The 72,089-nt window shown below is 42.9% G+C and overlaps 2 long non-coding RNA genes and 1 pseudogene across 2 annotated transcripts; 1 reads left to right on the top strand and 2 right to left on the bottom strand.

Annotated features, from left to right (window-relative positions):
- Positions 1-21,463: 21,463 nt before the first annotated feature.
- On the bottom strand, positions 21,464-26,687 carry LOC142108700 (uncharacterized). Its single transcript, XR_012680200.1, has 3 exons — positions 26,643-26,687; positions 22,885-22,941; positions 21,464-21,532 (listed from the first exon to the last, which is right to left on the bottom strand). It is a non-coding gene; the product is annotated as an uncharacterized LOC142108700 (long non-coding RNA).
- Positions 26,688-35,661: 8,974 nt separating this feature from the next.
- Positions 35,662-39,214, bottom strand: LOC142108694 (uncharacterized). The gene is made up of 2 exons (XR_012680196.1): positions 38,959-39,214; positions 35,662-36,789 (listed from the first exon to the last, which is right to left on the bottom strand). It is a non-coding gene; the product is annotated as an uncharacterized LOC142108694 (long non-coding RNA).
- Positions 39,215-49,082: 9,868 nt separating this feature from the next.
- On the top strand, positions 49,083-51,228 carry LOC142108685 (uncharacterized; annotated as a pseudogene).
- Positions 51,229-72,089: the final 20,861 nt, after the last annotated feature.

Raw genomic sequence — 72,089 nt, 5'->3', positions numbered from 1 at the left:
CCAAAAGCGCTGGGGAGTGCCAAATAATAAGAAAAAATAATAAACCTCTCTCCTCCTCTATGCACTAGCGATTTTGGTTAGAGCAATTGCAAGAACAATATTGTATTCTCTGTCCCTGCTCTAATTAGCCTATGACTACACCCTGCTCTCTCCCTCTGTCAAATGGCGATGGATTGCTGTGGAGGCGTGTATTTATAAAGTTGAAGTATCGCGAGAACCGAGCCCCGAGATCCGACGACGTCACAATGACGTTCGGCCTCGATTTGGATTCGGAACGGGCGGGAGAGTACCGAGCTGCTCAGCTCGGTACTCGGATACCCAAAGTTCGGGTGGGTTCGGTTCTCGGAGAACCGGACCCGCCCATCTCTAATTAATAAATTTCAACTTTGAATTTAAGTGATGAAATTTACATGATACTGGTATAAAAATGACTGCTGATTCATACCACAGGCTCTTTGCAAGATGGATGTTAAAGAACCATTGGTGGGAATAACTGGTACCTGGACCACTACCTGGTGAGGATCATGTTAGGGAAACATGAGAACCTTGAAGAGGAGGCTCATATAGGGCCTGATTCAAGTCCGAACGCAACTTGCACCTAACTTGCTCTTAAGAAAAGATCACAGAACCCATATTCAAATCCAAGCGGACATCAAGATGTGTTTCAGTTTGAATCTGGGTGTAAGTGCAATCTGCCTAAACGTTACATGTTGTACATTAACAGAGCACAGCGCAGTATACACACAAGCGTATGTGCAATATAAGGTATTTAAATAAAGCCTAGAAAAAAAATGATGAACAACTCTAAACAGTATAATCATATTTATATATTTTTTACATTAAATACATAAATCAAGATCTCCTTAATGCATATTGTACATACAATGGGCCTGATTCGTTAAGGAAAAGAAAATAAGTAAAAAAAGGAGTAACATTGCATCTTGGCAAAACCATGTTGTCTTGGAGTGGGAGGCAAATTTAAAATGTCATGGTAGATTTATAGTTGGGGTTGGGCATGTCCTAGATCAACTTTAAATTTCAGTGTAAAATTAAAGCTATCAAGTATTTGTTTGTTACATGAAAAACAGCCAGTATTTATCTTATGTGCTAAATAATAACCCTATTTTCACCCCTTGCATTGTAACATGGTTTTCTCCAGGAGAAAAACCTTGCCACCATTGTTCCCTTATGTGTTGTAGGCAGTCGTAAGTGTCATTTGCTTTGGACATGAATTACATGCAATTGCGTTAATTGGAGTAAAGTCCGTTTTGGAGCAAGCGCAGGTCTATTTCACGCAAGATACGTCTGAACATGAATCTGGCCCATAATATTACATGTACATCTTTATTCATAGAAGAGACTAAAATCTTTGGCGTTGTTAGGGGAGGATGGTAAAGGGTGCCCATGAGGGTGTGGCCACGCACCCATTGTGATGTGACCACACCTCCATTTATGGACGCACTGCTGCAAACTGTGTTTTGTTCTGATTCGGGGATTGCAAAAGTTGGGAGGCATGGAATAAAGACTGAATATTACTTATAATATAACTAAAATGTAACAATATTACAACATAAGCGCATTGTCACATGTGTTGAAGCTTAACCTGTGCCTCAATTTAGAATTGAACAACGATCTTCCATATATAATATAGTAGACAAGACATTTTACCTCAGCGATGGAATGTCCAGCGATGTTTTCCTTATTCCTCGGGGAGGTGTCATTGGGATCTCCAATGAGAGTCTCCATTACAGCTTCTGGCACTGGGGAGACAAGAATATTCATTATCAGCTAATATATTCTCAATGATGGGTGACTTTGTTTTACTATAAATTATCATTAATTTACCCCATGGTATTAGCAATATAAAATCTGTTAAACATGTTCCTTAAGTGTCTGATCTTCATCAATGTGTTTGTTCATTATCCCTGTTTTGTGCCTTTCACCCTTAGTTCCTCCCCAGTTGTCTCTTATGTGCGTTCCTTTGTGTGCAATAGCTCCCTCTTGTGTGTAGATCCTGTCTGCACCGTCTGACACTCAGGAGGGATAAGGGACTTTCAATTTGAACATCGCTTCTGTGAAATTTTCCGATTAGAATGTGGCCTATGCCGATAGAGAGTCCATAACTGACGCAAACATGATATAGGGAGGAACCAAAATATATTTTACCAGAAAAAGCCCATATCCAGTTGGAGGAAATCTGCTATTTTATATATGTAAAGCAGCTCCCATATAATATTTAGTGATAACCTTAAAAATTGTCACCGGATTATAGCATCAGTCATAGAAAACGGGGCCATAATCTGTTAATAAACACACAAATGGAGCCATAATTTGATGACAATCATAGAAAACAAACTACCCTGCAAACTCTCCTGTCAGGGCCCGGAGCAGTTCTTCTCTTACCCCTTACTGGCAGTTTGCTCTCCTACAGCCAGAGACCAGGGCAGGACCGGAAGGTGAGCGCTATCTGTCTGTAACAGAACATGCTGACAGCGGCTTCAGGACTCAACAAGTTACATCGGACTTACATGAAAGATGGGAGATGGGGGGTGCTGGGTGTACCACTGGGTGCCCTAAATGTCCGTATTAAATTCTTGTTTGATATTACCACTGGGTTCCCCACCCTAATGAACACATTTATATTTTTCTTACATCTGGAAGAACTGCGGATGACAGGCTTGTCTTCACTCATTGTTGTGTCTCTTGTCAGACTTAGCGATCAATCTGTTGTTAGGAAAATTATTCAAAACATGGTTACTTTCAGAGCTCTTCATTATTTAATAAAAAAAGTTACTAAAAGCAGGTCTCAAAAAATGTGTCCCAAAGGTACTGGGTTTAATTCATTAAGGAAAGAAAAGCAAAATAAATGAGTAACTTTGCACCTTGGAAAAACCATGTTGCATTGGAGAGGGAGGTAAATTTAGGGGTAGGGCATGTCCTAGCTCAGCTTTAAAATTCGGTGTAAAAATAAAGCTATCAAGTATTTGTTTGCTACATGAAAAAACAGCCAGTATTTAACTTATATGCAAAATAATAAACTCATTTGCACCCCTTGCATTTTAACCTGGTTTTGTCTAGGATCAAATATAGTCCTTTATTGCTTTGTTCTCCTTAATGAATCAGGCCCACTGTGTTTAAATGTATTCTACACTTTACCTCCAACCTTGTCTTGTCTCCCCTCGCTCATCCTTCTCCCCTCACCCCATTACTCCCTCATCCTTTCTAATCTCTGTTACTTTCCACTCACCCCCTTTCTCTCCATCCATCTTTGGTTCTCTATCACGGGGGGCTCAAGATGGACTAAAATCTTTATGTTAGTTCTGGATTAGTTTAGTTCACATTGGGGCTAATGCACATGGGCACCATTACAGTCCTGTAGATTCACTCTTTTATTATATACAGGTTACTCTGCTGTTCCCCCTGTGACCCCACAAGTGGGCTTACCTGAATAAAGGGCTGGAGACTATCACTAGGGCCCATAGAACGTCAGTCCTGGTGTAGAATAAGCACAAGGCACTAACTGGGGCATTTTTTATTAACTATGGGGCATTTTGGCTTATACATTATTTGCTGCACTTTTATTGCTATAATTAGATTGTAAGCTCTCTCAGGAGAAGGGTTCTCCCTACCCTTGGTTTTTATATTAGCATTTATTTTATCTATATTGTATGTAGCTGTTTTATGTATGACATGTTTTCCTCACTAATCTGTAAAGCACATTTGGCCTTAAAAATAAATAATAATAATAATAATAATTATAAAAATAATACACATTTTCTGTAAAACCATTTTAGAAAATGTTCCCTTTTGTGTTCACCTTCAAATTTTTAGAGATATTTGGGTTTAAAATCTGGTCCAAGTTTTCATACTTATACTGTACTGTAAATATTGTTACCAGGTTAAAGCCATTAACACAGGGCTTAGAGATGGGTAAACCAGGAATACACAGACTGTAAATTATTCTCACCCCCTGAATATATCCCATTTATAATATAATCCCCGTCCCAGTCTTGTTACATTACCTGTGGAGATGACAGACGCTCTGTTTGAAATTCAAGTGTAAACAGCTGTTTCCAACCAATCAGATTGAAGAGAATTCTGTGACATCACCAACCCAGGTAGCTCAGTGCCCAGTAATCCCTGATCAGCCATTGGTTGAGAGCCGTGTATCTGTAAATGGCCATATGTATGACAGCCCTATGTCTTAGTTATGTACATATGTGTTACATGGATGAACTGTGTGAATCATGGGGAATTACTTGTGAATCTGCCAATCTGTTAGGTCAGACACAATCTCGTTAGTCACTACTCATAAGCAAACCACAAAGTATTCTCCCCCAGTTATCTTGAATTCTGTACCTCTTAACGTTTCTGATGGCAGGTAGGAGGTATCCTAATGACCAGTCTATGGGTAACCTGCATTAGGACCTTACACCAGACTAAAATAATCACCTTGGCAAGTGCTTACCCAGTGTGCCAAAATCAAACGTTCTCATGTGTAACGTTCTAATGTAAACTGCAGCATTAAATATAGTTCTTGTAAAAATATTATAGTGACTGTTTCCCACTAAGCTTGTTAATTACTGTCATAGGAAATTAAATCAATGGCAGAAGTAGCTACATGAAGATATGCTTCATGTAAAGTATTTGACATTACTCAAATATCTATTTTCCACATTACTTTTTAATTGGATTTTTACATGTATTTGGGTTTAAAATCAGGTCCACATTCTTTTTATACTTATACTGTACTGTAAATATTGTTACCAGGTTAAAGCCATTAACACAGGGCTTAGAGATGGGTAAACCAGAAATATACAGACTGTAAATTATTCTCACCCCCTGAATATATCCCATTTATAATATAATCCCCGTCCCAGTCTTGTTACATTACCTGTGGAGATGACAGACGCTCTGTTTGAAATTCAAGTGTAAACAGCTGTTTCCAACCAATCAGATTGAAGAGAATTCTGTGACATCACCAACCCAGGTAGCTCAGTGCCCAGTAATCCCTGATCAGCCATTGGTTGAGAGCTGTGTAACTGTAAATGGCCATATGTATGACACCCCTATGTCTTAGTTATGTACATATGTGTTACATGGATGAACTGTGTGAATTATAGGGAAGTGAAGCCATGACCTGAATGGTTATGTTATAAAAAACTATCTATATATTGGCATAAGACTACTTAGTGGGGTATTTCTCATTGTTGTGTGTGAAACAAGAAGAATTTTTACTTTTCCCCCACATTTTGTTTCACTAGAGATGAGCAGTACGGAGATAGAATTAGATAGACAGGAATTTTAGGGTACAGAGTCGAATTGAGACATGACTCGGTGTCTTGCTCCAAATTCCGATCTGAAAATGAGGCAAAATGTCATTTCATGTAAAATGTCAGATCTCGTGAGTATTGGATCGATATCTTCAATGTATAGTCGTCCTTCCTGTTCTCAGCTGCCATTTAGAAGTGGAAGCAGATGGGTATATTATTAAACTATTTAAGAGTTAACAAAAACTATTCTTTCTTGCTTTTAAAATCAAAGATGTTTAAATCCGATGACAGTAGTGCCAGGGGCAGTATCAACGACATCTGAAATATTTAGTGGGGAAAAATAGGGAACTGTTTGATTGTGAGCAGCACCCCCCCCTCCCCCCACAAACAAAATGCATATACTGTATATATATATATTATATATATATATTTATATATGTTGCTTTTACAATCTAAATGTTTGTCTGTGAAGGTAATTGTGTGTGAGGGGCAGCATCACATCTGTCCTAGTGAGCGGCTATATGGCAGGGTGCGGTGAATGACCTGACACTGTGTATTGGTGGGCTGTCACAGTTATATAGTCTTTTGTTTGACCAGTACCGCTTGTCACATATCTGTAGCTAAGTGGACAGTCGGTACAATGACATTTTCTAGGGACTGAAGGACTTTTTGTTTAACCTCACAGTACAGCAATTGCTGTTAAGAAGAAATAAGATTGTGATGGAATTTGGTAACGTGGACACATGATCTCAACTAATCGGTTATAACCTGATGCATTGATGGGGAAATTGGACTCACATCCAGTGATAACATAGCTGTCATGGCTTTAGTGATCCGCTGTGCAGCAGGATGCTGGCTGTCATACTTGGTTCCTCTTTTGCGTCTCAGACAATTGTTGATTATAATACAATAAAAAGATTGGTATATCTGCGCAGGCCAACTGAAAGCAGCCTCTGTTCACACACACACACACACACACACACACAATCCACATACAATGTGCAAAAATAAAAAACTGTAAAAATAACCAATGGTGACAGAGCTGGCGCTAACAGTTTTAAAGAGTCAACTGTGAAATAATATATATATATATATATATATATATATATATATATATATATATTCTTTCCATCTTGATGTATGTCTTCCACAAATTCCAGAAATTTGCAGTGATCAAAGTAACTTTCAGATTTCTGGCATTCACCACGATTATGGTCACATAAAAAAAGTGAAAAGAAAAAAATCGTATCATAGCGTAACATATAATATGTGGTTACACCGAAAACCACTAAATATCCCAAGGATCCAGTGGGGGTTGATAATTACGACAAAAACACCACATGATGGGTGTTCTCAATCCCCTATCGGATATACACTTACAAGATTTCAATCTTGAATCAATATAAGCCAATATTTGTATTATACATTGCTTTTATGCTTCTTTGGTGCAATAAAACTTTGGCTACGTGAGATAATGCACTATCAGTTCTCACTTGTCTTTTAAACACCTATCATAAGGAGATCCAGTAAGAGGACAAGATCCCAGGAGGATATCCATGTATACATATTGGCTTATATTGATCCAAGATTGAAATCTTGTAAGTCTACTACTACTGTCTTATATCACTGAGGTAGTATCAGTACAAAGTAACATGATAGTATAATGTGGGCAGCGTGTCTTGAATTTGGTTCCAAGTCACCCTAACAAAATAATAACATTAGTTTAGCCATTTATTTTTTATTTTGAGAAAATGTACATACGAGGACAAACTTTTAAGAGCTAATTTCTCTTGTGGTTACTCGTTAACAATTCATATGAATGTATAGAAGGGATTGAAACAGGAAGTTGCTATTCATCATCTGGGATTAAGCCCTGCAGTAACCAGTTTGCTACTCTATTGTTCTCTCTAGGACTGTGTCAGACTACTATGCACTAGACCAGCTGGGGGGAAACCCATGTGGGGATGACTTCTCTCCACTCCCATATACAACCCCTGATTTGGGAGCCACTGGCATTCTGTACGGACTTGGGATAACCTTACAGGACGGGATTTGACCAGTGGGAATTCTGAACTGTTTAAAAAGAGCCTGCAAGGAGACCAAGGGTTGTTTATTGGATATCCTGAGCTTGGTATTGAAGATCTGTCTCCTACCAGCTCCAACGTGTGTCCTGATTACAATTTTACATCTAGGCACATCTCTGGCTGAACATCGTGCAACAGTATAACTCTGCCCCAATGGGAGCTACTTGTGAGTCTGCACCTCTTGGGGTAAATGTATCAAGCTGAGAGTTTTCCGGCGGGTTTGAAAAGTGGAGATGTTGCCTATTGCAACCAATCAGATTCTAGCTTTCATTTTGTAAAATGCACTAAATAAATGATAGCTAGAATCTGATTGGTTTTTCAAACCCGCCGGAAAACTCTCAGCTTGATACATTTACCCCCTGGTGTGCCTACAGGAGTAGGGTGACAGGGGTCCAGGCTGCTAACATCTCGGTAGTGAGCATAAGGCCGAGAGGGCAGGACCAGCAAGCCTAGAAGTGTAGAAATCGGAGGAATCTGGAAGACCTGAGTACTGAGCTATTGTGACAAAAGCATCAGGACCAGAGACTTTTTTACAACTTAGCCCGGCCAAAGAAATACTGTTTAAACATATGTAACGGTTCCTCATATCTTTATCTGGGGATGTGTTGGGGAGGTTTTTAGATGTTGGCGATTTAATATAGTTATTGTGTTACAGTTGTGTTTGCACCTTCTGTAATAAAGGTACTATTATAGCTACCAAAGAACACCAAGGTACCAGGGCTACTCTGTGGGCCTTGACTCTAATGCCCTGGTGTCCTGACACTGATCATCAAAATCTGAGGAGCATGACTGTCCCAATACTATCCCCATTCATTATAGGTTTTCATAAGACGCTGGTCTCGTCACATGAAAAGAAAAATGTCCAGATAGTGGATAACTGACTTGATTCCCAATTCCCCCCTTAGCACCCACTCTTTTAAGGAGGTGAAAGCTTCAGGAAGATGCCTCTTACAGAATGGCCGCATCAAGTGAGGTGTATGATGCAGAACATGTCTCCTTACTGATCCCATTAGTCACCGAATCTTTCTTTGGAATTGACAAATGATGAATCAGGCTGAATATTCTGGGCTTTGTTTTAGGGACCATTTACAGTGCATAATGCATGGCTGACATCAAATATCCGTACAGTTTCAACTCTTTGGACTCCCTATAAGGAACTCTAAAAACATTCTAAAACCCATTCTCCAATAATAATGCTGCCTCCCTGTCTGGATGTCTCCTAAGTCAGGGATGCTTTGTATCTATATTTAACTTATGTCTTTTTCAAGCAGGTTTCCCATGCCTGAACTGTCTTCCGATCTTAAAAACACTAAGCAAGCGGCTGCCCTCCACCACAGCTGAACATTCATGTCTGAGTCTGCATGGGGCCACATACATTGGCCATCAATAAATTAACAGCATGTTCCCTTTCTTGCTCCTACCAACACCACAGCAGGCACAGGAGAAGACCACTGCCAACCCATTGCAGGAAATCCCAACCTCATTTATAGCCACATGGGACATCCAGACAGCAAGAACTTGTAAAACATGCCCATATTCAGGGCATAAAATAACGTTTCTCCCCTTCATTACTTCTCTGACATACAATACCTTTCTGAATTACTTTGAAACCCTTTCCCACATCAGCACATGAATTTGGCTGTTCCCTAAGTGATTTCTCTGATATTTAACAATTTGGAATATGTGTAAAACATTTACCACATTCAGAGCAAGAATATCTCTCCTGTATGACATGGTCTTTCTCCTGTATGGTGCGCAACAAGAAGTGAATTATGTGCTAAATATTTCCAACATTCTGTAATATGGTTTCTTTACGGTATGGCTTCTCTGATACTTAAGAAGTAATATTTTAGAAAAACATTTCCCACATTCTGAGCAGGACCAAGATTTACCTGGAGGAGGTGGTAGGGCAGCCATAACCCCTGAGCTGCCTTAACCTTAGACCTCACCTACCTTTCCTTGAACAGTCACAATTTGTGTTGGTCAAATAGGCTGAACCTACTAGGAAAGGTGTTTGGGCTGATCGGGGGGAACTCTTGGCAAACTGTGCATGGTTTGAGTGGATTGGCAATTGGCTTAAATTGTCCTGATTTTGCAATTGGTATTGATGACAGGTACTGGTCCCAGTGTACATCTATTTTGCCTAAGAGAAGCTGACTTGTACAGTCAAACAAATAGCTACAATAAAAAGTGTTGCATCCCTCTCTCTCTGTGTAGTGAATAAAGCTCTTTTGAAATATGCCCATAGCAAGGGAATTTCTTATCCACATAAATATCTAGTTATTGCTACAGTAAGAAGAAAAACACAGACACAATTCTTTCATTAGAAAATGTATTGCATGGAAATGGTAAAATAACCACATGCACAGTGTACACATAACAACATATACAACAAAATCATAACTAGTACAATAAAGACATAATGGGGCTTATTCAGAGTTGGACGCATTTGACCATCAAACGTACGTTGGAAATAATGTAAACAAAAAAGTGGATTTACTCATTGATGTTGAGTCTCAAGACGCCTGCAGCTCAAAAACAGTTTCTTTGTGACCAATGTAGGTCTGCCCCCCCCCCCCCCGATACAGTGGGGTGCAGATATAAAATGTAATTAAAAATGGAAATGTCAATTACGCAATACTCAAATTAGAAACAGCTAAATAGGGCTGATAGTCATCATCATATAACTGCACCAAAAATCTAATACCTGCATGAGGTTCGAGCCCTAAAAGGCGTATTTGCAGATGTTATGTTACAATTACATGAACCCACCCATACTGTGCTCAGCCCATGCATGCTAGTCCCTGCACATCCTTATTCTGCTTTTCCAGACAAAGGCGGACGGATGTCAGCGATATAAATAACTCTATATATGGACATATACTTTCTGGATTTTGGAATCATTGCAGTATGAAAATACACATTTTATGCAAACAATGACGTACGTCTAACTCTAAATGAGCCCCAATATATACATTTCCTTTATACAACGATGGTAAAGATATTTTGCATTCCCCACTAGAGCAGATCAAGCTCCACCTAGTTTGATGTCTATGTACTGAAATACCAGCTGTGCGATGTTTTGCTTGTTTGTTCCACCTTCAGATTGCTTTATTTTATCTTGTACACACCATCCTGAAAATGTTACTACAAGCATTTATTTTCTTAGTAGCCTCCTTCCGTGATTTTAGCCATATATTTATAACATCCGGGAGAGTGGATTATTTTCTTGCCCCAGGATACAACATAAAGCTGCTCACTGGGTACAATTATACAGAAAGCAGAGCAGAGCAACACAAACACACAGCTCTGCCCCGTGGTATCACCACACGGGTTAAACGTACAGAGGGAAACCAGGACGTAAAAGTTGTGTATTTACTAAAACTTGGAGTAAAGCCTATACAAGCCATTAAATACATGTGATGGTTGGAAACCCCTTTAATTATGCTTCTGAAAGGATTTTATTTTATACAGGGCTTTGTCACTAAAAACAGTACATTGGGTATAGTGAAACCTCCTAAAAAGCCTTGACATAATTGAGATTAAAGTTGCATTATCAAATAATCGTTACATGTTACTCATTTGCCTCTTTCCAGCTCCAGGGTCTGCTCTATGCAGCCGCTTTTCCCGGGACACCTTCGTTTCTGGCTCCTCCGTGTACATATGGCTGTGGCAGTGGCTTGTGAGCAGGAGGTCCAATCAGAAGCCACAATCTCCATGACTGCAACTCCTGATTGATCATCCTGCTTACTCATACTTCTACCTCGGGGAGCTCAAAAGGGGGCGGGGTGAGTCGATCGCATAATTTGGCCCTGCGCCAAAATGTCAATTTAGTCAGAGCTGTGAGATGAACCACGGAACCACGGGAAACACTTGTGCATGGAGCAGGCCCCGGGGCTCCAGAGAGAGGAGGAGCAGGTGAGTAACATGATAACATGCAACAATTAGGTGGTAATGCAGATTTAGGTGCTCCTCTGCTGCAGCATATCACTATCATGACAGTGTATTGTCTTGGCATCACAATATTCAACAGAAGGGGACTTTTAAAGAATATATATACATGATAGGGCACCAGCATACACGTGTACAGCAGCTGTAGCAGTTAATAGATTGGAGAGAACATGAGGACTGGAATATCAAAATCAATTTAAGACAAAGAATAAGACTCTAGAAACACTGTATCTACTTAATCAGGGAATTTATTTTACATCTAGATAACATTTAACATGTTTCATTCCTACAGATTAAATTTTGTTGTCTCTGAGATACAAAAGGAATAATGAACATCATGGGAATTACTAAACAATTGGTTATTTTAATAAAAGTATAATTAATTATGTGGTAGTACAATGTAAGGAATGTGAAGAAAGTATAATATCATATAAAACACAAGGCATTGGAAAGTATAGAAAATATATATTATATTTGAACTTGGAAGTTTTATATATATATATATATATATATATATATATATATATATATATAACTCTTGGGAAAGTGCGAACTGTCAGACACTGTACAACAAAGTAGGATTATATTAAATTTTAACACACTGGCAGAGTGATTGCATAATTCTGATCTTAATAAGATGTAGTTAGTAGATTTTACCATACCCTGTGGCTGGTTTCCCATCCGTGTAAAGATTAACCCTTCCAATGCTGCGGTGCCAATTGGGTTAACCCCCCAGTGCTATGTGCTGAAGGTGCAATGTATTTTAAAGTGTATTTTAATAAATATATAAATGTAGATATTGGCGCTGAAACTGTTAGCCCAGGAGTAGAAATGTATAAAGTGATATGTGTGTTTTTAAAATGTTATTTCAAATGTGTATAAAACAAAAGAAATTGCTTCTCACCCCACTGCTGGTCCAGTGAGGATCGGAGCTCAGCCAGAGCTTTAATTCCTCCACTCCGGTTCCCATTTGTAAGTACAGGATGACTGGAGTGTCGGAGGGGTCTCCAATCCCTGATGGTACAGTGGGGGCTGCAGGAGCAGCCCCTGGATAAAGTAGGAGCCTGGAGCTCTCTGTGTGTAAACTCCGCTGGCAGCTGTAGTTCAGTGGCTTCTGGAGGAGACTTGCAGAGGCGCCTCCTAGATTCACACATGAATCCAGGAGTCCCAGTCTGCAGGGCACCATACTGGAGCTCAAAGAGCCTGGGGACAGCTGGTGGCAACACTATTCTCCTACAACTTATGTGCAGTTGGCATTCACAGTCGGTGAATATCTGCTGACAGGTGACACCAGTAGAAGTGGTCAGTAACAGCCAGATACAGACAGTAAGAAGGAAACCCAACTAAACTGTTTAAGATCTCCCTCTCCAAACACTGGGTAGCAGAGTAAGCCCATCCAGTCACAGTTTATAACTGGTGGCAAGCAATTTGATAATGCTAGGGTTTTTTTTTTGGAGAGCCGAGTTACTCAAGTGAAGAGCTCCTTCCACACAAGGGAATGCAAAAGATGGTTAACTACACCGCAATGTCCAAGGTAGATCTCGAAATCCTGTGCAAAGCAAGAAAAATTATACAGTAAAAAGTCATTATCTGCTGCACCATGATTTGGGTCCTGTCACTTTACCAAATTTGAGGACGGTGTTGGAGACAGTGATCTACACTTGCAGGTGTTTGGAATGATTTCTAAACTCCATGCTTTGTCCAAAAAGGAGTGGGTCAATTATTTGGTCCTTACAATGCAAGGGCGTGCATTAGAGGCCTATTGTGTATTGACCCCAGATGACTGTGCAGACTCTGAAGTGGTAAAGAAAGTTCTCTTTAAGTGCTACATTATTACCCCAGGAACCTACTGGCAGAAATGTGAGGATCTGGCAGAAGCCTTCTCATCAACCATGAGGAATTTGCTAACCAGCTGTGGCAGTTCGTGATGAGATGTGTGAATGGATCTGGTGTCAAGACCTGGGTGGATTTAAATGGTTTAATTTGCAGGGAGCAGTTGTCTCGCCGGTGCACACAGAGGGTGAAAAAATTGGTACTGGACCACAACACAATAATATTTGAAGTAGCGGACCAGTTGGCAAATCAAAATGTAGTGGTTTGGCCACCCTGGCAGAAGCGCCAGTCTAGCAGCCAACACCAAAAATTTTTATGAATTGAAGAACATCCCTCTGCTGTTGATCACTCCGCCAAGCAAGTAGTTACAATCCTGTTCCACAAACTAGGTCCTTGTAATTAAAGCCACGGAGCCAGAAATATATTGAAAGTATTAAACTGTTTAATGTAGTGGAAAACACAGTCCATGTGATGCAAATTAAACACAGGCCAGATCAGTGAATAAACAGACTTCCAGGTATAAGGCAAATATCAGGTTTACCTCCAAGTGACAAGATAGAGATGAATGCTAAATGCTTACAGAAAAGCAGAAACTGGCTAAGCAAGGATTTCCACAGGAAAAGAGAAAAAGCAAGGCAGTTAGTCCAAGGGTAAATAAACATTACAGGCACAGAAACATTAATGACCAGCAAAGGAAACTGGGAGAGGCAGGCATATATAGGAGACAATCAGGTGCGAATGATTAACATAGTGCAGCTAGTAGTCCCTGATAGTGAGAAGAGAAGGCAGAATAACAGCACCTCTGGTGGTTCACAGGTACTGCAGGGTCAATATAATAATAAATATAGTCCCAGAGGCAGGAGCTAAAGCAGCATCATGAGGCAGATCCTAACAGTAGCCACTAACAGTAGGCTGTGGGAAAACCGGTCACCTAAGGCCAGACTGTCCCACAGGCTGACTTGCATACCCGACTAAGGGAGGTGGGCCTAAAAAGATTGTTCTTGCCCCAGAAAGTCCAGTGGCGTATGTCACAGAGAAAAGTGACTCAGTGAAGAGGCCAAAAAGACACCCAAAAAGAGGTGGAAGCACCCAAGTTGGACCATTGCAGGGAGAAGGCCTGAGAGTCTCAGGGACCTCAATCACTGTGGTGAGCCCCCCATCCTTGCTGAACCTGCTGCAGCATTGCCAGGCTAGACTGCCAAAGTCACAGTTCCAGATGGACTCGAAGTGCCCACGGTGAGGGTACGTCTCGATTCGGGAGCTGGCAAATAAATGTGAGATGTGCTCCTGGGAAACGATCTTGGTCATGGGATGTGGACAGGTTTTTGTCATCCCCATTACCCAGAGTCAAGCTGTCAGACTACATGCTACAGGAGTGGCAGTCTAGAGGAAAAGACCCAAGCTACTAGACAACAAGAGCTGCAACAAAATTTTCCAGCCCAAAAGAAAAGGTTGAAGCTGCTAGATCATCAGGACTTAGCCAGCTCTTTACCACAGAAAATACCCCATTCCCCAGCAATGCAGAGTATGTTGTTTCCAGCACATCTGCAATTAAATATGGTGGAAAATATTACGGTATGAACTTGATATTAAGGCTGGTTGGGTGAAATAGACCTTTTATTAAATGGAAATGCTATTAATTTAATTTTTGGGCTGGTGGGGGTGAAATTGATTTAAAAATCAAATGGGAATGTTATTAATCTAATGTTGGGGAAGGTTGGGAGGAAGGAAGTTTATTTATTAAACATAAACACTAAGAATATACTGTTGGGGTTTTTAGGGGGGAGGAGGCCTAATTATTAAACATGGGAGCTATTAATTTAAGGTTGGGGCTGTTTGGGGGGTAGGAGGCTTATTTATTAAATTTAAGTATTTATTTAAGTATTTAAGTATATTAATTTAATGCCGGGCTGGTTGGGGTAAAATATCCTAATTATTAAATGTGTACTAATTTATTGTTTTGGACTGGTTGGGTGGGGGGGGGGGGGGGGTTTGGGTTTGTTTAACTGTTAATGCTGAGAATGCTATTAATTTAATTTTAGTTCTGGTTGGGGTAAGAAGGCCTATTTATTAAATACAGAACACTAGTAATGCCATGGTGGTTGGGTGCCTAGAGTGTTGATTATAAGCACTGAAGGGCACCCAAACTTTATCTCGCTATCCCTTAGAATCGTTAATAGCGTCGCCCAACGTAAACCCCTAAAACCTAACCATCTAACTGAATCTGCCCGGGAAAATTTGCTCAAATCATGAGCAGGACCACTCTTACCGGCCCAAAAAACAAATGAATGGCCGACCAGCCAAAAATGCTGCCCATCCTGCCGTGAACCTGCAACATGGAGTAAAATGCACATAAAACAAATTTCAAGCCATAATACATGGTATTAGAGAAAGACACTACTATATATTTGCGTGCAACGCAGGGTGACGCATGCGGAGCTACAACCGGAAACCCCGGGGTGCCACAAGCCAATCAGGCCCCCGGGGAAAAGAAATGGCAAATCCCTCCACGCCTCCTTTTAACAAGACAAGCAACGCATGTCATGGGTCAGCCTTACCACATTGCATTATTAAGCCTAGAGCGCAACATCTGGCCTAACATACTGTTTGAAACACTTAGACCTTCACCTACCCGAAGCCACGATACTCTGTTCCGACACACCCTCCTCCGCCACTACTGTAGCCGCTCCTATTCTAAAATAATGAGTCCCATAGTCTGCTGTATCCAATCCAAGTTTAGCAATACAATTCTTAAAGACCGCGGAAAACTGGACCTTCGTAAGGGGGTACCTATCATGGTGCCTAAGCCAATTACCACCAGGAGCAGGGGACATATCTCTATACAATCTTGTAAACTCAAGCGGGCAAACTGCAATATCCTGATTACGATGCTAGGTAATCCACCGCCCCCTACCCAAAGGATCAGTCTTCGATCTATGGATCTTACAAGCTATGTTATCATTCTTAACCACAACATTTCTGTGAAGTAACCCTGAACCGATTGCCGATCTAGATGAAGCTAACAACTCACCTGTAAACCGCTTATGGTGGACAACCTTCTATACCATCTTTAACCTTTACCAGAGTTAACTTAACAACTAAAATAACGACACAGAGACTTGAATTGGCGTTTGAAAGGTCAGGAATTTATTATAGGCGAAACCTGCTGGGGAAAAATTGGTGGCCAACATAAACAGACCAATCAGCATCCAGGCCACACCTACTAGTTGTAAATTCCGTCCAAACTAATTTGGACTCGACTAGGCGTAAAATGCCAAACTCCCCCATTTGGCATATTAGCTGAGGCCCGCCCGCCTAAGCGGAGCCCCTTAAACCCGAAGTGCTATTCTGCTAATTGCCCAATCCCTTTAAGAGGAGAGTGCCTACTACGCCTTCAATGTAACAAAATGGCCGCTGATTGGGCTGCTTACTGCCACAGCTAAGGTTTCCCACCAGGAACCGCAGCCCGCCACCAACCGACCTCTCATAGCCAAACAAGAAAACCAAATATCTGCTCTATAAAGTATGCCATACCCAAATCAGACAAATGTACACCATCGGGCCTATAGTACTGCGTCAACACAGCCCTTATGGACGGATAACTAATGCAGCCACCACCTACTTCCTGAAAGATCTTCCGAACCGCCCTATTTACCTTCCCACAAGCTTTCTCAATCCGTGCTGGTTTATCCGCCCCTCTCCAATTGCGCCTAGGGATAATATCGGACCATGTAAGGTGAACTGTTGGCCAATGTAACTTAATGGCCCCGACATCAGATCTTATATGTTCAATGAGCTCTAAACTGGACCACTTACCCAGGTCATTCCCCCCAAGGTGAATTACAAGTTCTAAAAGGCGCCCAAACCTACTCTCGGTGTCTTTTAGTATCTTCAACAGAGATTCCCAACGCATACCCCTAACACCTATCCATCTTATTGACTCCGCCCTGGAAAATTTGCTCACATCATGAGCAGGGCCGCTCTTACCGGCCCAAAAAACAAATGAATGGCCTACCAGTCAAATACTCCTCCCATCCTGACGTACACCTGCAACATGGCGTAATTTATTAGTAGTAAATTAAATGGCAAAACGTAAAACATAATTAATACTGAAAACAAAAAAATGCCACATTCGCGCATAACGCAGGGTGACCCATGCGGAGGTAAAACCGGAAACCCCGGGGTGCCACCGCCAATCAGGCCCCCGGAGAAAAGAAATGGCAAAACCCTCCACGCTCCCTTTCAACAAGGTAAGCAACGCAACGTCATAGGTCAGCCTTATTACATCGCCCTGTCTAAGGCTAGAGCGCCACAGCTGGCCTGACATACCGCTTAAAACACTTAGACTTCCATCTACCCAAAGCCATAATGCTCTGCTCAGACACACCTTCTTCTGCCGCTACCGTAGCTGCCCCTATCCTAAAGGAATGCGTCCCATAGTCCGCTGCACTCAAACCAAGCTTAACCACGCATATTTTGAATACCGCTGAAAATTGAAACTTTGTAAGGGGAAAACCATTACTATGTCTTAGCCAATAACCACCGGGAGCAGGAGACATATCCCTATACAACCTTGTCAATTCTACTGGGCTGCAGGGGCATCTACGGGCGCTCCTGGAGCGCCCGCATCTAACATGGCCGCCGGAATCGGGATGGACTGACGCGCATGCGAGCGCGTCTGCGTGCGTGCGCATCGTCGCGCATGCGCAGAAACTTTTCTAGCCGCCGCGGCCGCAGCGGAGCTGCCGGGGACACCCACCCCACTACTCGAGAGGGGGGAAGAGGAAACACCCGTCGGCGAGGCCCGGATCTGGGCTCGCCACTTACTAAGGGCCGAGGGGGGGGGAACAAGCCTCAGGGAGGAGGTGGGGTGGAACCCTAACTCTCTTGGCCCGGAGCATAATGGGGGAAGGAAAAGGTAACAAAAACAAACAAGAAAAAGAGAGAGGGGAAAGGTAGGGGAGGCAGGGACAAGAACTAGGGGAAGAAGATAAGGTGGAGAAAACAAGGAGGAGAATGGATTGGGAACAAATGTGAAAAGAAAAGAACACTGAAAATACAACTTAAATAAACACGATCACAGCAATAAATGCAATACCAAAAACAGTATAACACAGTTAAAAAACACAGTGAAAAAACTGTTTATGTAGCAATACTTACCAGGACAGCAGAGAGCCCATACTCACTTAACAAATCTATCCGGCAAGAGGAAGTCACATCCTTTTCCTATATGTTATAAGCCTCCTCAGGAAAGCAAACCCCTCCCCTTCCGGCTCCACTGATTGGATAACTCAGATTTCTACCACAACCCAGATAAGTTAACTCCTGGTATGCCTGTACTTTTTTCTCTGCCTGCCCCCTCAGTGTTTATATCACCTCGGTCTCATTCAATCCCTCTGTTGTATTTCTGAAAGCCATGAAAAAAGCCTTTACACACTCAAGCCGAAACAAAGCAGCTTCAAACTCATTTAAAATTTTCCAAGAACATGCACCACATAGCCATATAATCTCTAATTTCCTTGGATATCCTCACAAAATGCCTTGCTTTTGTAATCCCAACCGTAGCCCTCTCTAACTTCTGGCAAAAAACCCTACCCATGGGTATCACTCTACAAGCAAAATTAAGCAGGCCAAGCAGTGACTGCACCTGTTTTTACTGCACCTTACACTCACCCTGAAACAAATCAATCACACCCCTCAACTTAGCCACTTCCTCCATTGGAAGCTTACAACACCCTGCAACAGTGTCAATTTCAATAACCAGGTATGACAATTTCTCGATATGCCTCGTCAACACGCCAGAGCGTGACCTTGATGCTGCCAAATCATCTGTAGCCTTATTAGTTTTGGCAAACATATCCACAAAATAACCTGTGCCTATCTTACCACACACCCGGCACCTAATATCCCCCTGACGGCTGTATTGGAACAGCGCACCACATCGTCCCTCAATATCCTGCTTCCTTCATTGGAACCAACACCTTCCAACCCCGCCCTATGGCAGGTACTACACAACTTCCTCTCCAGGAGCTTCATCAATCTTGTGTCTGCCCTCCCAGACCTGGCCAGAACCTCACTCCCAGAGGTAGAAGAGCTGGAATCAGAGCTAGAACCAGACACCCTACTGGCATGCTCACCAACTGATCCACGACTACCACCTTCCACACGTGATGACGGGCCCACCATGGCCGTAGATGCGGCTTCCGCTTAAGAAGCACGCTCAGACCTCTGACCTGATGTCACACAACCAGCCGATTCCTGCAGAGGGAGAAACAGAAAGAGAGCTCCCCGGCCCAGGAGCCGCAGTCCCCGCATCCACCAACAGTGCTAAAGTAAACAAACTACGGTCAGCCGACCGCGACTGGACCTGCTCGCTGACCTGGGTCAACTAAATTTGAGGCAATCGTGCAGGGGACACTCGATGACCTGCCAGGGAGGACGCATGATCCTGCCCTGAACCTGACCCGCCAGTCACCTTAACCTTTTCATCTACATGCACCCTCAGTGTTTATATCACTTCTAATCCCAGCCCTCTCTTACTCTTATAATAATTTTTTTTTTTTTTTTGTTTTTTTGTAACTACCAATATTTTAAGCATATTACATAAACATCTATATCTGTATATCTAAATGAAACAAATAGATCTATATATTTATATATCTATATATCTATATATCTATATGAAACATCTGGTGTTAAATCAGCAACAGTGTCCATCTTTCCGTGCTCATGAACAGGGGAAATGTCTTGCACTGACGGATACAGTCACCAGTCCTCTTCTATCAGATAATTTCATGTTTCTAATACATTTGTAGTATGTGCAGGTTTTATATGAAGAATTAAAGATCTCTGGTAGATTTGGCTAAATCCATACTTAAGACCACTAATTTATGTAAATATATTGTATCTTTAGATGGCTGATGGTGAAGGAAAGAGTAAAACTAGAAGACTTATGTTACAGCTATATTTCTAAATGTGGAAAATGTATTATATGTAAAATATATTGATGTACAGAATCCTGAATTTGGATTAAAATGTGGATAATTCCTAGCAGGTTTAGGAAGATTTGTGTTCAGCTGAATCCTTGGGATTCAGCCAGCAGAATCTGATTATTATTTTCTTGGTGTATATATGTGTAGAACATTGTGGATAGTGCATCAGTACAATATAGGTGTTTCCTAGGTTAGTATGTGTAGAATCAGACTATGTAACAACTTAACCCTTCAGTGCAAGACATGAGCTCACCCTGTATGCCGCATGATGGTATGTCTCAGTTCCCAGCGCTGCCATTGTCTTGGTTTCCACTGATGTTGCTCGCAGAAACCACCCTTCCACATCTTTTACGAATCCACCTCCACAGGGACTGAAGACGAGATCTCCGGGGGCCAGATGTTTGCTGTTGCCTCCGCTGCTGCTGGTCTGCTGGAAGGCAGCACCATGAGCACAAACAGAAGAATGAAAAATCTGCTTGTGCATCATTCTCGATGGTGATCTCTCTTGTGTCCACCTGCGGTGATGTAGTGATGACCACGGGAACGGAAGAAGGGATGTTGTCAATTGAGGCATGCGGTCTTTCTGGTGGGGATGGTGTACAGTCTGAGACCAAGCTGCATAGAGCATGAAGACGTTCTGTTGCTGTCTGTTTCTCATGTGTATTCTGTAGGGGAAAAAAGTTTGAGTCCAAGCCTGCTAAGAAAACTGATACTGATCTTAGTAAATGTAACAAGGATTAGTTATTATCGCAGGCCTGGATGTTCTATGGGGGAATTTAATTGGCAGCGTTACTCGTGAGAATAACGCAGCCCACGCCCTATTATCGTTAGTACGATAATTTTAACGCGGCTCTCTACTCAAGGCTTTCAGAGCTGCAAGCAAAAATCAATGTTGAGATTACCGTACTAACGGTAATAATGTGCACTATTACCGTAGTAACATTAATAGTGCAAGGAACGCGTTATTCTCACGAGTAATGCTGTCAATTGAATTCCCTCCTCTGAATGTAACTTAATTAAAGAGCACAAATTGTGCGGACATAATGAATTTTACCAGCTTCCTTCACCATTATGTGTTCTAATAAAGTCATGTGATGAACTACAGAAGCTCTAAGGCTCATATACAAACATCAAAACATTCAGTTGCTTCCCTAAAAGCAGCTTCTCCTCCCAAACTAGCTCATTAAAATAACAGTGCAAAACTAGACACAGTTGTGCGCCTTATCTGCACTTAGCAAAGCCGCCCCCTGATCTATCTGTTTCCTCCAATCAGACCTTTTGCAGAGGATAATAGAATCCATCTAAATATGAAGTCAAAAAGACACCATACCTCATAGATGGGAACTTCACATCCAGCATCTTCAGTTGTCTTCACTTCATCAGATGCTGAGAATTCTGACTGTTGATAAAATGTTTGCATATGAAAAGAATGACTACACAATGGGGTAAACCATGTACACAGGTACAATATCCTAAGCATGAAGCAACCATTAGTTTTACGCAATTCACTCCTGGGGCTGTATGTGCATTAAGTTGTTTTGTTTTTTTAAGCTGATGGAGATATCACAGATGAGCTGTAACTTGTAGTAACCAATCATAACAAGACATTCCTAGTAGTAGAAGTAGACGGCATTGGACAGAAATGAAACAGAGGACATATAGATAGCAGAATGTCAGCTTAATAAAAGAAACAGGTAGACAAAGCCAGAAAGACATGCGCATGGTTTAACAAACAAGGCAGATTATATTTGTGTTGCGTCTGTTACATTAATCTACATGCGGAAGCCAAATACCAATAATGGACTGAAATTTTAGGAGCTACAGCCAAAGATCCATTCCTAATACTCGTAAAACAGGATAGCACTTCACGTGAACCAAACAAATGAGAAGACCATCCCCAGACTAATAGGATATCAGAGTAACTGATAGTGTAATTTAGCAGATATTTACAAACGTTGCATGAAATGGGAAACCCTCAGGAATCAAACACTCGATCCTAAAGAGATCAATTTTATCAGGAGGTAGAAGATTTCCCGATGTCCAGCTCTACTCCTGGGCTTTGTGTTGACTTTTGCTACCTCTGGTACTATCATCATCATCATTTATTTATATAGCGCCAGCATATTCCATAGTGCTTTACAAATGGATACAAACACAGTAATAAAACAGTACTGGGTAATACAGACAGACAGAGAAGTAAGAGGACCCTGCTCACAAGCTTACAACCTATGGGACAATGTAACTTTGATACATGAGGTTAAGTGCTATATATTGTATATTGGTCAGATTGCAACTGTAAAAAGTGCTCAGTGGGCTATATGATCCAGTCACACAGCAATGTTGGTCAGGGGGTCAGAGAGATAGAGATGGGATGTGGGGAATAAAGGATAGTTTTGAGCCAAAGATCACACCTAGGCAGCAAGTGTGGGGTAGGATATTTTGTCATGTTCTCAACAGAAATCTAAATGTTTTGCAAGCCCAGATATACAAATTACTAATATAAGCAGAAGCATAATAGAAATCTGATTTTTCCACATATCCTCTGCTGTACCTGGTATCTGAACTGGATTCCATTTTTCTGCCCCACCCCTCCACCCAGCTTGCTGTTGCTTTAGACCTCCCACCGCCACCACCACCAAGGCCCAATGGCCTCAACTTCAATTATGTTCCATCTGTGTAAAATTAATATAATGTGAAGTGGTCACTGATGGGAAGACTTATATTTTTAGAAAGTTGTATCTTAGTAAATACCTCCGAGCTGTAATCCAGATAAAATCCTGGGGGCGGTGACTCCAGTCTTGGTGCGCACTAATAGGACAACAAGGAGCAGAAAAAGTAAATGTTATTACAGAGAGAGAATATGGGTTTTAAAAATGAATACAGAGAAAATCCAGTGAATTGTTATAACAAGAGTAGGAGTTACTAGGGTCTAGGATGATATTGCAAATTTGAATTTATGTAAATTTTACATTTCATACATAGATTACTACATTACTACATTATTATATATATATATATATATATATATATATATGATTTTATATATATATATATATATATATATATATATATACATACATGACATTTAATAGTGTATTATTGTAGTAGGTTTAGAACTATGTGACTTAGTAACTCTCTCCCTGAATGATGGCACTATGCTCAGGGTCGGACTGGCCCGCCGGGGGACCGGTCTATCCCCCGGTAGGCCCCGACCCTGATCGCTCCCCTCTTCGTTGGTGGGGGAGCGAGTAACTGAAGACAAAAAAAACAAAATTAACCTTGCGTGTCTGCAGCGCCGGCTCCGTGCGCACTGAATGCCGGGCGTGATGACGTCATCACGCCCGACATTCAGTGAGGAGCGCCGCAGACAGAAGACAGAAGACAGAAGAGAAGATAGAATCAGATAGAAAAGGTAAGTGAGGGAATGGAAGAAAGAAAGAGAGCGTGAAGGGGGAGCATGAAGGGGGAGCATGAAGGGGGAGCATGATGGCAGAGCATGAAGGGGGAGCATGAAGGGGGAGCCTGAAGGGGGAGTGCAGGGGGAGCATGATGGCAGAGTGAAGGCGGAGCATGATGGCAGAGTATGAAGGCAGAATGAAGGGGGAGCATGAAGGCAGAGCATGATGGCAGAGCATGAAGGGGGAGCATGAAGGCAGAGTATGATGGCAGAATGGAGGGGGAGCATGAAGGCAGAGCATGAAGGCAGAGTGGAGGGGGAGCATGATGGCAGAGCATGAAGGGGGAGCATGAAGGGGGAGCCTGAAGGGGGAGTGCAGGGGGAGCATGATGGCAGAGTGAAGGCGGAGCATGATGGCAGAGTATGAAGGCAGAATGAAGGGGGAGCATGAAGGCAGAGCATGATGGCAGAGCATGAAGGGGGAGCATGAAGGCAGAGTATGATGGCAGAATGGAGGGGGAGCATGAAGGCAGAGCATGAAGGCAGAGTGAAGGGGGAGCATGACGGCAGAGTGAAGGGGGAGCATGACGGCAGAGTGAAGGGGGAGCATGACGGCAGAGTGAAGGGGGAGCATGACGGCAGAGTGAAGGGGGAGCATGACGGCAGAGTGGAGGGGGAGCATGACGGCAGAGTGGAGGGGGAGCATGACGGCAGAGTGGAGGGGGAGCATGACGGCAGAGTGGAGGGGGAGCATGACGGCAGAGTGGAGGGGGAGCATGACGGCAGAGTGGAGGGGGAGCATGACGGCAGAGTGGAGGGGGAGCATGAAGGCAGAGTGAAGGGGGAGCATGATGGCAGAGTGAAGGGGGAGCATGATGGCAGAGTGAAGGGGGAGCATGAAGGCAGAGTGAAGGGGGAGCATGAAGGGGGAGCATGAAGGCAGAGTGGAGGGGGAGCATGAAGGGGGAGCATGAAGGCAGAGTGAAGGAGGAGCATGATGGCAGAGTGGAGGGGGAGCATGAAGGCAGAGTGGAGGGGGAGCATGATGGCAGAGTGAAGGGGGAGCATGATGTCAGAGTGAAGGGGGAGCATGAAGGCAGAGTGGAGGGGGAGCATGAAGGCAGAGTGGAGGGGGAGCATGAAGGCAGAGTGGAGGGGGAGCATGAAGGCAGAGTGAAGGGGGAGCATGAAGGCAGAGTGAAGGGGGAGCATGATGGCAGAGTTAAGGGGGGCCAGGAGAAGGGGGGAACAAAAGCAGCATGACACAGGGTGATGAAGGGGGGGCAAAAACAGCATGGAGGGCGCAGTGTGATCATAAGGAGGCCCAGCATGGTGATTAAGGGGCACAGTAATGTGTGTGTGATGGCACAGCGGGCTTGTGGCAATGTAATGTGTGTGTGGTAGGTGGTAGCTAAATAATGGGTGCTATTTTCTTTGTAGGGTGAAGGTGGGACAATTTAATTTAAGATGGGGTGGTTTGGGGGCTTTTAATTAAATGTGAATATGAATTATTTAATGGCAGTGACGGTTGCGGGAAATAGGTATATTTATTATACGTATACATAAATGCGATTTATTGCAGGGGCTGTCTGGAGGGAGGGAAATAGGTTTATTAAATGGGAATACTATAACTTTAATGTTGGGGCTGGAGGAAGGCCTAAGTATTAATTTTTGGTCCTATTGATTTAATGCCAGGGCTGGTTGGAATCTTCTAAATGTACCCATTATTTTTTCCAAATAGGGCCCTCAACATTCCAAGATCCAGACAAGCAGCAACTAAAGAAACCAGCAGCTACAGGTGGTAAAAGTGACAAGAACAGGTAGGACAGTCTGTCAAATATTCTGAGTCTAGTGCAGGCTTGGCTAACCTGTGGCACTCAGGTGTTGTGAAACTACAAGTCTCAGCACACCCTTCCAGCAATAAGCTGCTATATATTGGCAAAGCATGCTGGGGCTTGTAGTTTCACAACACCTGGAGTGCCACAGGTTAGCCAAGCCTGGTCTAGTGGGACAATCCCGATTTATGGTGACTGTTCTGCCCAATCTAAGGGGCAGGTCAGACTGTGTACTCTTTATACACACACTGCATTCTTTATATACTACACTATGGTGCTAGCTGTACTTCGTGGGCTGACCCCTCCCCCTCTAGCGTCTAGTCTCGCCTCTATAATGACTGGCCACACCCCCTCTGGTGGGCCCCTAGCGTTGCAGTTCCCCGGTGGGCCCTTCATGCCCCAGTCCGACACTGACTGTGCTGTTAACGTTAGACCATAGGGCCCCCCTCTCTTAAGTACCCTGGGCCCCCCAAATCCTTAATCTAGCTCTGCCTCCTTTGCTACATTCACAATATGATGACAGCAGGTCAACCAGATCTTATGAGTAATGACCTCAAAGTCCGAAAAATGTCACCTGACTGCCCAACTTCTTATGTCTTTAAAGCAAGAAAGAGTGACCTGTATAATTCTCTTATCTTAGAAGTTCCTGGGTGCAGATTGCTGCCATGTGCTTCTCTATAGGAGGCACTGGCCTGGCCCTGTGTTTCTGCACTGGGTGGAGTAACTTGCCCTTAAACATCATACTATCACCATCACCATACTATCACCACGGTCAGGGATTGAGGCATCACTGTCAGTCATCCAGCAGTGCACCATGGCCACATAACAAGCACTCTCTGTACGGAACCTTTTCTTATTCAATTTGATTCCAGAGAACTCTATTATAGATGTGAGATCTCTGTTCTCAAACATCTTTCCCCATAGTGGCCTTATGAACTCTCAGATCTATTCAGGTCGAAATGATCTACTGAAGGAGATTACTTTACACCTCATCCTTTTATACTCATGCAAGTGGGTGAGTAAGAAGAAGACAGAATATTTTATACATTGTGATGACTGGGCAGCATAGTTTTATCAGGTGCAGATATAGAAATTATTCATATTAACAGGAGCATAATAGATATCTGATATGTACACATTGCTGTAGACCACCCACCATCACCAACCAGCAAGGCCCATGACCTCAACCATATTCCATCTGTGTCAAATAAATATAATATGGAGAGTCTACTGATGGGAAGACTTATATTTGAAAAAGTTGTATATCTAGAACATACCTTAAAGGTGTAATTCAGAAGATATTTTTCTAAAGCTGTATCCGGTGTTGGTGCACGACACTAAGAAAACAGGATGCAGAAAAAGTAAATGTCATTATAAACATGAGACATCTCTGTTCTCAAACATCATTCACCAAAATGACCTCACAGACCGGTGGGAATATTCAGATCTAACTGATCTACTCTTGTAGATTATGTTACACCTCTTCCATTCATACGTATACAAGTAAGTGGAAGGGAGTTCTATGAATCCAGGACAAGAAAGAAAACGGGAGACAGTATATTTCGGTCATTGTGACGACTGAACAGGATAGTTTTCTCAAGGTCAGATATAGAAATGACCCATATTAGCAGACAGATAATAGAGATCGGATGTTTGCATCTGGTACCTTAGAAGTACTGGATTTCATCTTTGCTCCAGCCCTCCACCCAGCTCGCTGTTGGTGTAGACCACCCACCGCTAACATGCCCCATCAACCTCAACCATATTCAATCTGTGAAGAGTCCGCTGATGGGAAGATTTATATGTTTAGAAAGCTGTATACCTAGACAATACTTACCGCCAAGCTGGAATCCATATGTACTCCTGGAGGTGCTGATCCGGCGTTTGATACATCTTCCTAAGACAACCGGGGGCAGTAAAAGTAATTGTCATTACAAACATATTGTAGGAGGAAGTATATGGGTTTTAAAAATGAAAGTCTCTCAACACATGGCTTCAACCTCAAACATATACCATTGGTGTAAAATAAATAAATATAAAATGAAGAGTCCGTTGATGGGAAGACTTATATCTTTAGAAAGTTATATATGTAGAAAATACCTCCGAGCTGGAGCCCATATAAAATACCCGCGGTGGTGACTGCGGTCTTGATACACTCTCCTAAGACAACCGGGAACATAAAAAGTAAATATGGTTAACCCCAGATATGTGATGCTCGCCTATACAGTCTGTCCTATTTCCTAAATGAGTTGCATCTACCATTAACTTATACAAGTTGAGAATGTTACATTTTAGCAGATACACAGATCACGCCGGGGTTCTCCTTTAAAAATTGCCATCTTAATTGCCAGCAGCACCTAGTCCCAGATGTGACTGTATGCAGGGGCCCCCGGCTCCCCTAAGTATGACAGCGTTATTACGTCACGTCCAGGGGCCTCCCTGCACACACTGCGTGAACAGGTGCTGGACACAAGAGAGACGAAAAAAGAGAGAAACCCTAAAATAATTATATCATTAAGGGGGCACTATTATAATTTATAATCATCAAGGGGGCACTAATATTAATTAATATCATTTAGGGATTAATTATGAACTACAAGGGGGCAATAATTTTAATTACACTCATCCAGGGGACTGGATTTCATTTTTTGTCTTACCACACCACACAGTTTGATGTTGCTGTAGACCACCCACCATCACATCACCACCAGGACCTATGGCTTCAACCTCAACCATATACCATTGGTGTAAAATAAGTAAATATAAAATGAAGAGTCCACTGATGGAAAGACTTATATCTTTAGAAAGTTATATATGTAGAAAATACCTCCGAGCTGGAGCCCACATAAAATCCCTGTGGTGGTGACTTCAGGCTTGATACACTCTCCTAAGACAACCGGGAAAATAAAAAGTAAATGTCATTACAAACATACTGTAGGAGGGAAACAAATGAATGACTCTCAATACAAAGGAAAGCCAGTGAATTGGAATAACAAGGACAGAGGTTACTAGAGACTATTAATACATTTCAACTTTGAATTTAAGTGATGAAATTTACATGATACTGGTATAAAAATGACTGCTGATTCATACCACAGGCTCTTTGCAAGATGGATGTTAAAGAACCATTGGTGGGAATAACTGGTACCTGGACCACTACCTGGTGAGGATCATATTAGGGAAACATGAGAACCTTGAAGAGGAGGCTCATATAGGGCCTGATTCAAGTCCGAACGCAACATGCACCTAACTTGCTCTTAAGAAAAGATCACGGAACCCATATTCAAATCCAAGCGGACATCAAGATGTGTTTCAGTTTGAATCTGGGTGTAAGTGCAATCTGCCTAAACGTTACATGTTGTAGATTAACAGAGCACAGCGCAGTATACACACAAGCGTATGTGCAATATAAGGTATTTAAATAAAGCCTAGAAAAAAAATGATGAACAACTCTAAACAGTATAATCATATTTACATTTTTTTTACATTAAATACATAAATCAAGATATCATTAATGCATATTGTACATACAATACGCCTGATTCGTTAAGGAAAAGAAAATAAGTAAAAAAAGAAGCAACTTTGCATCTTGGCAAAACCATGTTGTCTTGGAGTGGGAGGCAAATTTAAAATGTCATGGTAGATTTATAGTTGGGGTTGGGCATGTCCTAGATCAACTTTAAATTTCAGTGTAAAATTAAAGCTATCAAGTATTTGTGTGTTACATGAAAAACAGCCAGTATTTATCTTATGTGCTAAATAATAACCCTATTTTCACCCCTTGCATTGTAACATGGTTTTGTCCAGGAGAAAAACCTTGCCACCATTGTTCCCTTATGTGTTGTAGGCAGTTGTAAGTATCATTTGCTTTGGACATGAATTACATGCAATTGCGTTAATTGGAGTAAAGTCCGTTTTGGAGCAAGCGCAGGTCTATTTCACGCAAGATAAGTCTGAACATGTATCTGGGCCATAATATTACATGTACATCTTTATACATAGAAGAGACTAAAATCTTTGGCGTTGTTAGGGGAGGATGGTAAAGGGTGCCCATGAGGGTGTGGCCACGCACCCATTGTGATGTGACCACACCTCCATTTATGGACGCACTGCTGCAAACTGTGTTTTGTTTTGATTTGGGGATTGCAAAAGTTGGGAGACATGGAATAAAGACTGAATATTACTTATAATATAACTAAAATGTAACAATATTACAACATAAGCGCATTGTCACATGTGTTGAAGCTTAACCTGTGCCTCAATTTAGAATTGAACAACGATCTTCCATATATAATATAGTAGACAAGACATTTAACCTCAGCGATGGAATGTCCAGCGATGTTTTCCTTATTCCTCGGGGAGGTGTCATTGGGATCTCCAACGAGGGTCTCCATTACAGCTTCTGGCACTGGGGAGACAAGAATATTCATTATCAGCTAATATATTCTCAATGATGGGTGACTTTGTTTTACTATAAATTATCATTAATTTACCCCATGGTATTAGCAATATAAAATCTGTTAAACATGTTCCTTATGTGTCTGATCTTCATCCATGTGTTTGTTCATTATCCCTGTTTTGTGCCTTCCACCCTTAGTTCCTCCCCAGTTGTCTCTTATGTGCGTTCCTTTGTGTGCAATAGCTCCCTCTTGTGTGTAGATCCAGTCTGCACCGTCTGACACTCAGGAGGGATAAGGGACTTTCAATTTGAACATCGCTTCTGTGAAATTTTCCGATTAGAATGTGGCCTATGCCGATAGAGAGTCCATAACTGATCTACATGGAAAAGCTAGCTACCGCGGCATAACCGTGGACCTTGGCTAGTACATGAGTCCCATTAATTATTATTACTATCGTAGTTGATATGTAATATAACACAGTGATCGGCAGAACAGGTATTGGGAAAAACAGAGTATACAAAATACAGGGACATACAAAGTAGACAAACATGACCACATCTTGATGGGGCGTGGTCAAGGCACGGTGAGGGCGTGGTCATTAGCTATCGCCCTTATCCCAACATTCCCACAAGCTGGACAAATATGTCCCCGGGCAGGATAGTGGAATCTTCTGCTGAAATTGGGACATTTGGGAGGTAACTACCATACTGCTTATCAATTGTGGTGAAACTATACCATAAACAAGGAAAAAACACATACTGAGAGGCATTGGCGCAAACATGATATAGGGAGGAACCAAAATATATCTTACCAGAAAAAGCCCATATCCAGTTGGAGGAAATCTGCTATTTTATATATGTAAAGCAGCTCCCATATAATATTTAGTGATAACGTTAAAAATTGTCACCGGATTATAGCATCAGTCATAGAAAATGGGGCCATAATCTGTTAATAAACATACAAATGGAGCCATAATTTGATGACAATCATAGGAAACAAACTACCCTGCAAACTCTCCTGTCAGGGCCCGGAGCAGTTCTTCTCTTACCCCTAACTGGCAGTTTGCTCTCCTACAGCCAGAGACCAGGGCAGGACCGGAAGGTGAGCGCTATCTGTCTGTAACAGAACATGCTGACAGCGGCTTCAGGACTCAACAAGTTACATCGGAGTTACATGAAAGATGAGGGATGGGGGGTGCTGGGTGTACCACTGGGTGCCCTAAATGTCCGTATTAAATTCTTGTTTGATATTACCACTGGGTTTCCCGCCCTAATGAACACATTTATATTTTTCTTACATCTGGAAGAACTGCGGATGACAGGTTTATCTTCACTCATTGTTGTGTCTCTTGTCAGACTTAGCGATCAATCTGTTGTTAGGAAAATTATTCAAAACATGGTTACTTTCAGAGCTCTTCATTATTTAATAAAAAAAAGTTACTAAAAGCAGGTCTCAAAAAATGTGTCCCAAAGGTACTGGGTCTAATTCATTAAGGAAAGAAAAGCAAAATAAATGAGTAACTTTGCACGTTGGCAAAACCATGTTGCATTGGAGAGTGAGGTAAATTTAGGGGTAGGGCATGTCCTAGCTCAGCTTTAAAATTCGGTGTAAAAATAAAGCTATCAAGTATTTGTTTGCTACATGAAAAAACAGCCAGTATTTAACTTATATGCAAAATAACAAACTCATTTGCACCCCTTGCATTTTAACCTGGTTTTGTCTAGGATCAAATATAGTCCTTTATTGCTTTGTTCTCCTTAATGAATCAGGCCCACTGTGTTTAAATGTATTCTACACTTTACCCCCAACCTTGTCTTGTCTCCCCTCGCATAGGCAAACCGAGGGGGGATTTCCTAGTGCCTGGAAACCCCCCTCCAAGCCTGGGGCACTGTATAATTGAGGTGGCTGGACGCTGCCCCCGCTTCACACGGCTCTGCTTGAAAAGGGAGAGCTGCGTGCACCTAACAGTAGTGCACTCAGCATTGCCCATGTATATTATGGGGATAGGAAGAGTTGGACAGCAGCTAAGCACTGTCTAAAACTATAGCCACGCCCCCATGCATGCTGGTCACGCCCACTGGCGGCGTAGTGTGGAAACCCCCTTCTGCAAATCCTGCGTTTGCCCCTGCCTCGCTCATCCTTCTCCCCTCACCCCATTACTCCCTCATCCTTTCTAATCTCTGTTACTTTCCACTCACCCCCTTTCTCTCCATCCATCTTTGGTTCTCTATCACGGGGGGCTCAAGATGGACTAAAATCATTTTGTTAGTTCTGGATTAGTTTAGTTCACATTGGGGCTAATGCACATGGGCACCATTACAGTCCTGTAGATTCACTCTTTTATTATATACAGGTTAATCTGCTGCTCCCACTGTGACCCACAAGTGGGCTTACCTGAATAAAGGGCTGGAGACTATCACTAGGGCCCATAGAACGTCAGACCTGGTGTAGAATAAGCACAAGGCACTAACTGGGGCATTTTTTATTAACTATGGGGCATTTTTGGCTTATACATTATTTGCTGTACTTTTATTGCTAAAATTAGATTGTAAGCTCTCTCAGGAGAAGGGTTCTCCCTACCCTTGGTTTTTATATTAGCATTTATTTTATCTATTGTATGTAGCTGTTTTATGTATGACATGTTTTCCTCACTAATCTGTAAAGCACATTTGGCCTTTAAAATAAATAATAATAATAATAATAATTATAAAAATAATACACATTTTCTGTAAAACCATTTTGGAAAATGTTCCCTTTTGTGTTCACCTTCAAATTCTTAGAGATATTTGGGTTTAAAATCAGGTCCAAGTTTTCATACTTATACTGTACTGTAAATATTGTTACCAGGTTAAAGCCATTAACACAGGGCTTAGAGATGGGTAAACCAGGAATACACAGACTGTAAATTATTCTCACCCCCTGAATATATCCCATTTATAATATAATCCCCGTCCCAGTCTTGTTACATTACCTGTGGAGATGACTGACGCTCTGTTTGAAATTTAAGTGTAAACAGCTGTTTCCAACCAATCAGATTGAAGAGAATTCTGTGACATCACCAACCCAGGTAGCTCAGTGCCCAGTAATCCCTGATCAGCCATTGGTTGAGAGCCGTATAACTGTAAATGGCCATATGTATGACAGCCCTATGTCTTAGTTATGTACATATGTGTAACATGGATGAACTGTGTGAATCATGGGGAATTACTTGTGAATCTGCCAATCTATTAGGTCAGACACAATCTCGTTAGTCACTACTCATAGGCAAACCACAAAGTAATCTCCCCCAGTTATCTTGAATTCTGTACCTCTTAACGTTTCTGATGGCAGGTAGGAGGTATCCTAATGACCAGTCTATGGGTAACCTGCATTAGGACCTTACACCAGACTAAAATAATCACCTTGGCAAGTGCTTACCCAGTGTGCCAAAATCAAACGTTCTCATGTGTAACGTTCTAATGTAAACTGCAGCATTAAATTTAGTTCTTGTAAAAATATTATAGTGACTGTTTCCCACTAAGCTTGTTAATTACTGTCATAGGAAATTAAATCAATGGCAGAAGTAGCTACATGAAGATATGCTTCATGTAAAGTATTTGTCATTACTCAAATATCTATTTTCCACATTACTTTTTAATTTAATTTTTAAATGTATTTGGGTTTAAAATCAGGTCCACATTCTTTTTATACTTATACTGTACTGTAAATATTGTTACCAGGTTAAAGCCATTAACACAGGGCTTAGAGATGGGTAAACCAGGAATACACAGACTGTAAATTATTCTCACCCCCTGAATATATCCCATTTATAATATAATCCCCGTCCCAGTCTTGTTACATTACCTGTGGAGATGACTGACGCTCTGTTTGAAATTCAAGTGTAAACAGCTGTTTCCAACCAATCAGATTGAAGAGAATTCTGTGACATCACCAACCCAGGTAGCTCAGTGCCCAGTAATCCCTGATCAGCCATTGGTTGAGAGCTGTGTAACTGTAAATGGCCATATGTATGACAGCCCTATGTCTTAGTTATGTACATATGTGTAACATGGATGAACTGTGTGAATTATAGGGAAGTGAAGCCATGACCTGAATGGTTATGTTATAAAAAACCATCTATATATTGGCATAAGACTACTTAGTGGGGTATTTCTCATTGTTATGAGTGAAACAAGAAGAATTTTTACTTTTCCCCCACATTTTGTTTTTTTATGTTTCACTAGAGATGAGCGGTACGGAGATAGAATTAGATAGACAGGAATTTTAGGGTACAGAGTCGAATTGAGACATGACTCGGTGTCTTGCTCCAAATTCCGATCTGAAAATGAGGCAAAATGTCATTTCATGTAAAATGTCAGATCTCGTGAGTATTGGATCGATATCTTCAATGTATAGCCGTCCTTCCTGTTCTCAGCTGCCATTTAGAAGTGGAAGCAGATGGGTATATTATTAAACTATTTAAGAGTTAACAAAAACTATTCTTTCTTAATTTTAAAATCAAAGATGTTTAAATCTGATGACAGTAGTGCCAGGGGCAGTATCAGCGACATCTGAAATATTTAGTGGGGAAAAATAGGGAACTGTTTAATTGTGAGCAGCACCCCCCCTCCCCCCACAAACAAAATGCATATACTGTATATATATATATTATATATATATATATTTATATATGTTGCTTTTACAATCTAAATGTTTGTCTGTGAAGGTAATTGTGTGTGAGGGGCAGCATCACATCTGTCCTAGTGAGCGGCTATATGGCAGGGTGCGATGAATGACCTGACACTGTGTATTATACACAACCCAGTGGGCTGTCACAGTTATATAGTCTTTTGTTTGACCAGTGACGCTTGTCACATATCTGTAGCTAAGTGGACAGTCGGTACAATGACATTTTCTAGGGACTGAAGGACTTTTTGTTTAACCTCACATTACAGCAATTGCTGTTAAGAAGAAATAAGATTGTGATGGAATTTGGTAACGTGGACACATGATCTCAACTAATCGGTTATAACCTGATGCATTGATGGGGAAATTGGACTCACATCCAGTGATAACATAGCTGTCATGGCTTTAGTGATCCGCTGTGCAGCAGGATGCTGGCTGTCATACTTGGTTCCTCTTTTGCGTCTCAGACAATTGTTGATTATAATACAATAAAAAGATTGGTATATCTGCGCAGGCCAACTGAAAGCAGCCTCTGTTCTCTCACACACTCACACACACACAATGTGCTAAAATAAAAAACTGTAAAAATAACCAATGGTGACAGAGCTGGCGCTAACAGTTTTAAAGAGTCAACTGTGAAATAATATATATATATATATTCTTTCCATCTTGATGTATGTCTTCCAAAAATTCCAGAAGTTTGCAGTGATCAAAGTAACTTTCAGATTTCTGGCATTCACCACGATTATGGTCACATAAAAAAAGTGAAAAGAAAAAATTCGTATCATAGCGTAACATATAATATGTGGTTACACCGAAAACCACTAAATATCCCAATGATCCAGTGGGGGTTGATAATTACGAGAAAAACACCACGTGATGGGTGTTCTCAATCCCCTATTGGATATACACGTACAAGATTTCAATCTTGAATCAATATAAGCCAATATTTGTATTTTACATTGCTTTTATGCTTCTTTGGTGCCTTGTCAGGTCAGTTGTCACTTGTCTTTTGAGCACCTATCATAAGGAGATCCAGTAAGAGGACAAGATTCCAGGAGGATATCCATGTATACATATTGGCTTATATTGATCCAAGATTGAAATCTTGTAAGTCTACTACTGTCTTATATCACTGAGGTAGTATCAGTACAAAGTAACATGATAGTATAATGTGGGCAGCGTGTTTTGAATTTGGTTCCAAGTCACCCTAACAAAATAATAACATTAGTTTAGCCATTTATTTTTTATTTTGATAAAATGTACATACGAGGACAAACTTTTAAGAGCTAATTTCTCTTGTGGTTACTCGTTAACAATTCATATGAATGTGTACACATCTAACAACAAGATCATGCTAGGGGGGAATTCAATCGGCTTCTGCACTATCACCGTTGATAACAGTAATTTTAACCCGGACTTCTGCTCGCGGCTCCCTGAACAAAACAAACAGCGTTTAAACTTACCGCACTAGCGGTAATAATGTGCAGTATTACCGTAGTAACAGTAATAGTGCACAGGCCGTGTTACTTTCAAACATCTCCACCTTTTCTAACCCACAGTTTAGTAAATATACCCCAATGAGTGTGGTGGTCCCGCCAGCCCCTGGATCACTCACCCCCTCCTGGGTCCTCCAATGCTGGGAGAGAACCTTGGTTGGCATAGAAATTACAGGTAAAATACAGACTTGATATACTAAAGATTGAGATGTTTTGGAGAAAGTATAGCAGGCAAAATAATAAAGATGCTGTAATATTAATGGTGAAAGAAATAACTTCTTTATAACAACCCTTCACTCTCAAATATACAAAAAAAAAATCTGCTTTCAGTATGTTGTTTACATCACATTATGTATTGGTTACAAAATATTCAAATATATATTACAAAGCTCAGCTGTCTGTAGTATGTAACAGCGCACACAAATGTCTGATAACGTCCATTTACAATATCAGGTTATATATTCCACTTGCTGGTCCTCATCATAACAAGTGACAACACAGCTATCAGTCTTCGCGTTAAATTCATCAGGTGGGATAATAACATGAAATTCAGGAGTAGAAATAAAATAATTAAACTGTTTTTATTATGTTTCTTGTGTTCTCCTTTGTTAATATCGCTTGATGAACGGATACTTTAAAGAACAAAAACACAGAACAGTCCGCTCCAGAACGTGTCCCTTTACCCTCTGCAGCGCAGCTCTGGGAGAAGTAAGTCACAAGCACTATGTGAACTGTCCGGTAAACAGATGAGCTTTCAGCAGGGTCCTGCAGTTAGAGACCATACATGACAGACAGACATTCTGTGAAGATTTCCAGGGGCAGCATTCAAGAAGGGTCGCAGTCCTGAGAGCAGAGGTAACCTAGGAAAAATAAAGCGTCAACGTGAGCAGAGGGTGGGTACGTACAGATTGTGATAATAGATATAACAGGTGGAAATGGATTGGCCAGCTCTAAATACTTTTGCAGTGAAAAGATAATTAAAATGGAAGACAAGATGATTTCGGTAGCAGAACAGTAATTAATGATAGAGAGTAGGGAGGTTATTCCTGCAGCGACTATTTGAATGGACTGTAGGGGACCAAGATATCATGGCAGCAAGATGGATGTTGCAGCAGTCTGGATGGTATGTAACAAAAATTGCTTTGTAGTACAAAAAAAAATGCATTTGTAGCTGTACAAAAGGACGCACCGTCCACACGTCCAGTGCCCAGTGGGGGCTTATATATACCCAGTAACCCCCATCTGACCCAGGCCCCTTAAGGAAACATGAAGCTGCCCCAACACTAAGAAGTAGCCATTCCAGTGGCCAACAGCAACTTGCTAAACCTATCTTCCAGCACTGTGCACTACAGAGCACTGTGCAGCAGTGACGGCCATTCCTGCAATCACTACCTGGGAACCTTTGTAGCGTCTATGGCTGGGTCCCACAGAGGAACCCAGCATTGTGAGGGGGGCATTATCGTAAGCACTACCTCGGTACATCTGAACCCCCGGCTCCGAATATTGCACAGTTATCCGCAATGTGCGCGTTCAGTTGCAGACTTTGGAGACCACTCCAGTAATAAGATATATATCCTGCTCCGCTGGGCACTTAATCTAAACTGAAGGCCTAACAGGAGAGCGTATAGAGCAGGAGGAGTGTCTGTGAACTTCTAGGATGTCTTAAATGGCCCTTTCGCCTGGTCCCTACAATATCCTCCAATGGTTCCTGATATCCCCAATTAATGCCTGAGATATACCAAAACTTTAAGTTATGGATAAGTGAGAAGGCTGAAGTTTTTCACCTAAAAACAGTGCATAGAAATCTGGATGTATTGTTATTTTTGTGAGATAATTGAGGTGTCTTATGTACAGTTTTGTGACAAAAGCAATTATATTAATGGCCTGTAATGATAATATCATCTGACTAAACTCTGGCTAGATACAGTATTTTAAGAAAAACATAACCACAACATCTATGGCAATAATGATCTCTGTATTATTATCTCATTCACTGCTAAGGATCTACTCCTCTTTCAAATAAAAGGCGCCTCTTTCATTTTGAAGTAAGAGAGGTGTCAGGATTGAGGCAGCGGGGCCTGTGAGGTAAAAGCTGGTGGGCAGCAGTGAGACACGATTGTGGGCAGGAGGCTTGTGAGGGAAAAGATCATGTAATACGAGTCATGGGGAATAACAGAGAAAAGTTAGCAACTGTTGTCAGGTTATTGTTGTTTGAGGAGGGGCCGTGTGGGGAAGAGACTTCTCCTTCACATGCCCCCTCTGCCCAGCACCTTTAGTCACACATGTCCCCCTCTCTGCCCAGCACCTTTAGTCACACATGTCCCCCTCTCTGCCCAGCACCTTTAGTCACACATGCCCCCTCTGCCCAGCACCTTTAGTCACACATGTCCCCTCTCTACCAAGCACCTTTAGTCACACATGTCCCCCTCTCTGCCCAGCACCTTTAGTCACACATGCCCCCTCTGCCCAGCACCTTTAGTCACACATGTCCCTCTCTCTGCCCAGCACCTTTAGTCACACATGTCCCCTCTCTGCCCAGCACCTTTAGTCACACATGTCCCCTCTCTGCCCAGCACCTTTAGTCACACATGTCCCCTCTCTGCCCAGCACCTTTAGTCACACATGTCCCTCTCTCTGCCCAGCACCTTTAGTCACACATGTGCCCTCTCTACCAAGCACCTTTAGTCACACATGTCCCCTCTCTGCCCAGCACCTTTAGTCACACATGTCCCCTCTCTGCCCAGCACCTTTAGTCACACATGTCCCCTCTGCCCAGCACCATTAGTCACACATGTCCCCTCTGCCCAGCACCTTTAGTCACACATGTCCCCTCTGCCCAGCACCATTAGTCACACATGTCCCCTCTCTGCCCAGCACCATTAGTCACACATGTCCCCTCTCTGCCCAGCACCTTTAGTCACACATGTCCCCTCTCTGCCCAGCACCTTTAGTCACACATGTCCCCTCTCTGCCCAGCAGCTTCCATCTCACACACACTAGCTCCCTGTCACATTACCCCTTCCTCTTACCTTTTTCTACACAGTGACTCCAGGAACAGACAGAAATGCTGCAGCTTCTGCACCGACATCCATACAGTTCCATCAGCCTTCACTGTGTGTACCATGTGACCGCAGCGGTCACATGACCCTGGTGATGTCAGAGTGACTGGGAAGGTACCTAAGCTGAAGGGGATTTAGCCGCTACCATCCAGCAGCAGCTCCTGCACTGTGTACCATGTGACTACAGTCACATGACCTCGTGATGTCACAGAATTAGCTGAAGGGGATTTAGCTACTACCATATCGTAATGAACATACCTTATAGCTGACTAGCAGCAATATTATCACTAGAGTAAAACATATATTAATGTATGGTCCTCAATGTAGAATAGCGGCGGCCATTTTCCCTTAGTCTCTCAGACTCAATACTGGTGATACAGGCACGTATCAGTGACGTCAGGAGGGGGCGTGGTCATATACTCTTGCAGGAGCCATTTTACAACCTGGAGAGCAGCTTTAACTCATTCGTATATAACAACAACATCCAGGACGTGTACAAGGCTGAGGTAATATCTTCTAACAATATATTATTATTATGCTGAGAGCAGAGATATGTGGAAGGATTATTATACAGAGGAGTCTGTATAGGGAGACATTACAGCTCATATAAAATGCTGTTTATAATGGGAGATTATTATTATATAGAGGAGAGGGATGTTATAATTATATATGTAGAGGAATGTGACAGCTCCCAGCACACACTGCTTATGGGTATTATTATATAGAGGACCGGGATATATATATATTGATATATAACAAGGAATAAGACAGATGCCAGCACACTGACTGCTTATGGGAGATTATTATATACAGAACCAGGATATATATAGTGATATATAACAAGGAATAAGACAGCTCCCAGCACACACTGTGACCTGTAAAGAAGTAAAAAATTAGCGTCCCAACCATTGTCCCAATACCGTTTTCAATGTATCGTAGTAGATCATTTCACGTAAAAAGTTATAATGATTGGAAATAACCCCACATTGAGGAGGGTGCCTAAGAAGCAATAAATCTAGGGGGTTGTCCCAAACCTGCTGAGTAAATGGTCTGGTCACTACACTTGCATAATGTGAGCCTGTAAAAGTCTAGGTTGAACGGTCTAATCACTTCGTGCAGGTTCCCTGCTTGTTGGAAAGTCAAGGGTTTCTTAGATGGAGTAAGGAACTGCCCCACTGTTCTAAGCCCTGCGTCATTCCAGAACGTGAATGGCTAGGCAGCCTCTCCATTTTGAAAACTAGGGTTCCCAAATACCACGGTGGCTCAGTAGTTAGCACTTCTGCCTCACAGCACTGGGGTCATGAGTTCAATTCCCGACCGTGGCCTTATCTGTGAGGAGTTTGTATGTTCTCCCCGTGTTGGCGTGGGTTTCCTCCGGGTGCTCCGGTTTCCTCCCACACTCCAAAAACATACTGGTAGGTTAATTGACTGCAAACAAATTTGACCCTACTCTGTGTGTGTGTCTGTGTTAGGGAATTTAGACTGTAAGCCCCAATGGGGCAGGGACTGATGTGAGTAAGATCTCTATACAGTGCTGCGGATTCAGTGGTGCTATATAAATATATGGTGATGATGATGATGATAGGTAAGGTTTAGTTTCCATGTATGTATGATGTGCCACATTTTATCTAGTGGACATCAAAAGGTGGTTGTCAAGAACTGTCGCTGATACCTTGTGGTCATGTAGATGTAAGAAAGCAGTCAATTTTAGGCCAGGGAGGAAATTTTATTCTGGTGAGGTATCCACATAGGTGTCAGACCCTTGTATCAAATCTCTGCGGTACTGAAGCTGAGCAGCCTGATTATAGAGTTCCATATCGGCCAAATGAATTCCATTAGTCCTGGGTTGATGAAGTTTCAATAGCCCAATTCTTGATTTTTTTTTCCCCAAATTAAGTTTTGAAATACTCTACAAACCTAGGGGAGGATTTCATCTTAAGTAAATTTGTTCTACCCATAAAGTAAAGACAGAGATGACCCCAGCCCTCAACCTCTTTACTAGATCCCCAACAACTTTCGAGATATGAGGCTGATTGAAGAGACCAAGGATCTTAGGAAGTTCTATACCTAGATATGGGATAGCGCTGTGCGCCCATTTATTTGCTATGTTTCTAGCCAAGTAGGTAAAGCAAGGATCCGGTATTATGCCAGGGATTTATCAAAAGGACAGCTTGATAAATCCAACACGGATGCCCCGAAATACAGACCATGTATGTAGGTCTCAAGCATAGGATCAAGTACTAGGTTGAAGAGTAAGGGTGACATGGGGCAGCCCTGACGTGTACCCCTCGTCATGGGTGCCGCCTCTCCAATCAGGCCATTAATTAGTAGAGAGTTGGTCGGGCAAGAATATAAATAGCTTATGGGCCTGAGTCATTAAAGCACGCATACAGAGCGTAGTGAGTCAGCAAGGGACGGATCTCAAGATACGTGTGGTGATGACTATGGGCGTAAGGTCACTCTGCTGTACTAGACCAGACACTGCAGGATGCGTACAATACGTATGTGGAATATGAAATCTCAAAAGAACCGTAGACCGTCGTAACTGTCATTTGCGTTGACAGACTTGCTTTATTTGACGGCCGAGTGTCCTCGTTCTGGGCATGCGCAGAAGGGAAATGTGTATGATACACACAAATAACAGAGATACGTTCCTTAATGACTCGGGTCCTATGAGAGCAGTGAAATCCTCTCTGAATGCCCCACGTTTGTGTACCTCATACATATAGGACCAGGATACTGCATCAAATGCCTTATTGGCGTCCAGGCTAAGTAGTATATTCTTGGAAGGATATTGTAAGGACGAGGAGGTCACCTCTGTGATCGCTGTACATATGCCCTACACCGAGTGACGACCTGTCACAAATCCTAGCTGTTGGTCAGTTAAAAGTGATGGGATCTTTAATTTCAAATGGCAGAACAGGAAGATCAAATACCTGGGGGTTTTCTTCACTTCTTGCTATGACCTCCTCTTTCGTGAGAATTTCCTACCCCTTTTCTCCAAGACGCAATCAGACCTGACCTCCTGGAACCGCCTTATTATTTCGTGGCTGGGCAGGATCATAGCTGTCAAAATGAACATACTCCCCAAATGGCTGTACCTCTTCCAAACCCTTCCGGTAGCTGTCCCTGCCTCTTTCCTTGCCAACATCCAGAAGGCCCTCACCCGCTTTATTGGAACCATAGACCTCCTAGAGTCTCATCCAATATCTTAAAACGACCAATCCCTGGAGGAGGAAGAGGCCTTCCCGACATCAAATTATACTACTTGGCATCCCACCTTTCGCAAATCGTTGCCTCCTACGCTCCCTCTGGCTCCACTGCATGGCTTGATATAGAATCGGCCCATCTAACCCTGCCCGATCTCTCCTCTCTCTGGGGCGTATCTCCCGCCCGTCGCCCCCCTGCTGTTAGAGCACTGCCTTCTATCAAATTTGATGCTATGCTCTGGGACTCCAACTCCTTCAAACTAAAACTTTCAACTGCAATATCTCCTTTAACCCCCATCTGGCATAACCCGGTGTTCCCTCCTGGATCTGCCTCTACAACCCACCGTAACTGGTCTCGTGCAGGGCTTAAATTTCCAGTATATTTTTCCAAACAGGGCCGCTGGCTTTCGCTAGCGGATCTCCAACCCCAATCCCCGTCCCAAATCCTCAGCCCCTTTGAATTCTTCCAAATTAATCATTTCTTGCGATCCCTGCAACCAACCTATGTTCTCAGGGACCTTGCTCCTTTTGAATCTCTTTGTAGAAAACATCCCTTGGACAAGGGCATGATTTCTCAAATATATAGCATTCTTCTCACTTCTGCCCTTCCCTCTCCAAACCCTCATGAAGACGAGTGGGAAAAGGACCTTGGTCCTCCCCCGGATGAAGAGGCTTGGGAGGACATGAGACTGGGGATAGCTAAATGCTCCATATCAACTAAACTCAAGGAAACCTCTTACAAAATTTATTACCGTTGGTATTACACTCCCACAAGACTCCATAGAATGTTTCCCTCTTCCTCGCCCTGCTGTTGGCGGGACTGTGGCCAAAGGGGTACGATGTTTCATATTTGGTGGTCTTGCCCGATTATCACCACCTTCTGGGACTCAGTCCATAGTTTCCTAAATACCCTTTTTGAAGCTCCTATCCCGAGAGAGCCCTGGATATTTCTTTTATGTTACACTCCCCAAGACCTGGACAAATTCTCCAAGAAATTAACTGCCCACATCCTGACAGCAGCCAAATCACTCATAGCCCTTAATTGGAAAAAGACCTCGCCTCCATCCCTTTTGGCTCTCAAGAAGCAGATTTGGCACGTGGCCGCTATGGAGGAGATTACGTACTACCTCCACGATAGAGGCCACGTCTTCAGTCAAGTCTGGGCTCCATGGCTAGCCGTGGAACACACCTTCCCCCCTCAACGCTCCACGTCCTCCGACCTAACCCATGTGCGATGACCCTAACTCTTCCCGACACATATCTCCCCCTCTGCTATAGGCTCAACACACCCTAGTTATCCTCTAAATACTTACAGTGCTTATCTTTGTGGTCCTACCCCCCTCACCCCTCACCCCTCCCCCACAATCCATTTTGTTCCTACACCCATTTTATATTACTCTTTAAAAATGTAAAAACCGGTCATTTTTGTCTAAAGGTTTCCTAATATGCGATACACCACAATAACTGTTGTGATTTTACTGTGCATGCTACTCAGTGTTATCGTTTTGCTGTCTGTATTTTCTTGATTGACCACTGAAAATAAAAAATTATAAAAAAAAAAAAAAAAAAAAGTGATGGGATAATAGACTGTAAACGAGTGGCCATGTTTTCAGCCTGCAGCTTAATATCCAAATTCAGTAGCGTGATAAGGCGATAGGAGGCCATGGATTTTTCTCGGTTTCAATATAAGCGTAGTGAATGCTTTATTAAAATTAGGATTTGATTTTGATTTTTAAATTAGTGCAACCCCAACGGGTCTGTACTAGGTTATGTTTTACTCACTGGAGTTGTACGATTTACTACACTGTTCAAACTGCTGAAAAACCAACTCTGATTAAAATGAGTTACAGGTTTTGCTGTATTTTTAGGTGTAAGTAAGTTTTACGATTATAGAATGTTTCCACTTTCCTGGACTTTTTAAATGTGCAAAATGGACAAGAAGGGCTAGTTTTACAAATCCAACCCCTGTCCTAGCTGTAAGTGTTTCCTATATGGACTGTCTAGTAGAATGTATCTAGCACTTACCTCCCCTATTATCTTCCGTAGGATGGCCATTCTGAGTCCTCTGTCTACTACAAGAACCCACTTTAAACTTGTCTTTAAAGATGAGCTCACTGAAGGTTTAGGTGATAGGTGAGTCCACTGAAGGTTTGGGTGATATGTGAATCTACTGAAGGTTTAGGTGATAGGTGAGCCCCCTGAAGGTTTCTCGGAACTGTAACTATCTGCCTGCAGCTTGCTGCTTTGTATTGACAGCTCCTGCCTCCTGGACTTTATTATTTGTGTTTAATTTTGTGTGTTAGCAGCAGTATCTCTGATCACCAGAGGTGCTGCTATTGTGCCTGCTTCTTGTGCTTTAGTAGTTAACCTTGCTACACTAATTATTTCTTGCATCTGGGTGTTTCCCCTATTTACACCTGTCACTCCCAGCATACATTGCTGGTTATTGTTGTTACATCCTGTTGTTACTTTGTTGTTCCTGCCTTCTGATATGCTTCTGGTTACTTGCTGCTTGGGATCTCTCCATACCTCCTCCTTCCCTGCATTAGCTGTGTACCTGGTATTTTCTGCAAGTGCATATTACCTCCTGCTTCCTGCATCAGCTTTGTACCTCGTATTTACTACAAGCTCATGATTACCTACTGTTTGTACACTTCAGCAAATAAACATTGAGTGTTTTTCACCGTATTCGTGGCTCCTAGCTGTATTCCTGCATTTAACCGTGACAAATTTCCTGTATATATGAAACAATTACATATAGAATATGGGTTGTATTTGTAATATATACTATTATTGTATTGTAGTTAACTTCTAAAAATTCCAAATACATGGAGCTTCATATTTTTTTCTCCAATTCAATACACAGGATTGCACCATAGTGATACAGAGATTTGGTGGTCCACCCTCCAGTGTGTCAGGAGTATTGAGCAGGACCCAGAGCCCCATCACGGTGCCTCCACCTCATTCACTGATACATGAGGAAAACAATGACAAGAAAATCCTGGAACTGCCCAACAAGATCATTCAGCTGGTGACTGGAGAGGTGACTGCTTGGAATGGGACATAATACAGTAACACTAGGTGATGTGTCTGCGTGATGACTGTATTATTGGGTGTATCAGGTTCCTATAAAGTGTTGGGATGTCACTGGCTATTTATCCATGCAGGAGTGGACGTATTTAAGAGGGCAGAAGAGTCTTATCAAAGACGTAATGATGGAGAATCACTGGATTCTCAAATCACTGGGTAAGAGGAGATTTTAATTTATTCTAGGGGAGAGAGCAGTTTTGAAGGCCACCTAGATACACATCATCTGATCATCACATATAAACAATGTATTCAGTCAGTGTATGTTTCCTACAGATGGATCCAGTAACACAAATACCACAGAGAGATGTCCGTGTCCTCTTTATTCACAGGATTGTACACAGGAAAATCACAGTATTCCACAGGTAGGTGACATATTAGGGTCTCACCAAATACTAAAGTGAATTTTCCAATATATGATCTATAAAAAAAAAAAACTTGTGTGAGTCATATACACTGACATTCCTCTGTCTCATCATAAATTATTAAATCAGTTATTATTGAATATATTTGTATTGTTTTGTGGGCTGTTTAGGATGACGTCATGACTGGTATTAAATTAGAATTTATAGAGGGAAGGAAAGAGACGTATGTGAGGGGTCATCAGCAGTGTAAGGAGGAGGAAATCAGCATAGGTGAGTAATAAACACTTATTACAGACAAGAGTCACATATTCTCCTTGTATAAACAATGTAATCAGTCACTGTGTGTTTCCTACAGATGGATCCAGTAACAGAAATACCCCAGAGAGATATCTCCGTCCTCTTTATTCACAGGAGTTTCAGGTAGATGACATTTTAGGGTCTTGCCAAATACCTAAATGCCAAAGTGATTTTATTATATTATCTGTAAAAAAACAGCGTTGATCTTATACTCTCATATTCTTCTGTTTCATCTCACATTATTAAATCAGATATTCTTAAATATAATATTCTTAAAGGGGTCGTGTCCTGGACATGCATGGAGTACAAGTATGCTTGCTACGTTCTCCATCCTAAAATTCCTGCATTTATCCTCCATTTTGAGTTTGCTGGTTTATTTGGACTCTGTCTAGTCCTGGAGCTTACTTACCCCTCTTGCCATCCTCTGGGGTACTTCTCCTGATCTGCGGCTGCGGCGCTGCTCTTCGAGACCCCAGCCTGGTGTGCGGAGGCTGCTATCTGAGCGGACCCGCTGCAGCCTGACTCCTTGGTGGACAGCGCTTCTGCCTCTCCGTGCTGCCGGCGCTGACTGTTGGTGCGGACACCCCAGGGACCCCTGCTGTGGTGAGACAGATCACCATACTTACCCATCACTGTCAGGCCGCCAGGTGCCGACACTTGCTCAGGCTCTTCTCTTTACCATGTGTGGCTCGAGTACATGACAACTCTGCAGACGATACCCCTCTGCCCTGGGAGCTGGGGACGGACATTTTCTGTTCCTGTCCTGTAATCTGGGCTGACGTCTTGGTAGTGCCCTATTTTCCACCATAGAGAGCGGCGATTTGTCCTGTTGGATTCCTCATGCTGCACAGTTCTGTTGCTCCAAGTCAGCCTTCCATCCTGAGATACAGATTGGATCCCCAACAGCTGGGCCTCAGGCTCTGAGTGCATGCAGGTACCTCACAAAGTGGCTGTAATTTGACTTATGCTATCTTGCCTGTTTGTGCTGTGATAACATCCTGGCACTTGACATCTAATACATATTACTCCTGCCGGACAGTCATAAGCTTATTTTTTTGAACCTTATTCCCATATCTGGATTATCCAGTTTGCCTTTTAGAAGTGGTGTCTATACTATCTTGACTCTGTTCTATGATCCTGCCTTGGGTACTTTCATGGTAAGACTTTCATACAAGTGTTTATCCATGAAATACAACACTATTATTATACCCATTCCTCTATATTGGGATGTATTTTCCTCGTTATATGATCATGCTGCTCTGGCCGGATGGCTTGACCGGTTTGCCTATTCCTCTACACCCACTGGCAGTTCTGGAGAAACTCCATTATGTGTGCCCTCCCAAACTGCCACTGTTCCTAATGCACCAACCTCACCTACTTACCCTGAGGTCACATTGCAGCAGCTTCTACAGGCTATTGGCAGATCTGAAAATGGGCGTCGGAGAACATTGGGGCGGTGCTGGCCGACCTTTCCCTTTTCAGACATGATATGCAACAAATCCAATAGTGAGTGGCTGAAGCGGAGACTCTAGAAGATGCTACAGCACCTATGAAGGGTCAAATTGATAATTTGGAAGCTCAGATGTTGGCATGTAAGCAGACGCTTTCTTATAGTGAGGGGAGTCTCTGATGCAATAATACTCGTTCTGTGGGGCTACCTGAATAAGTGGAGGGGCCTGGTACTGAATGTTTCTTGGAGAAATGGTTAATTCAAGCTTTTGGGAAGGATTCCTTTACGGCTCAGTTCGCAGTGGAGCAAGCTCATCGCATCCCTTCTTAGGCGGCTCCACCCGGGGCACCTCCCTGTGCCTTCATAGCCAAAATCTTACATTAGAAAGACTGATACAACTCTGCGACCATTCCCCTCTTATATTGTCTGTAGACTTTGCCATTACCAGGGGGTCAATCTTTCTGGAACCTGAACCCTTTTAGTTACCTTTAATGGGCAAGGGACCTGATCTGGTTGCCTTCTGGGAAGAGTTCTTTGTGGATAATGCAGAAACAGTCCAGACCCCTCTTGCCTTTGGCAACTGCCTAAGAACTGTACCCCTAAATCTCCGTACTCTCACCGGTACTGAGGGTTGCAGTTACCCCTGGCAATCGCCTAAGAACTATTTCCCTAAAATCTCTAGACTCTCACCAGTACTGTGGGTTGTAGTTACCCTTGGCTACTGCCTACGTTCAGTTTCATCATCTTTACCTATTACTGTAAGTTCCGTTCCTTTCCGGACAAGTACCGGTACAGAAACCATTGTGGATCAGGGGACTTCTCTATCAACTGTTCCTTATTTATTCCAGTGGCAATGAGTGATATATCAGTCTTGACACCATCCACTCGGTGTCTCACTGGACTCGCTCCTGCACTTCCTACTCTACGGCCTCTGTAACTCTATTCCTGGGTTCTCCCCAGCCAGTGGACATCTCACAACCCTCTGTCTGCAGCCAAGTCTGTCCCAACAGTGAACACCGGACTTTCGGAGCAGACTCCGTGTTTTGCTGTACTGGCTGGAGGGGTTCCTAACAGTTAGCACTTCTGCCTCACAGCACTGGGGTCATGAGTTTGATTCCCAACCATGACCTTATCTGTGTGGAGTTTGTATGTTCTCCCCGTGTTTGCGTGGGTTTCCGCCGGGTGCTCTGGTTTCCTCCCACACTCCATAAACATACTGGTAGGTTAATTGGCTGCTATTAAATTGTCCTTAGTCTCTCTTGGTCTGTGTGTGTATGTTAGGGAATTTAGATTGTAAGCTCCAATGGGGCAGGGACTGATGTGAGTGAGTTCTCTGTGCAGCGCTGTGGAATTAGTGGCATTATATAAAGAAATAGATGATGATGATGATCAGGGGTGTCCATGGGGACCCATACCATCTGATATATACTGTATTATTGTCAGTCTTGATATTATTCTGTATGTTTTTGTATACCTGCATAAGTATTGGAAATTTACTAATCTTTGATGTAATGTGTCACACCCGGTGATTTATATCTATCACGTTTATTCAGAAATAATTATTTTCTTTATGTTCTGTTTTGAAATACCAATAAAAAAACTTGACTAAAAAATAATCATTCTTTTGTGGGCTATTTAGGATGACGTCCTGACTGATATTAAAATAAAAATTATAGAGGGAGAGGAAGAGACGTATGTGAGGGGTGATCAGCAGTGTAAGGAGGAGGAAATCCCTACAGATATCGGCACAGGTGAGTAATAAAATGTATTACAGTAAAGAGTCATATATTTTGTTTATTGAGTCATTACAAGAATTCCAATTATGACTGCATCTATACAATGTGCTTGATAATGCGCTTTTATAATTGTAATGAAGTGTTCGTCAATTGCAAATTGAAATTAAACAGCTGAACAACTCGTTTATAGTTTGAAAATTTTGGGTATTGTAATCTGCAGCTCAATGTCCTTCCTTACATTTATTTTACTTTCAGCAGATGGATGTAAACGCAAGAATATCTTGGGGGAGCAACTGATTTTATCTACAGATTTTAAAATGGAAGATAACAACATTACTCAAGATTCTACAGGAGAGAACCCAATTACCCTAAATATATATCCAATACTTTACAGTGCAGATAAATCATCTGAACTCTTAAATCATGAGGAATGTAATCCTGATAACATAGATATTGTTACACATAGTACAGCTCATACAGATGATACATTATTTCCATGTTCTGTGGGTGGGAAAAGCTGTGCAGTTAAATTATCTCTTCATAAACATCAGAAAAGTCACATAGCTGAGAACCCTTTTACATGTTCTGAGTGTGGGAAATGTTTTGCATATAAATCAAAGCTTGTCGAACATCAGAGAACTCACACAGGTGAGAAACCATTCCAATGTTCTGAGTGTGGGAAATGTTTTCTATATAAATCAAATCTTGTTGAACATCGGAGATCTCACACAGATGAGACACAATTTCCATGTTCTGAGTGTGAGAAATGTTTTGTACAGAAATCAAAACTTATTAGACATCAGAGAACTCACACAGGTGAGAAACCGTTTCCATGTTCTGAATGTGGGAAATGTTTTACACAGAAATCAAAACTTGTTGAACATCAGAGAACTCACACAGGTGAGAAACCATTTCCGTGTTCTGAGTGTGGGAAATGTTTTGCACATAAATCAAAACTTGTTGAACATAAGAGAACTCACACAGGCGAGAAACCATTCCCATGTTCTGAGTGTGGGAAATGTTTTGTATACAAATCAAATCTTGTTGAACATCAGAGAACTCACACAGATGAGAAACCATTTCCATGTTCTGAGTGTGAGAAATATTTTGCCGTAAAATCAAAACTTATTAGACATCAGAGAACTCACACAGGTGAGAAACCATTTCCATGTTCTGAGTGTGGGAAATGTTTTTCACAGAAATCAAAACTTGTCAAACATCAGAGAATTCACACAGGTGAGAGACCATTTCCATGTTCTGAATGTGGGAAATGTTTTGCACAGAAATCAAAACACATTGAACATCAGAGAATTCACACAGGGGAAAAACCGTTTCCGTGTTCTGAGTGTGGGAAGGGTTTTGCACAGAAGTCAAACCTTGTCAAACATCACAGAACTCACACAGGTGAGAAACCATTTCCATGTTCTGAGTGTGGAAAATGTTTTCCATGGAACTCAAAACTTATCAAACATCAGAGAACCCATGCAGGTGAGAAAACATTCCCATGTTCTGAGTTTGGGAAATGTTTCGGATACAAATCAAATCCTTTGAGCATCAGATAACTCACACAGATGACAAACCATATCCATGTTCTGAGTAATGAAAATGGTTTACAAATAAATCAGGTCTTGAATATCACATAGGACAAAAGCAGGACTCTTAATATTGTTAAAACAGTTGATTTTATTAATGTAAATTAAACTAAGCATAATATATTTACATAGTTTATACACAAAATATGATCACTCATGTGTGGAACTATTTTATCTACCAGATATCGTCCACACTGTACACAGTTAAAACAAGATTACCTTGATATATTGGGTACTGAGTAATATATAATTTTGGCAATGGGTTGGAGATATAATGTGGGATCTGAGACACTGTTATAGTATGTTTGTTTATACTCTCTAATTGAAGGTGTGAGTTCATATAATAATCCTGTAATCTGTAATACTTTGCCATTGGGGATTGATTATGAATCTTGAAAAATGTGTCCCACGGTCTAAATGCAATATTGTGATGTCATTTTTGTAGAAAAGCTCTCATTTATATGGTATGCCCATGGCTAAGTGGGTCAAGATGTGTCTACAGGGGTGCAAAGCTTTGCTCCATCTTATGGGGATCTGAAATATAAAAGTTCAGTAGTATTGACTCTTTTCATTTCACCTTTGCAATAAGACTTGTTCAGAGTGATCCGGTTATAGTAAGTCAGACTAGTGCAGGGATTGTTCTACAAGCCTGGTCAGTGATGGGCTCCATTTGTCACAGTGTCTCCCAGCCTCTGGCACTGCACAAGTGAAAATTTTTAATGAGTGATGTGCCAGGGTTAATAATGGTACAGTGAGCCCCCGCAGCCACATAACACTACCCAACCCCCTGTATCATGCAGATTCACTTCCTCTATACAGAAAATAACTAAGCAGAAGATAATCAGCCATCTTGTGCCTGCCTAGTGAAGCCACTGACAGTACACATACCAGAGACAGCTTCTTACATTCTATAAATTCTAATTTCTCTTCCCTGCCATTGGGGGACACTGCGAGACATTGGGTATAGTAGTGGGCTCAGGAGTTCTTGTCACTTTAACTGTTAAATCTTTGGACTCCTCCCCTGCTATGCCCCTCCTCTCCAGAGAGATCCTTCATTTTTTTAAGTGACTTAGAGTTCGGTCACTGGAGTATAGGCTCCTGCCTATACTTTGTCTAGCAGTAGGATCACATGTTTTTATTTTTTATTCTATTCAGGTGCAGCTCGGGATCCCAGGCAAGACCCAGCAGAGTGAGTAGGACTCAGCTCTGCTCACTCTGGATCCCAGCGCAGGTAAGTGAAGCCTAGCGCTCATTTCTACCAGCACCTCTACCGGCATTTATTCTAAGGGGCCATTAGTTAGGTTTATTGGTCTAAGTGGAAGGTGAAAATATTCAGAAGGGACACAGAACGGTGTTTTAGTGCAACTTGTATGTGTCTAGTAGCGGCAGGGGAGTGAAGCTGTATCAGCCTCTCCCCCCCCCCCCTGCCGCGTTCTACTTGCCGCAGGTCCCCGCTCTCCCTATACAGAACGAGCATATTGGGGGACAGAAGCAGCGCTCACCCTCGGGAGAGGTGAGTCGGCTGCAGTAAGGAGCGCGCTGAGCTGGGCATAAAATCTGAATAGCGCACCATTAGACTCTCCTAGGCGGCCATTGGAGGATGGGGCCAGCGAGTTATGTTTTACAGAGGCAGAGCGGGCGGAGCCAGGAAGGGGAGGAGTGTTATCGCAGCTTCCTGGATCTGGTCTTACCGCGCGGTGAACGGCGGGGGTGAAGATAAGGTCACTGCTGAAAGCGTGCAGCTCTTTCTAGATTCCTCTGCCTCTCCTCTGGTGATATCCTTATATGCCCTAATCGCTACAGGCTTGTATGATTAGAGGAGCATTTGGGGAGTGTATATATGTGGTTATATGGTCTTGTGAGTTATTTCATGTAAAAGGAATTTTCACAGACAGTACTATAACGGTCTTTTGTATTATTTGGAGTGGTGCTCTTTCAGAGACTTCCTAGCACAGGACTCTCCTATTTTGTCGTCTTAAATTGTCTGTATTTCTTTTAATAATTATTTTAAGAAGCAGAACAATGGCGGAGAAGGGGACAGCTAAAGGCAAGGGTACTTCTGTGCCTGCTGCAGTATATTATGCCTGTTCAAAATGTAACACAAAACTTTCTGTTGGCCACACAGACCGAAACGCCCTTTGCGCAGCTTGTACTGCGGACGCTCAGAGGTGAAACAACCCAGCCCAGGAGGGATCCTCTGCAATGGTGGAACCGCCCTGGATTAGGTCTTTTTCTTCGGCTATGGAGAAAATGACGGCTGTGATGCTGCGGGCAATAGAGGTACGTGACAACACTGCCCCACTTACACTTGCAGGCAGCCAGTCTGACGAGAATGCCACATCACAGGCAGGGTCTACCCACGGGGAAGATAGGCTAGTATCTATTTCCCAGAGGGGTAAGAGAGCCATTACTGATGCAGATCTGGAAATAGATCAGCTTTCTGATCGCTCCTCAGCCGAAGAAGGTGAGGTAGATATCGACCCAGAAGGGGAGGCTATCTATGATTCTGACTCTGGCTCCACGAGCGTGGACAGTCTTATTTGGGGAATCAGACATGCCTTAGGGTTAACTGATCCGGAGCCCGTAGCGCCTAAGGATATATCCTTATTTAAAAGACCTAAGGCACAGTTAGCAATTTTCCCGCATTCTCCAGAAATGTTGGAGATTATTTCTGAAGCTTGGCACAAGCCAAATAAGCAGTTTATGATGCCGGGAAAGTAAGTCTCTTTATCCTCTGCCTCCTGAGGACACAGTAAAATAGGAGACTTTGCCTAGGGTGGACACACCGGTAGCCCGGTTAGCTTCATCTTCAGCTATCCTGGTCCAAGAGCGGATAACCCTTAAGGATTACACTGATAAGAAGTGTGATCTGGCTCTTCGCTCAGCTTATACCGCTGTGGGAAGTTTGTTTAGGCCTAATATGGCTATAGCATGGGCCAACAAGGCTGTACAGTTATGGATGGAGGCTTTGATTAAGGGCCTTAGAGATAACACTCCGCGTACAGAGCTAGTAGATCTAGCACAACATGTACTAGAAACTTCGGAGTACGTAGGGAACGCTGCCATGGATGCAGTTTCGGTAAATGCCAAGGGCTCGGCTCTTACTGTAGCAGCTCGTCGTCTATGGTTATGGACGTGGTCGGTGGACGCAGACTCTAAGAAAGCTTTAGAGACCTTTGATGGACGAACTCTATTCCGGGCAGAGCTCGAAAGGGTTATTCAGGAGACCACAGGAGGTAAGAGTACTGCTCTACCCACGGTTTCAAACAATCCCCGTCAGAGTGATTTCGTTCCTTTCGGAGCTTTTCCCGAGGGGGTGCCTTTAATAGAGGGTATTCCTCAGCGTCTAGATCATCGGCCATTAGAGGCAGAGGAGCTAGAGGTACAGCAAGGAGAGGTTCTGCTTGTCCAGCAGACAAGCCCTCCGCGTGACATAGTTCTTCAGGGGAAGCATCAGGTGGGGGCACGTCTTCTTCAATTCAGGGATCGGTGGTGGAAATCCACGACGGATCTCTGGGTTCAAGGAGTTGTGTCCCGGGGCTACGTCATAGATCTAGCCCACTCCTCTCCCCTCTTGCCCCCGCAGACGTGTAGCACTTTAGGAAGCCATACAAAAGCTCCTTTCTGCTCAAGTAATGGTTCAGGTCCCTCCTCTAGAACGGGGGCGAGGTTTTTACTCAAACCTCTTCCTGGTGCCAAAACCAGACGCATCCTTCCGGCCCATCCTGAATCTTCGGTCTCTGAACAAGCAGCTGAAGATTCAAAGATTTCGCATGGAATCCCTTCGCTCTGTGATAGCAGGGATAGAAAAAGGGGAGTTTTTGGCATCATTAGACATCAAGGTTGCTTACCTACATTTACCGATCTGGGAAGGACACCAGAGTCTCCCTCGGTTCGCAGTAGGAAAGGCGCACTTTCAGTTCAGGGCACTCCCCTTCGGCCTGGCTACCGCTCCCAGAGTCTTTACCAAGATCATGGCAGTCATGGCCAGTCTATTGCGCCAGAAGGGCATAACAATTGTCCCTTACCTAGACGACCTTCTGTTGAAGGCACCGTCTGCGGTCCTTTTATCCCAACAGATTCAGACTGTTATGCAGTTTCTTCAGAGTCACGGTTGGGTGTTGAATTTACCCAAGTCATCGCTGGTGCCAACTCAGCAGATGCGATTCTTGGGTCTGCTTTTCGATACTCAGTCTCTGAGAGTTTATCTCCCAGCAGAAAAGTCTTAGCTTTGCAGTCAAAGACCAGAGCCTTGCTGAGGAAGAGGAGTGTCTCTGTTCTCAGTTGCATGAAGCTCCTGGGGACGATGGTCTCTGTATTCGAGGCAGTTCCGTTTGCTCAATTTCACTCAAGTCCACTTCAGGGGGAGATCCTGCGGAAGTGGTCAGGGTCGCAGATGAATTTGGACAAACAGATGGTTTGTCTGTCCACAGCCACAAGGCTATCTCTGGTCTGGTGGACGTCCCGATCCAACTTGGAGAGAGGCCAATCCTTACAGGTATGGTCTTGGACTCTAGTCACAACAGACGCCAGTCTGTTGGGATGGGGGGGAGTAACAGGAACCCTGAGGCTTCAGGGTCTCTGGTCCCCTCAGGAATCACGTCTTCCAATAAACATTCTGGAGCTCAGAGCAGTGTACAATACTCTGATAGGTGCACAGGAATTTCTAAGAGGAAAACCTCTTCAGATTCAGTCCGACAACGCCACCACGGTAGCGTACATAAATCATCAGGGGGGCACTCGCAGCATGGCTGCTATGCGAGAGGCCAAACGCATACTAGCGTGGGCAGAACATCAGGTCCCCAGGATTTCAGCCATTCACATTCCGGGGGTGAAGAATTGGGAAGCAGACTTCCTCAGCAGACACACCCTTCATCCCGGGGAATGGGCTCTAAACAGTCAGGTATTCTCCCTACTGGTGGAGCGTTGGGGCTGTCCGGAGATAGACCTGATGGCGTCCAGTCTGAACCATCAGGTGCCGCGCTACGGTGCAAGAGCACGAGACCCAGCGGTAGAAATAGTAGATGCCATGTCAGCTCCTTGGCAGTACCGGATGGTGTACATTTTCCCGCCCATCCCAATGATTGCGCGGGTGCTAAAGAAGGTGAAGAGGGAGAAAGTTCCCGCAATTTTCATAGCTCCATTCTGGCCACGCAGAGCGTGGTTCTCAGATCTGCTGTTGTTAGCAGGAGGTCCTCCATTTTGGCTTCCCATGCAGGCAGATCTTCTGGTTCAAGGTCCATTCCTTTACCAAGGTTTGAATCAGCTGGCTTTGACGGCCTGGCTATTGAAACCCTAATACTTAAGGCTAAAGGTTTCTCTCAAGAGGTAACAAACACCATGATTAAGGCCAGGAAGCCTGCATCGTCTTCCATTTATTATAGAGTGTGGAAGACGTATATTGTGTGCTGTGAGTCTAGGGGTTTTCATTCCTCAAGATTTAAGATTCCCCTTGTCCTGGATTTTCTTCAGGACGGGGTTCAGAAGGGTTTGCGGCTTAGTTCCCTCAAGGGGCAGATATCCGCCCTCTCTGTCTATTTTCAGAAAAAGATTGCTGAATATGCAGATATCAGGACTTTCTTGCAGGGTGTGTTGCGTATACAACCTCCTTTTTGTCATCCTGTTGAGCCCTGGAACCTCAATGTGGTTCTTCGGGCTCTTTCTAAACATCCGTTTGAGCCTTTACAGTCTGTTGACTTACGGTATCTTATGTGGAAGACAGTGTTTTTGTTGGCCATAGCTTCAGCACGAAGAGTGTCTGAGCTTGGGGCACTTCGCTGTGACCCTCCTTTTCTTATTTTTCACGCAGACAGGGCAGTCCTTCGGACCAAGCCGTCTTTTGTTCCTAAAGTGGTTTCTAGATTCCACCTAAATCAGGAAATTGTTGTCCCGGCTTTTAAGGCAAAGAGGGACTCTTCAGAAGGGTCTATGCAGTACTTGGATGTGGTGCGAGCTCTACAAATTTATGTAGATCGTACAGCGCAGGTTAGAAAGACCAGAGATCTTTTGGTTTTATATGACGCCAATAAAAGAGGTTGGCCTGCTTCAAAGCAGTCGATTGCTCGGTGGATTACGTCCACGATTCGTGAGGCTTATGTTTTATCTTCTCTAGCCATTACGCAGACTTTAAGGGCACATTCTACTAGGGCAGTGGGTGCCTCCTGGGCGGCTAGGCACGGCGCGTCGGCAGAACAGTTGTGTAGAGCAGCGACTTGGTCTTCCGTCCACACATTCACAAGATTTTATAGACTTCAGGGTTTTGCATCGGCTGATGCAAGCTTTGGTCGCAGGATTATGCGTGCAGCTGGTCCAGAGCATTCTCACCCTTGAGGGAGAATGAAATCTAGGCTTGTACAAAAAGCAGAAAGATCAGTGAACAGCAAATAGCCAATATCTTCCAGAAACATTGGAATATCCTAAAGTCTGATTATGACCTGAAAGAAGTGTTAGAGGATAGGATCTCTATGACATGGTGTAGATCTAAGAATTTGGGGTTTCATTTAGTCCACAGTTTCTCACCATTTGAAAAGAGAATTTCTAATAAACCAATGGGTTTTTTCAAATATGGCGTATGCCGGGCATGTCAATTTATGATACAAACAAAGGAGTATAAAGATCGGTTCTCGAGAGTTAAATCAAAGGATTCATAAATTATAACCCTCCGAATGTTATTTACTGCTTAACTTGCCCCTGTAACTTAAACTATGGTGGCATGATAGGCAGGTCACTCAAAAATAGAATCTTGGAGCATGTAATCAACATAAAGAGAGTCAAGAGAGACAGAGATAATTTAAAACAAGTAACATATGTTGAAAGGCACTTTATGAAGTGCCATGACTGTGATCCAAGATCACTACAGGCATTTGTCATGGAACAGATCAAGATGGGTTTGAGAGGAGGAGATCTCCATCGGGAGCTCAAGAGGGAATCAAAGAGAATTTTCCTTATGGATTGTTTAGCTCTTATCTGATACAGGGCAACTCAGTTATGATATAATCACGATAAACATTTGACATTCTTATAATTCATATGAATACACTGTAATAAAAACTGTGTTTCATTTAGCAAAGGTGATCGCTAGATATGGAAAGCAATTGTTATACAGAAAGGTAGTTACTTGCAAACTAATAGATTAGAATGTATAATAGATATTTACTAATGGCATCATTTGGCATTACATATAGGTAATTATAAACTCCACATATCATTGTGTTCTCATTTTTTACACAACTTATGCACTTTCATTTTTGGGGATTTATGACATTTTATTTTTGCTATCCACTCCATTGAACTCATCTGTGTCAGCAGTGTTTCACAGTCCTGATTTACAGCTCGATCTTGCTCCAGCACCTTCCCTTGTACTGTGTTGCTCTCTAGCTCCAACTCTACACAGTCCACATCTGGTATTATACCATCCTCTACTCTGCACTGTCAATCTGTTATACTGGTGAAGGTTGGTACTGCATCCTGTTGCAAACTCCATATACCTGCTAAATTTGGTCCTGGTGCATCCTGCATCCCAGTTGCCATAGAGATCTCAGCTCAACATCTCATTGCGTAGTCCTCTGTGGTGCCCACTTACCTGAATTAAGTTACCACTACTCGGGATTAAGTCCTGGTGACAACCGAGCACCGGCAAACACATCTGGTTCTATAGGAAAGGAGGTTGCTAAAGATGAAGCTCTCATCAACGACAGGTTCTGGTAACTGGTAGGGTGACTTGTGACAAAGTAAAAATATTTATATTGTGACTCTATTGTATTGCTGGAAATAGTGTTGATGAATGTATGTTTTATTCCTGTACATGTCCGATACATCATTTTTGTATTAGCTTCTCAAGTCTTGTTTTTGGGATAAATAAGAATGTTTAGAGAGCTATGTTTATATTTGGATCAAAACTCTCAAAATTCATATCATGTATAGTTCTGTTTAAATTCAAGCCAAAACTTCATTTCAGAAGTTAATTTATTATAGAAAAGTTTTATTTAGATTTATGCCTTATTTAAGTTTTTATAGTATCATAAACAAATCCGTTTAATATTGAGTTAAAGCCTCGTTTTGGAGCTCAACATAGCTGTAAGTATTAGCTCTGCCATATTCCAGCCCACGTCTCGTTTTAGTGCTTGAGGTCTTTATGTTTTAGCCCTGTTTCCATCTAAGTCCAAGCCTCGGTTTGGAGCTGAATGTGTTTGCGTGTATTAGTTTTCTTTTATTTAAGTCCAAGCCTCGTTTTGGTATTTATATGCATTAAATCTGGTTCTAAATCCAAACCTCATTTTTGACTCCATCTAAAAGAATGCAGCCTCACTTTGAATTTCCTACAAGCCTCATTGCGAGTTAAGCGACGACTTCCGTACAGGATCTTTGTCTCCACGGCGGCACTTTATTGGCTGCTATACACTTTAAAAAGTCAGACAATTAGTAACATTGAGAAAGACTCAAATCTGAGGATTCAAAACGCGTTGGTCACTGTGGTGATTCCTCGCTGACCAGGACGTTCACTTGGTTGGTGATTGGAAGGAGAATTCCGGGACTAATTTCAGCTTTACCTTCCTCCGTGTCTTCGTGTGAGCTTTGTGGTAGGGTCATCCACCCTATATTTATGTAGATGGTACCTATTTGTGCACCAGTTTTTATCTATATGGAACGTGAGTGTATTTTTAAATATTTGGTATCGGTGTAATAAAGAATAATGCAGTAGATATTTTTAGGTCTTTTTTCACATTTCCATATTGGGAGCTATATACTGAAAGAAGACTATGAAGATCAATGTAGAGAATACAACGCAATAATACAAGAAGCTTTTAAGGAAGCACATTATATAAGGGGGTTACCCCATTCACCTACACGTGGTTCACTGGTTTCCAGTGACAACTGCACCACTAGGAACTGAACACCAGTTATTGTACAAGAAAAATCGTTAGTCTTTGGACTTTAATGCTCTTCTGGGTGGAGGATATTTAAGTGTGAACATACTACACTATGTGTTATATATTATCCAGCTGGGGAAGTGTTGCTTTATGAAGACTTCCACTGGTCTCTTAACCTACATATACTTGTGAGCATCCAAGCACGTATATAATATATAATAATTATATATATATATATATATATAATTATTTATATTATTTCACACCAAACCACATATACTATGTGTACCAGATAAATATAAATTATTTTGCTTATCTGTACAGGTTCCTGTTGGCTCAATATTGCTTGTCTAGTTCACACAATACATAGATATAAAGAATGAGAAATCCCATATAGTATCTTTTCATAAAAACAAATTTATTGAATAATATAAAAATTGCACATTCACAAAAAATAAAAGAATCAAAGTCTTATCTGTAATCAAGGTGTAATTATACCAGTACTCACTGTCATTAATCACCACCAGGGGCAGGCTAGGTTGGGGGGCATCTGCCCACCGGGCCGGTCACATAATGGGCTACCTTGGGCTGGATCACTTAGCCACTAGCCTTTTTTTCCCTTTAAAATGGTCCAAATAGGCTGTTGAATCGAGGTTTCCCCCCAGGGCTAAAATTTGCCACCCCTCCCCTGATCACCACTCAGTGGAGTCAGAAAACAAAAGATTGAATTACTGGTGGTTCAATTCCAATATTGGATACAGATAAAGTTTGAGAAATATATCACATGTAATGACCTCAACACGTTTCGTCTACTAGAGACTTTATCAGGAGAACAAATTCATCTATATATGCATTGATTACTTATACTATAACTGGTGCCCATTTTGCACATGCACAGTTCATATTCATCAGTGCGCATGCGCGGCTTAAGTATTAAGTGCAGATCGTTCGTGATTGCACCAAGTAAACATCTAGGAATGCCTCACATTACCTGTAAAATATATCAGAAACAGGCAGAGGATCTAAGAGACCTCATATATGTGGCTTAACAATTTCTTACAAGTGGCAGCCATAACAATTCCGTGCACGGCACCAGTTAGCTTATTGTGGTGCACACCTGTCTCGTTCGCAAATTAGATAAGGGCAACATAACCCATATACACAGCCACAACATTAAAACCACCTGCCTAATATGTAGGTCCCCCTCCCCTTGTGCCAACAAAACTGTTTTGACCATGCGAGGCATGGACTCCACAAGACCTGTGAAGGTGTCCTGTGGGATGTGGCACCAAGACGTTAGCAGATCCTATAAGTACTGTAAGTTGTAAGGTGGGGCTTCCAAGGCTTGGACTTATTCTTACAGCATATTCCACAGATGCTCGAATGGACTGAGATCTAGGGAATTTGGAGGCCAAGTCAACACCTTGAACTCTTTGTCATGTCCCTCAACCCATTCCTGAACACTTTTTGCAATGTGGCAGGGAGCATTATGCTGTTGAAACAGGTTACTACATTCAGGGAATACCGCTGCCATGGAGGGGTGTACTTGGTCTGCAATAAAGCTTAGGTAGGTGGTATGTGTCAAAGTAACACCCACATGAATGCCAGGACCCAATGTTTCCCAATAGATTATAATCTAGAGTATCACAATGCCTCCACCGGCTTGTCTTCTTCCCATTGTACATCCTGGTGACTTCTCTTCCCCATATTAAACGATGCACACGCACCTGGCCGTCTACGATGTAAAAGAAAATGCGATTCATCAGACAAGGCCACCCTCTTCTATTGCTCCATGGTCCAGTTCTAGCGCTCACTTGCCCATTGTAGGCATTTTGGTGGTGGATCATCATGAGCTCTCTAACCGTTCTGTGGCTACACAGCCCCATAGGCAGCAACCTTCGATCCACTGTGTGTTCTGACACCTTGCTATCATAGCCAGCATTACCTTTTTCAGAAATTTGTGCTATAGTAACTCTTCTATGGGATCGGACCAGCCAGGCTAGCCTATGCTCCCCATGCGCTTGGGTGCCCATGACCCTGTCGTTGGTTCACCGGTTGTCCTTTCTTGGACTACTTTTGGTAGGTACTAACCACTGCATACCGCAAACACCCCACAAGATCTGTCGTTTTGGAGATTCTCTGACCCAGTCATCTAGCCATCACAATTTGACTCTTGTCAAAGTCGCTCAGATCCTTACGCATACCCATTCTTCCTGCTTCCAACACATCAACTTCAAAAACTAAGTGTTGACTTGTTGTCTAATATATCCCACCACTTAACAGGTGCCATTATAACGAGATAATAACTGTTATTCACTTCACTTGTCAGCGATATTAATATTGTGGACGACTGGACTATATATATGTATTATATATACACACACACACACACGGATCAATTGTTTAATTTACATTAACAGTTAAATGATTTCACAATATTTGGAGAATTGCGGAAAACTTCTTTCATTTCCAATTGCTTTTGTCTTGTGTGAAATTTTTGATGTTCAACAAGTTTAAATTTCTGTGTAAAACATTTCCAACATTTTCTCACCTGTGTGACTTCTCTGATGTTTAACAAGAGATGATTTATGTATAAAACATTTCCCACATTCAAAACATGGAAATGGTTTCTCACCTGTGTGAGTTCTCTGATGTAAAACAAGATTTGATTTCTGTGCAAAACATTTCCCACACTCAGAACATGTAAATGATTTCTCACCTGTGTGAGTTCTCTGATGTCTTATAAGGTTTGGTTTATTTATAAACCATTTTTCACACTCCGAGCAAGGAAATAGTTTCTCACCTGTGTGAGTTCTCTGATGTTTAACAAGATTTGATTTACATGTAAAACATTTCCCACATTCAGAACATGGAAATAGTTTCTCGCTTGTGTGACTTATCTGATGTTTATGAAGAGATGACTTAAACACAAAGCATTTCCCACCCTCAGGACATAGAAATATTTTATCATCTGTATGAGCTGTACTATGTGTAACAATATCTATGTTATCAGGAGAACATTTCTCATGATTAGAGAGTTCCGATGGTTTATCTGGATGTATAATTAGGGTAGTGGGGCTTCCTCCTGGGGAACCATGTGTGATGTTATCATCTTCTATTTCAAAATCTGTAGTAAAAATAAATTTTTCCTCTGAGAAATTCCTGTGTTTGCATCCATCTGTTGGAAATAAAATAAATGTATGAAAATAAGACTTTGTATTTCACATTGATTGACATATTATAATGCCCAACATTTTCATACTATAAGTAAGTTGAAATGTCCAGCTGTTTAATTTCAATTTGTAAACTACAAACACTTCTTCACTATTAGTAAACTGCATTACAAGCACATTGCATAAACCCAGCCACAGTGACACGTAAATTACATCCAACTTGGACAATTCCAGCCAAAATGTGGACATTGGAGAATAACATCTCCTAAGCATACCCATAGCCCAGCCAGCCTCCTACAACAGGAAGACTCATTAGCCAGGAAGCCTCATTGTCTAACTAGACTCTGCCCTCACACGCAAACACTGGAGCTTCAAAAGTAGAGTACAGATAGGTTAAATGAGCAGCGAGTCCTGGATATGGGTTTACACTACTCTTGGTCTCACATCCTTGCACAGAGCAGGACAGTATCAGAATAGAGTAAGACAATGGAGTAGGGCAGAGATGGGCAATAGAACAAAGTAAAGTATAAGAACAAAGCACGGAACAGAGTCAGATCAGAAAAATAAAGAGCAACTGTACAGAGCATCCAAGCACAAAGATTGTAGAGAAACTATTATGCAATGATGGGTGGGTGTGTGAGAATGGGGAGATTGTGTGAAGAGAAGTTTGTGATGGGGTGTATGTGATCTTAGAGGGAGGAAGATAATCTCATATTCTGCATTAGTATTACAGTGATAATATACAACTGCGGATCAAATATTCATGGTAATGTCACATGTGGTAATACAGGGAGATGGTTATGGATAATGTCACAACAGGAAGTGTACAGGACATTCATGTGTAATTTCATGGAGTCAGACTGATGTCCCATGAGATAAACCAGACAGTGTGAGGAGGAGACTGGTCAGATCTCTGGGCTGGGAGCACACAATGATATGATGTGAGGAGACTGGTCAGATCTGTGGGCTGGTAGCACACAATTATATGATGTGAGGAGGAGACTGGTCAAGTCACTGGGCTGGTAGCACACAATGATATGATGTGAGGAGGAGACTGGTCAGATCTGTGGGCTGGGAGCACACAATGATATGATGTGAGGGGGAGACTGGTTAGATCTCTGGGCTGGTAGCACACAATGATATGATGTGAGGAGGAGACTAGATAGATCTCTGGGCTGGTAGCACACACTGATATGATGTGAGGGGGAGACTGGTTAGCTCTCTGGGCTGGTAGCACACAATGATATGATGTGAGGAGGAGACTGGTCAGGTCTCTGGGCTGGGAGCACACAATGATATGATGTGAGGAGACTGGTCAGATCTGTGGGCTGGTAGCACACAATTATATGATGTGAGGAGGAGACTGGTCAAGTCACTGGGCTGGTAGCACACAATGATATGATGTGAGGAGGAGACTGGTCAGATCTGTGGGCTGGGAGCACACAATGATATGATGTGAGGGGGAGACTGGTTAGATCTCTGGGCTGGTAGCACACAATGATATGATGTGAGGAGGAGACTAGATAGATCTCTGGGCTGGTAGCACACACTGATATGATGTGAGGGGGAGACTGGTTAGATCTCTGGGCTGGTAGCACACAATGATATGATGTGAGGAGGAGACTGGTCAGGTCTCTGGGCTAGAAGCACACAATGATATGATGTGAGGAAGAGACGGGTCAGATCTGTGGGCTGGCAGCACACAATGATATGATGTGAGGAGGAGAATGGTCAGATCTCTGGGCTAGGAGCACACAATGATATGATGTGAGGAGGAGACTGGTCAGATCTCTGGACTGGGAGAACACAATGATATGATGTGAGGAGGAGACTGGTGAGATCTGTGGGCTGGGAGCAGACAATGATATGATGTGAGGAGGAGACTGGTCTGATCTGTGGGCTGGTAGCACACAATGATATGATGTAAGGAGGAGACTGGTGAGATCTGTGGGCTGGGAGCAGACAATGATATGATGTGAGGAGGAGACTGGTCTGATCTGTGGGCTGGTAGCACACAATGATTTGATGTGAGGGGGAGACTGGTCAGATCTGTGGGCTGGGAGCACACAATGATATGATGTGAGGAGGAGACTGGTCAGATCTGTGGGCTGGGAGCACACAATGATATGATGTGAGGAGGAGAAGGGTCAGATGTCTGGGCTGGGAGCACACAATGATATGATGTGAGGAGGAGACTGGTGAGATCTCTGGGCTGGTAGCACACAATGATATGATGTGAGGAGGAGACTGGTCAGATCTATGGGCTGGGAGCAGACAATGATATGATGTGAGGAGGAGACTGGTCAGATCTGTGGGCTGGTAGCACACAATGATATGATGTGAGGAGGAGACTGGTCAGATCTGTGGGCTGGTAGCACACAATGATATGATGTGAGGAGGAGACTGGTTAGATCTCTGGGCTGAGAGCACACAATGATATGATGTGAGGAGGAGACTGGTCTGATCTCTGGACTAGGAGCACACAATGATATGATGTGAGGAGGAGAAGGGTCAGATCTGTGGGCTGGGAGCACACAATGATATGATGTGAGGAGGAGACTAGATAGATCTCTGGGCTGTTAGCACACAATGATATGATGTGAGGGGGAGACTGTTTAGATCTCTGGGCTGGTAGCACACAATGATATGATGTGAGGAGGAGACTGGTCAGATCTGTGGGCTGGGAGCACACAAAGATATGATGTGAGGAGGAGACTGGTCAGATCTCTGGGCTAGAAGCACACAATGATATGATGTGAGGAAGAGACTGGTCAGATCTGTGGGCTGGCAGCACACAATGATATGATGTGAGGAGGAGAATGGTCAGATCTCTGGGCTAGGAGCACACAATGATATGATGTGAGGAGGAGACTGGTCAGATATGTGGGCTGGGAGCAGACAATGATATGATGTGAGGAGGAGACTGGTCAGATCTGTGGGCTGGTAGCACACAATGATATGATTTGAGGAGGAGACTGGTCAGATCTGTGGGCTGGGAGCACACAATGATATGATGTGAGGAGGAGAAGGGTCAGATGTCTGGGCTGGGAGCACACAATGATATGATGTGAGGAGGAGACTGGTGAGATCTCTGGGCTGGTAGCACACAATGATATGATGTGAGGAGGAGACTGGTCAGATCTATGGGCTGGGAGCAGACAATGATATGATGTGAGGAGGAGACTGGTCAGATCTGTGGGCTGGTAGCACACAATGATATGATGTGAGGAGGAGACTGGTTAGATCTCTGGGCTGAGAGCACACAATGATATGATGTGAGGAGGAGACTGGTCTGATCTCTGGACTAGGAGCACACAATGATATGATGTGAGGAGGAGAAGGGTCAGATCTGTGGGCTGGGAGCACACAATGATATGATGTGAGGAGGAGACTAGATAGATCTCTGGGCTGGTAGCACACAATGATATGATGTGAGGGGGAGACTGTTTAGATCTCTGGGCTGGTAGCACACAATGATATGATGTGAGGAGGAGACTGGTCAGATCTGTGGGCTGGGAGCACACAAAGATATGATGTGAGGAGGAGACTGGTCAGATCTGTGGGCTGGTAGCACACAATGATATGATGTGAGGAGGAGACTGGTTAGATCTCTGGGCTGGGAGCACACAATGATATGATGTGAGGAGGAGACTGGTCTGATCTCTGGGCTAGGAGCACACAATGATATGATGTGAGGAGGAGAAGGGTCAGATCTGTGGGCTGGGAGCACACAATGATATGATGTGAGGGGGAGACTGTTTAGATCTCTGGGCTGGTAGCACACAATGATACGATGTGAGGAGGAGACTGGTCAGATCTGTGGGCTGGTAGCACACAATGATATGATGTGAGGAAGAGACTGGTCAGATCTGTGGGCTGGCAGCACACAATGATATGATGTGAGGAGGAGAATGGTCAGATCTCTGGGCTAGGAGCACACAATGATATGATGTGAGGAGGAGACTGGTCAGATATGTGGGCTGGGAGCACACAATGATTTGATGTGAGGAGGAGACTGGTCAGATCTCTGGGCTGGTAGCACACAATGATATGATGTGAGGAGGAGACTGGTCGGATCACTGGGCTGGGAGCACACAATGATATGATGTGAGGAGGAGACTGGTCAGATATGTGGGCTGGGAGCACACAATGATATGATGTGAGGAGGAGACTGGTCGGATCACTGGGCTGGGAGCACACAATGATATGATGTGAGGAGGAGACTGGTCGGATCACTGGGCTGGGAGCACACAATGATATGTACAGATCCTTGGGCCCTTCTAAATTCTCCAACTCATTCCGACACTTTATAGGAACCTGACATACACAATGACACAGTCATCATCCAGACACATCCCCTAATGTTACTGTATTATGTCCCATTCCCAGCAGTCACCTCTCCAGTCACCAGCTGAATAATTTGTTTGGTCAATTCCAGGATCTTCTGGCCATTGATTTCTTCACGTATCAGTGACTGAGGTTCAGGCACCGTGATGGGGATCTGGGTTGTGCTCATTACTCCAGAAACACAGGGACGGCTCTTGGGTGTCACTGTGTAATCCTGCGTATTGAGAGACATCAAAATAAGTTAAGTGAAATGATCCACCTATTTGGAATTTTATTATTGGTTAATTGTGCAAAACAACCAATAATGTTCTATTTTATAAATATGACCCACGCCCTATATGTAACCGTTTCCTATATACAGGAAAGTGGACTGCATATAGCATTTACCTCTCCTGCAGCTTCAGACAGTGAGCCCACCTATCAGAGTCCTCTATCTACAGCCGGCCCCCACGGATCCATCTTCTGCTTTGAACAAATTAGTGCAACCAGCAAAATGAGTTTAAAGTGGGGGTTAGTAATAGACAGGCGACTAAGAATGGCCGACTTATGGAAGCTAGTAGGTGAGGTAAGTGCAGCAGATTTAAATAAGATAACAATTGTTTATTTATATTTGGTAACTCTTTGGGCCAGTCCGTGGCCTCCGGCATTATTCTTTAATAAAGCTTTGCCTTAATCCCTCCCCGTTGCCTCATTTTCAAAGTAGGGGCTGTGCAGCCTATTGCTACAATGCACACCATCCTACGTCCTCTATTATGGCCTCCCCCTCCCCCACACATACTGCGGTGGGACCACTTCATATGCACTGAGGCCACGTTGTGATCTTCCTGGACATCCTGTGGCAAGAAATTTATCAGAAACTACAGGTACACACACTAGATCAACACACACTGGGCACACAAATACGGCTAGACACTGTGCACACATACAGGGACAGACACACCGGGCACACACATACAGGGACAGACACACCGGGCATACATATACAGGGACAGACAATGAGGGCACACATACACTGGTACAGACAATGGGATACATACACACAGGGACAGACACTCCGAGCGCAAACATACAGGGACAGACACTCCGGGCGCAAACATACAGGGACAGACACTCCGGGCGCAAACATACAGGGACAGACACTCCGGGCGCAAACATACAGGGACAGACACTCCAGGCGCAAACATACAGGGACAGACACTCTAGGCACACATTACAGTCTTTTGATGAGACTGAGGGAGGTAGTGAGGGGGTAACTAAATATGAATGAAATTAACTGATGATGTGGGGATTAATAATTAAACAGGATGAGGGAGTTAATGGTTATAGAGGGGTTAATGATGAAGGGGTTTTCATGATGAGACTGGAGTTAATGATTTTGAAGTAGGGATGTGCACTGGCCACTTTTGGTGTCTCGTGTTTTGTGTTTTGGATTCAGATTTGCTTGAGGTTTTGGGTTCGGATTTGTTTCGCAAAACACTTGACGAAAGGTTTTGGTTCGGATTTAAGGTTTTGGATTCAGATTTTTTTTGAAAAAAAAGTGTTAAAAACAAGTGTTTTGGTTTATTTTCACTCCTACGCTATTATTAACCTCAATAACATTCAATAACAATCATTTCCACTAATTCCCAGTCTATTCTGAACACCTCACACCTCACAATATTGTTTTTAGGTCAAAACGTTTCACCGAGGTAGCTTTCTGGACTGCATAGTGCAGTAGTCCCGGTACACAATTTGGTACCGGGGCCACAATACCTCCACCTTCAAATTGCCTGCTCCTACATCCTCTGCAGCATATACAGGGTGTAGTTCGAGCGTGTCAATACCTCTTGTTTTTGACGATGACAGGTCATTTTCATTAATTTATGATTTGGCAGCAACAGTCAACGTTGTTTAATATCTGATACGCCTCTATCTGGACTGCATAGTGGAGTGGCCCCGGTACCGGGGCCACAATACCTGCTCCAACTTTCAAGTGTAGTGTTTATAATTTATAAAAACTACAGTAGTTATAGCATGTCAATAACTCTTGATTTAGACGACCATGGTACAGAGCATTCATCATTGAGATCCCATCAAGTATGTGAAAGACAGACAGGGTCGAAGTGTTATTTGTTGACTTTGTTAACCCCAAAATTGTCGCTGTTGCAAATATTCGTGCAATGAAGAGTGACTTTTTCTATTAAAGGCTCAAGCTTTCAAGTGTAGTGTTTCTAACTTATAAACACTACAGTAGTTCAAGCACGTCAATACCTCTTGTTTTTGATTATGACAGGGCATTTTACTTTTGGTTTAATTTGTTGAATTTGTTTTAATTTTGTTTTACTTTGTGCTCATGGCAAACGACTGTTAAATGGTCACATAATGGCAATAAAAGAGTTGCAAGATGGAATTGTCCTTGGGCCCTCCCACCCACCCTTATGTTGTTGAAATAGGACATGCACACTTTAACAAACCAATCATTTCAGCGACAGGGCCTACCAAACAACTGTGCCTGAAATGATTGGTTTGTTTGGACCCCCACAAAAAGAGCTGGCAAAGAAAAAAAAGAGTTGCAAGATGGAATTGTCCTTGGGCCCTCCCACCCACCCTTATGTTGTTTGTATAGGACATGCACACTTTAACAAACCAATCATTTCAGCGACAGGGCCTACCAAACAACTGTGCCTGAAATGATTGGTTTGTTTGGGCCCCCACAACAAAAAAGCTATTCATCTCTCCCTGTACAAAATAAACAGGCTCTACTGAGGCAAGATGTCGTCCTCATCCTCAACCTCTGATTCCTCTCCCCCTACAGTGTGTACTTCCTCCTCCTCACACATTATCAATTCGTCTCCGCTGGACTCCACAACCACAGGTCCCTCTGTACTATCTGGAGGGCAGTGCTGTACTTGATTGAGGAATTGATAATTCATTTTTATGAACATCATTTTTTCAACGTTCTGAGGAAGCAACCTCCTTCGCCGCTCACTGACCAGGTTCCGCGCTGCACTAAAAACTCTTTCCGAGTACAGACTGGAGGGGGGACAACTCAGGTAAAATAGAGGCAGTTTGTACAGGGGCTTCCAAACTGCCTTTTTTTCCTTCCAGTAACAATATGGACTGTCTGACATGTCTATTTGGATGGTGTCAGCAAAATAATCCTCCACCATTTTTTCTATTGTGACAGCATCCAATGCAGCAACAGTAGACATGTCTGCAATGGTTGGCAGGTCCTTCAGCCCGGCCCAGATGTTATCAGCATCCCCGCCAGCGGCTCTTTTAGGAAAACTGAGCTTTTTCCTCGCAGCCACAGATGTGGAAGAAAATGAGGGTGGAGCTGTTGGCATGTCACGGTCCTCTTCAGAGGACAATCTCCTGACCAGCAGGTCTTTGCACCGCTGCAGACTTGTGTCCGCCGGAAACAGAAACAAAACATACGCTTTAAACCGAGGAGCGAGAACGGTGGCCAGAATGTATTCCTCTGCCTTTAAAATAGTGACCACCCGCGGATCCTGGCAAAGCGTACGAAGGGCTTCATCCACAAGAGCTACATGCTTGGTGGAATCGCAATGGTTTACCAGCTCCTCCCTCACTTTCTCCAGCTGCTTCTGCAACAGCCTGATCAGGGGAATCACCTGACTCAAGCTGGCAGTGTCAGAACTGACTTCTCGTGTGGCAAGTTCAAACGGCTGGAGAACCTTGCACAACACGGAAATCAGTCTCCACTGCGCTTGACTCAGGCGCATCCCCACTCCTTTGCCTATGTCGTAGGTGGCGGTGTAGGCCTGAATGGCCTTTTGCTGCTCCTCCATCCTCTGCAGCATATAGAGGGTGGAGTTCCAGCGCGTCACAACCTCTTGTTTGAGGTGATGGCAGGGCAGGTTCAGACTTTTTGGATGTTGCTCGAGTCTGCGGTAGGCACTGGCAGAATGCCGAAAGTGTCCAGCAATTTTGCGGGCCACCGCAAGCATCTCCTGCACACCCCTGTCACTCTTGAGGTAATGCTGCACCACCAAATTAACGGTGTGGGCAAAACATGGGACATGCTGGAAATTGCCCATATGTAATGCCAGCACAATGTTACTGGCGTAGTCTGACACCACAAATCCCCTCGAGAGTCTAAGTGGGGTAAGCCACTCCGAGATTATTTCCCTCAGTTTTTCTAAGAGGTTATGAGCGTTGTGCCTCTTACTAAAACCTGTGATACACAACGTTGCCTGCCTTGGCACGAGCAGCCGTTGTGGAGATGCTGCTACTGATGATGCTGCTAATTTTTTAGAGGGGTGGGGAGGAGGAGGGCTTAGATCCTTGGGTGAAGCTGAACCACTAGTCATGAACACGGGCCAGGGCCTTAGCCGTTCCTTGCCACTCCGTGTCGTAAATGGCATTTTGGCAAGTTTACGTTTCTCCTCTGATGATTTGAATTTTCTTTTTTTACTAATTGTAGTGAACTTTTGCTTTTTGGATTTTACATGCCCTCTACTAGGAGATTGGGCATCGCCCTTGGCAGACGACGTTGATGGCATTTCATCGTCTATGTCATGACTAGTGGCAGCAGCTTCAGCATTAGGAGGGAGTGGGTCTTGATCTTTCCCTACTTTATCCTCCAAATTTTTGTACTCCATTATATGCAGCACAAGAGAGCGTACCCCTAAACCACACACAGTTTTTTGGACTGCTTAAACAGTGGATGTAGTAATATAGATTGCAGTTCCTATTTTTTGGGACTGCAGAAACAGTGAACGTAGTAATATAGATTGCAGTTCCTATTTTTTTGGACTGCTTAAACAGTGAACATAGTAATATAGATTGCAGTTCCTATTTTTTTGGACTGCTTAAACAGTGAACGTAGTAATATAGATTGCAGTTCCTATTTTTTGGCACTGCAGAAACAGTGAACGTGGTAATATTGATTGCAGTACCTATTTATTGGGACTGCAGAAACAGTGAACGTTGTAATGTTGATTGCAGTTCCTATTTTTTGGACTGCTTCAAC

The sequence above is a fragment of the Mixophyes fleayi genome, chromosome 12 (genome assembly GCF_038048845.1).
Source record: "Mixophyes fleayi isolate aMixFle1 chromosome 12, aMixFle1.hap1, whole genome shotgun sequence".
In the NCBI taxonomy this organism is placed as follows: domain Eukaryota; kingdom Metazoa; phylum Chordata; class Amphibia; order Anura; family Limnodynastidae; genus Mixophyes; species Mixophyes fleayi.
The sequence above is the reverse complement of the archived record's forward strand: the minus strand, read 5'-3'. Positions and strand labels throughout refer to the sequence as shown.